Source organism: Mandrillus leucophaeus, unplaced genomic scaffold, assembly GCF_000951045.1.
Source record: "Mandrillus leucophaeus isolate KB7577 unplaced genomic scaffold, Mleu.le_1.0 Scaffold840, whole genome shotgun sequence".
Classification (NCBI taxonomy): Eukaryota; Metazoa; Chordata; class Mammalia; order Primates; family Cercopithecidae; genus Mandrillus; species Mandrillus leucophaeus.
Genome location: NW_012109142.1, coordinates 1,309,327 through 1,375,981, shown reverse-complemented (window position 1 = coordinate 1,375,981; position 66,655 = coordinate 1,309,327). Strand labels below are relative to the sequence as shown.

General features: G+C 37.1%; 1 protein-coding gene across 1 annotated transcript; it reads right to left on the bottom strand.

Annotated features, from left to right (window-relative positions):
- Nucleotides 1-26,588: 26,588 nt before the first annotated feature.
- On the bottom strand, nt 26,589-30,674 carry TMEM74 (transmembrane protein 74). Its single transcript, XM_011968381.1, has 2 exons — nt 30,532-30,674; nt 26,589-28,185 (listed from the first exon to the last, which is right to left on the bottom strand). The coding sequence occupies exon 2, from the start codon at nt 28,144-28,146 to the stop codon at nt 27,229-27,231; it is 918 nt and encodes a 305-aa protein (XP_011823771.1). The 5' UTR covers nt 28,147-28,185; nt 30,532-30,674; the 3' UTR covers nt 26,589-27,228.
- Nucleotides 30,675-66,655: the final 35,981 nt, after the last annotated feature.

Sequence of the window (66,655 nt, the reverse complement as noted above, 5' to 3'; positions counted from 1 at the left end):
GAAGGAAGGAAGGAAGGAAGGAAGGAAATGTATCCTCATGAGGATAGATCTGCCATTTTCTTGCTGTATTCATAATGACTGAGTCCATACATGTTGCAGGAACTGCAAGAATAAAGTCAAATCAGGGAAAGGGTTTACTTACCTGGTAAGAGCATAAGTTCTGATGTTGTGGTGCCAATCCTGATTATTTTTCCCAACAGACATCTGCGCTGATCACAGACCACAGTAATTACATTAATCATTTTTGTTTCCTCAGGAGCTAGGGGACTATACCCAAAGAAGCAATATGATGCTATTAATAGAAAAGGATTAGAATACATCCTGTTCTTACAGTTCCTAATTTGAGGTCTACAAGCTAAGACTTTAAGCCCCAATTTGGGATCTAAAACACCTCATCCAGGTGTTTCTTACTGTTTGTAATAAGAACAGTAATGCTAGATTAGGACCATTTTATCTAGTAGATAGTAGATGGAAGCTAAATAATTAGGATCATCTTCAATGTGGATAATTTCATGATAACAAGTGTGTAACCCTAGTTAATAAAATCTTCTTAAAAGAAGTAACACTCTCTTTGTATTCTTATATTCCATCAGATTGTATACATCAATATTTATCTCCACACAGACTGTTCTTAATAAGAAAATAAATGATGCTTGATTTTTAAATAATATACTATTGTGAATATTTATTCTTTGCTGATTTTTAGAGATATTCATATAGAGTAAGTTAATTGGTCACTTTTATTTGAGAAAGAACCTGAACAAAGTCAATTTACATGCTTGCTGATATAAATTGGCTCTCTTCTGTTTTTTTTTAAAAAGCAATACATTGCTTTTAATGCCTCCAAGAAGTACCATATATGTACTTTTAAAATTTATACAGTTGCTTTAGAGAAAATGAACTTAATGACACCATAATTAATAATGCATTTATGTGCTAAATTTCCCTATGACTTCTTTGGTCAAGTCTTTTTCGCCTCCCCGCTAGCCATCTCAAATCAAATCAGGAGAAATGTCCCCTTAGCAAACATGTCGCTTACTCTAAAATCTATACTATTATGTTTCTTGCTGAAGCACTGATATACTGAAGTCTGCATCTTTCACTCTTCAGTTGCATTGTGTGCTTTTTCTCCTGTGCTATCAAGAGAAGAGTTAAATTCTTTTGTCTCTCTGAGAATTTAAAAATGGAATTTTCAAAAGCAGGATACCTTTCAGACAGTTATGCAGCTGCTTTCTTAGCGATATCAGTAACTAGGCTCTATTATTTAATGAATTCTATAATAATTTATAATAACCTACAAGTAAATTTAACAGACTTCCAGTTCTAGAAATAGCTTGGAGAAATTACCCTAAAAATCCCTTGACAAAAGTAAGTAAAACCACAAAACAAAACAAAACAGAACAAAAATTTTAAAATATAAAGCAGAAACAAAGGGAATGCTGAAAACTAGTAAGCAAGCATATGAACTGAAACTCCGGCATACACCAAAGATACCTAAAGTTTGTATCCTCTGTGAAGGAATACATTAGAAAAAACCTGCCAAGCACAGAGACAACCAGGAGGCTTAACTCTCTTGACTTCAGTTGGGTGAAGGATAGATACATGTAAAGCCAATTCACAAAACAGGAAGTACAAATGGCCAAGAAATGTATAAAAAGATGTGCAATCACCTTAGTAATGGAGGAAAAGCAAATTGAGACAATAAGAAATATAATTTTCCTCCTATCAGATTAGCAAACCTTTTTAGTTGGACAATATTAAGTGCTGTGGAGGATGCTGAGTAATGACAGTGCTAATGCATGGCTGATGGGAGAGTAAATGAGATCAAAGTGGTATCATTTAGCAAACCTGAAGATGCTCACACCCTTGGACCTGTCAGAGAAATTCTCAGACCAAAGAAGAACAAAATGTTCATTATCATATTGTTTATAACAGTAAAAAATTTTAAAAAATGGAAAAAACAATATAAATTCCCATCAATAGAATGTTAGAAAAATAAATGGTAGCATATTCCACCATTTACAATGGGTACTGGGTACTATCTATCAGTGAAAAATATAAACTAAATCAAAGCTATATAGATAAAGGGTAAATTCCAGGAATAAAATGTGATTTTAAAAAATCCAGCTGCCAAATGATGATACCATACTACATGATTTGTATAATGCTTAAAGACATGTGTCCAAACAATATATACAGTATTTATTTAAAGTAAATGTATAAAGCATTCATAATATATTTAAAATGCATCCCTAAAATCCATGTATTAGAAGCAACAGTATTAAAAATTGTGGGAATAATAAACATATTTAATATGGCTGTAATCTCAATGGAAGTAAAAAGGGGTATGAGATCGAAGAGGGGTAAGATAAGCTACAATTCTAATCTGTACTGCCTTGTTTATTTAAAAAAAAACAAATTTTCTGTAACAGTTGTGAGGGTGGATTAAGTGTTAAGAAAAGTGAACTGTTTCATCTGCTATTGGTGGAATGGTAAATTGCAATGTCTTTGGAAGGCAATTTGACAGTATCTATCAAAATATAAAATGCATATACCTATTATTCATCAATTATATTTCTAGTAATTTATTCTATGAATAGATTTGATGTAATAAAAAGGTAAATATAGAAAGATATTTATTGCAGTAATGTTTGTAATAGCAAAACTTTTGAAACAACTTAAAGGGGACTGATTAAATAATTATATGCCCATGAAGTGAAAGTGCAAAATGAATGATGTAGCTCTCTAATGGCTGAGAAGAAAAGATCCTTGATATAAACTGGGTAAAAACAAGCAAGGCAAAGAAGAATGGCACTGTATGTACACAGATGTGGTCTCATTGGTGTAAGAAATATATATGCTTAGAAACAAATCTGTGTAAGCATATCCATGAAAATATTTGGAAGTTTACATAAATTGTTAAAGACAGAAGAGAATGAGGTGAAATGAGATTTAAATTTCATGGTATATGCTTTGTACAAAATTGGGTAAGATAAATGTGCTGGGTTGAACCATTATATATTTTGACCTGTAATAGGAACAATTTCACACAGCTCAATCATCTAATATGCATGATGTAAAGCATGGCTTAGAAGGTTTCCACTATGAGGCAGGTGGATTACTTGAAGTCAGGAGTTCAAGACCAGTCTGGCCAACATGGTGAAACCCTGTCTCTACTAAAAATACAAAAAAATTATCCAGGTGTGGTGGCACAGGCCTGTAGTTCTAGCTACTCAGGAGGCTGAGGCAAGAGAATCGCTCGAACCTAGGAGGTGGAGGATGCTGTGAGCCAGGATTGTGCTACTGCTCTCCAGACAGAGAGAGAGAGAGAGAGAGAGAGAGAGAAGACTTTCACTATGACATTCAGAGCACTTTAACAAACCGACTGTTTAATAGGTCTGAAGGCCCTTTTGCTTGATTGCAAGTAGAACTTCCAGGAGCTTAGGTGAAGTAGAACAAGGGTCAGCCAGTCTCTTGGGACTGGTGATCTGGGTTGAAAAGCCAAGTGCACCAGGGTAGCAATGCATGGTCACAGAGGCTGTGCTGGGCACATATACTATCTGGAGAGATGAGTTGCCAGTAGCAGAGCTTGACGATTATTAGCAAGCCCATCCTGAGTGCAGTTTTGACAGAATGCATCTATTGGCAGGAGTGTGAGAGGCAGCAAATGCTTGTGGCTTGTTCTTGCTCTGACTGCAACATTAACTTAGCCTTTACTTGGCTGAGTGCCTGACGCTCTCCTTAGAAGAGATGCAATTATCCCCTTGCCCTTTTTAAAAATTCTCTCATGTCACTTTGTAGTCTGGCTGTAGCAATGTCATGCCTGATAGCTGGTGTCTGATGTGAGCCTTAGCCAAGGGTGTCATTACCTGGAGAGGGTACAGCGATGTAACCCTACACCATGATCTATAGTGAACCTGTGAGTGCTATAACCCCAAGCTTTTACTGGTTTAACACTGAAGCCAATCTGCCAGGCAGAAGGGAAAAGAGATGATTTGTTTGCTCTGGGATTGGGTCATTGCTGGCTGACTCTATCAGTTAAACGGGCCCCCTCTAATTTCAGTGTTCTCCTATTGTATGGGGTTCTTTTTAAGTGGTTGTGGTGTCTGTGTGTGTGTGTGTGTTAAATTTTATTACATTTACTACATTTCCCTCTATTTTTCCCTTGCAAGAGAATCTATTAAACTAATTGAATTCATTTACCTTATTTTGGTTTCTGTTCATTCATCAATTCATTCCTCCGTCAATCCACTAAACATCACCAGTAAAACTGAAACTAAATATTAGACTGGGGATGAAAAGCAGTACACTATAGTGGTTAGTAGCATGGTTTCAGGAGTCAGAAACCTGGGCTCTAGTCCAGGATTATCCGCTTACTTGATCTTACATTAGGTTTTCTAATCTCTTTTTGCTTTGGTATCCCCAACATATAAATAGAACCTACCTCATAGTGTTATTATAGAAATTAAATAAGATAATCAGTATAAAGAGATCTGCACAGAGGATGAAACACAGTAAGTCTACAATACATGTAAACTTTTATTAATAATGATCTATGAAAATTGTTTACTTTATCCTTATAAATAAGAGCCATAGGTACAGTTCTATACCTAGGCTATGTCTGAAACAAAGATGCAGTTTCCATCTTACTAGAGAGGGTATTTTAACAGGCTCTAAACTGACCCTCTTATTCTTGTTCAGGAAAATCATCTGGATCTGGAGATGGATAGTCTCATATCCAAGGTCTTTGTTCAGAGAAGCCAGAGGCAAAAATATGTTACCCTCTTCCTATTCTCCTAGCTATCCAAATAAAATGCAGCTTTAATATTCTTCTGGGTGGTACAACTGAATTTTTTCTTCTCTCTTTAGTCCTTACATGAGGACATTTATAACATCAACCAATCTTTCTAAAAGCTAGACAATTCCTTTATGAAATATATTTCAAGGGTTTATTACAAAAGTATACAAATAGCTCTCTGTTCCAAAAAAATTAGTCAACCGCTATGATTTGCTATCAAGTCACAACACAAAACAGACCTGCCACAGGGCTTGGAGCCCTCCTGTAAGGTTTTGGAATAAAGACTCTTAAAGGTTCTTTCTCCACTTAATGCAATCCCTCTTACACTTCTGAGCTGATCAGAATTCAATCCAGTGAAGTTTAGAAATAATTTAATAGTATTTCATTCTTCCTGCTATTAACACCAGAGGCCAAAGTTGACAGAATAGATATCATCTTCAATAAGATTTTGAGGCAGAAACAACTGTGTTTCATGAATGAAAGCCTCTTTGCACACAAATAAACTTGGCATAGACTATCATCTCCATCATCTCTCCAATTGCACCTAACTAACATTTCAGAGATTCAAAGAATACAAATATATAATACACTTTGACATGATGGATTCCAGCTTCCAACATGCTGGGTTTCCTGTGACCTAAAGAAAATATTCTGAATTATTTCATGCATTCTCTTAAGGACAAATAGCTGATTCTCATGAATAAGCTGAAAATCCTTCAAAGCACAGTTAGTAATATGCAGCCTCAGGACTTAATGTCAGCTCTTCGTTTTGTGTAATTTCTTAATGTGTTCCTGTTTTCAGCTCCTCTATTTATCTGTCGTAAGTATTCAGGGATTTTGAACTCAGCCCCATGGGTAGAACCTACCTTGAATGTGTTAAAATTTAATGACCGACAGCATTTATCTTCCCACCAGTCAAGCTTCAGGTCTCAGCTCCATCATCATTTCCTTATATATACTTTTTCCCCATGATACATTCTCATATCTCCCCATCTTTTTTCCTTTCTTGTACTTATTAATTTGAATGGCACTCTTATCTAATTATTTGATTCATACCTGTCTCCTCTACTAGATTCAAATTTAGTGGAGGGCATAGTGGTATGCACTTATAATCTTTGCTACTCAGGAGGCTGAGGGGAGAAGTGGGAGAATTGCTTGAGCCCAGAAGTTTGAGGCCAGCCTGGGCAATGAAGTGAGACCTCATATTTAAAAACAAAACAAAACAAAAAACTCCTTGAGGACAGGCAGCTTCTAGTTTTGCTCTGTTTACCTTTATATTCTATTGCTTAGCAAAATCTCTAGAATTTAGCAATCAATAAAAATTATTAAATAAATGAAAGTACACATAAGAATAAATTTCCTCCAAATTGTTTCCTTCTACCTTTCCACAGTCGTTCCCATATTTCTTCATATTCATCGAATCCATATTTCATGGAATTAATTGTCCCATGCATCTGGCTGAATCCCAATTAAACTTTTCCTCTCTTCCCATTGGTAAGTTCAGGAAACCAACCCTTTTCCCCATTGTAACATTCCCATCTACTATGCCTTAGACCATCCCACATGAAGTAGATGTTGTGAGTCAGACACAAAGGAAAACAGACCCCAAGGAGGCAAAGGCAAAGAGATGAATTTTAAGTAATTCTGAAAAATGTTAACTGTGCCTCTAAAGCACTAAAAATCTTTTCCTGAGATTTAGCCATATAAACACAAATCTAGGCATGAAATAGTTTGCATAGTGTTAGAATGTTTAAAATACAATTCAAATGTAATATTCACCAATTTTGGAGATATTATAAATAACATAAAAGAAACAATTGACACTTGGCATTTGAATTTAGTATCTGTGGTTTAGATTAGTTGGGAATGACCATGAATGCCACCAAGAAGTATTAATTTATAACTTGGGCAAGAATGTCTACCCTTCATTATGGTGTTTAGAGTAATAAATAAACATATGTCAGCACTTAGCACTCAAAGCAGATGTGCAAGGCAACACTCTAGTAAAATATCTAATTATTTTACTGGTATTCTTATTTCAATTAGTGAAATTCCTTACCTGAATTGAAAGCATTCTTGATTTGAGAAATTACAATCTCCAGAGTTATTCCTCAGTCTGGCATAGGCTTACTGACAATTCACATAGTCTCAGGATTAAACAATTCTTCCAACTTTTAATATTACAGATTTCTGATTATTTAATCATTCTTTCATGCACACAGCTTGACATAACAGTATTTAGGAAAAGAAAGTAAAAGAGTTAGTGAAAAGGCTCCCAGAGGGAAAACTACTAGTAAATATGGATTTCTACCTCCTTTTTTTCCTTTTATATCAACTCTAGAGGGTGGAAGTTCTGAGAATACGTGAGCCTTCAGAAACTGCCATTTCTACACATAGAGGGAAAACTTGATAGCATTTCACTTGGGGCATTCAATTTATCTCTTATCTCCACAACACAAACAAGATAAAGGAGAGGATGTCTCAATGGTAGATTCAGTCTAATTTACAATAATGGCATACCAACTGCAAGCAATAGGAGAAGAAAGACTAAGTTAACAGTGCAGGTGGCATCTGTAAGCCTTAGAGCTTTGATAGAGTTTCAATAGGCTGGACATGTTCTATAGTCAAGACTAAACAAACAAACAAACAAACACTAAAACTAAAACAAACAAAAACCTCAAACATTTGCCAACGATTAAAAATGTGTCTTTCCTAGAGGGATAAAGGGAAGGGAAGGGTTAAAAAGGTGAGAATAAAGTTCTGGTAATACCTGATAAGCAGCAGAATGAGGTTAAATAAAAAAGTAAATTCCTGGATGCCATGTACATTTTTTTCCTGTTCTGAAATGGAGAGTGCTTTGAGTTTAAGATGAGGATAATTACTTATCCCTCTGTATGCACAAGTTGGTTTGAGACAAAAGGCCCTGCCTCCTCCTGCTGGATGCCATTCTAAGAGACAGTATTTCTTTATGCTAACTTGTGCATTAGGCTCTGCTGGTGGAGGTCATGTCTGAATGGTGACAGAGGGAATATGAGCTTGAACTGCTATTCAAGGAAGGATAGCTCTTCTTCCAGCTCATCTCACTCTGTCTTATCTCCACTTCCAATTTGCTGGCTGCTAAAAATGCTTGCATCTGGTCTTTAAAAACATTCTTTACTCTCATAGGCATCTTAAGGAATAAGATTAGTCCCAATTTCGCCAGAGATGAACTCTCTGCCTCATGTTCTCCAGCTGCAGAAAATCCATAAGAACTCAATGAAGCTGAGTTTATCAGTCTTCATCCACCTGCTATATCACATTTTTAAGGCTCTGATGTTTCTGGGCCTTCTAGTCTCTTCCCCTTCCATTTTCAGCCTATCAAGTCAATGTGGTTATCATTTTCAGGCACACAACTTCAATACATTCTCTGTGCTTGATTAACTTGTAGTTGGAAATAGGTGTAAGAGTTGAAGATTGCATAAGTGCACATTTGCTATTTCTACACTAAAGACCTTGGTACTGAGTTGCAGGTTTAAACTGGTGATCAGAATTTAGCCAATCCTAAGAAAAGAGGTTCAGGTCTGACAAATCTGCCTTACTTAGAGTACTCTCTGCTCTCACTGTCAGTGATACTGGAATTTTTAGTCAAGATTCTCAGAGGCTTCCATCATCCTGGGCTTAAGGGATGGTGATGAGCTTGGGGACCCCATAGGTAACACAGCTTAACTAAGGTCTTAGCAGTTTGGAATTATTATTATTATTATTTTAGATGGAGTCTCATTCTGTTGCCCAGGCTGGAGTACAGTGATGTGATCTCAGCTCACTGAAACCTCCACCTCCTGGTTCAAGCGATTCTCCTGCCGTAGCCTCCCAAGTAGCTTGAGATTACAGGCACATGCTACCATGCGTGGCTAATTTTTTGTGTGTTTAGTAGAGATGGGGTTTCGCCATGATGGCCAGGCTGGTCTCAAACTCCTGACCTCAAGTGATCCACCCTCCTTGGCCTCCCTAAGTGCTGGGATTACAGGCGTGAGCCACCACACCTGACCATCTTTAGTTACTTTTAACGTTAATAACAACTCAAGATTTATCACCTACTTAACAATCTATAGAGAAAGAATTTTTAAACAGATTGACTGTATATATTGTCCTAAATTCTTATACTTGACATACAATAAATGGAATGGAGTATCCTTATCTAAAATCTAAAGTGCTCATAAGCATTCTGATGAATTTTTCTTATTGGGGGAGGCTCTCTCGCTAAATATGAAAAAAAATGTGCAAGAACCAGCCTGTTTGGTTCATATCAGAGCTTTGGAAAAAGCAGCAAGTATATTGGCAGATTATTTTCAGTAGCATTAGCATAATCTAATTAAAATGAAAATACTTGCATTTACTAGTATTCCCTAATATTTAAATAGGTATGGTTAAATGACCTCATCCAGCAGGATTTTAAAAGAGATCATATTTGGAGGTGTCCAGTGAAAGCAGCAATGAGGGATAACTTTATTATATTATTAATTTAGGGGTTTTCTTTTCTTTTCCTCTTTCTTTCTTTCTTTCTTTCTTTCTTTCTTTCTTTCTTTCTTTCTTTCTTTCTTTCTTTCTTTCTTTCTTTCTTTGTCTCTCTGTCTCTTTTTAACTAATCAAAAGAGAGCTGAAGTATTGGGTTATTTCATTTGAATCTTATGAGTTCATAGGAATGTTCTTTGTAGAGGCAATGAAGAGTTTGCTTTTTTGGCTGGGATGACAAATTATTGAAGTTTCCAAGCCAAAATTATATTGTCTAACCTTCAGTGGTAAAATCCTATAAGGAATTAAATAGATTCATAGTAATTTTCCAAGTTAGAAGGACTTTTACAAAATTTGTAGAGGCCCTCATTTATGGAAACATGGTAAGGTCTTCTACGTGGGCCACCATAAAAGGTGCCTCCAAAACTTTCACAATAGAGTCTCAACTCTTCTTCTATAGGTCTTTGCATTAGCCAGGGTTCTCTAGCGGGAAGAACAAATAGGGGATATATATATATATATATATATATATGAATGAAAGAAAGTTTATTAAGGAGAATTCACTCACACAATCACAAGGTAAAGTCTCACGATAGACTGTCTGCAAGTTGAGGTACAAGGAAGCCAGTGGTGATCAGTCCGAGTCCCAAAACCTCAAAAGTAGGGAAGCCGACAGTGCAGCTTTCAGTCTGTGGCCAAAGGCCCAAAAGCCCCTGGGCAAACCACTGGTATAAGTCCAAAAGTCCAAAAGCTGAAGAACTTGGAGTGTTATGTTTGAGGGCAGGAAGAATCTAGCACGGGAGAAAGATGAAGGCTGGAAGACTCAGCATGTCTGCTCTTCCATCTTCTCCTGCCTGCTTTCCTTATAGCTGCTTTGGCATCTGATTAGATGGTGCCCACCCAGATTGAGAGTGGGTCTACCTCTCCCAGTCCACTGACTCAAATGTTAATCTCCTTTGGCAATACCCTTACAGATGCATCCAGCAACAATATTTTGCATCCTTCAATCCAGTCAAGTTGACACTCAATATTAACCATCACAGTCTGAAAACTGAAAAATTGGAAATTTACTTTCATCTATACACAGAACGTCAAAACCTAAACACTCATCAGAGAATTCAACAACAAAAGAGTAGAGATTCAGCAATTTTGTCAGAAGCTTGCTTGAAAATATTTAAGATTTGAGCATTAGTAAAACATGTTCACTATCCAATCCTCCAAAGATTTTTGGCCCCATTCCTTTAATTGTCATCAAAAAGCAACCTACTTGAGCCGTGGTATCTTAGTTTTCTGAAAAAAAGTATCTTCCCTTTGGACTCAATATTATATCCTTAGCTTTTAAATATGGTCAATATAGGAAGGATCCATTTTTAGAACATTTCTGTAGCTTTGGTAAAACCATTTTTCACTGTTACTCAGTGTCCTTTATATACAGATCTGTGTGATAAATTCTCCAAAGAATTTTGTGTCAAGAATTGTTTCTCTCCCTAAGTTAATACTGGCCTTCCTTTTTATCAAATACTTTGTAACTTTGATCAAATATTCTTCACCCCTTCTTAATTTTTACAGAAATCTCAAGTTAACTTAAACTTGTTTTGGGGTTATTGACTCATTTCAGGGATCTAGTTACTTATATTTTCTTCTCTTTCTTATTAATTTCTAATTAATCTTTTTTATTGTGAAGCTTTGGTCTAATATCTAAATTATATCAATTCTTTTTGAAATAGATGAGGTATAAGTATAGTGACTGTATACCCTGTTTTTTTTTTTTTTTTTTTTCAGGGACATTCTGATTTCAAGTGGTTTTATTCTTTTACTTAAAGATTAGTTGAAATCTCATGATATGCTTCCACATACATTTGTAAAAATTTCATGAAAATAAATTCACCAGCCATTGGAAATTGGAAAAACTCTAGATCCCAATTTTGGGCTGAGAGAATATTGTCACAAAGCTTTATATCATAAATAAGCCCAACCTTACTCCAGCACTCCAGACCCGTACTTCCACTGACCATTAGCCATCTTCACTTGGATGTTCCCCACAGACCTCAAACTCAACATATCCTTCCCATTAAACCTGGTGCTTTTTCCTAAGCTTTCCATACCAAACTTGGCTAGTGACTAATAATACAAGCAATTTCCTTCACTGCTCCACCACTTTCAAATTAACCATCAACTTTATTGATCTTTGAAATGACTAATTTATTGCCTCCTCTTGATTTCTCCCTTCACCATCCTAGTTTATTATTTATCCCTGGACCCTTCCTAATCTTCCCAACTATCCTCACTTACTTTTCCAATCTCATCTCGATCCTATCATCTGAGTTTTCTTTCTAACATTAAAATCTGATTATGCTACTTTCACTTTAAAAAATGAGTAGCTCTTGCATCATCTACAGAAAAAGTTGAATTTATATAATCATGACATACGTAGGTGTTATCTCTGACTGCAATACCACCAGCTCCTCCTGTAATGCAAGTGTTGTAGCCTTTCACACCCCCGCTTCCCTCCCCTGCCATAGCACAACTCTCTTCAATGCGCACCTTCCACTGGTAGGTCTGGGAAAAACTGAAGGTGAGCCGGTGCATATGAGGGTCCGCTTTTCTGCTACCACCAGCTCCTACCTGCTGCTCTCAGGTCTGGCTCAAACCTTCACCTGTTTCCCTAAGGATCATGAAATTCTTGCACAACCATCTCCCTCAACTGCTGTCACCTTTGCCAAATAGACCTCAGTAGAAGGGTAATTCCAAGGGGCCTGCCCTTCTTTTCCATGTCTTATCCTTAAATTCCCCATGAACACTTTGACATGAGGCTGTTACATATAACTGACTTGTATGCAAGGTTTGAAGATATTGAGAGACAATATAGAGAACAATTTGGAACAGGGAACAGCTTAATAGTAAAAATGTCACATCAGGCAGAGCATGGAGGCTCACGCCTATAATCCTAGCACTTTGGGAGGCCGAGGCAGGTGGATCACTTTTGGTTGTGAGTTCAAGACCAGCCTGGCCAACATGGCGAAATACTATTTTTAGTAGTAGCAGACTACTACTACTTAAAAAAAAAAAAAAAAATCTGGGCATGGTGTGTGGTGTGCCTGTATTCCCAACTACTCAGGAGGCTGAGGCATAAGAATTGCTTGAACCAGGAAGCAGAGGTTGCAGTGAACCAAGATTGCACTATTGCACACCAGCCTGGGCGACAGAACACAATTCTGTCTCAAAAAAAAAAAAAAAAAAAAAAAAAAAAGTCACATCACAGATCTTCAAAATCCTTCAATCATCTCACTCTCTCTGACCCCAAACTAGGCCACCGCTTTCTCTTTTTATTATTATTTTACCAAATAAAAGGACCACGTACTTTGGCAGAGACATTTGCCATTCCACTTTTCCCTTTATCCTACACAGATTATATTCCTAGCCTGGGCTTCTCTCTCTACTACTTTTTATAAGCCGAAGAGGAGCAATCTTTTTTTTTTTTTTTTAATTCACCACCTTTCTAAAGCAGGTGCACAATGATCATTTTGTCCCCATAGAGATTCAATCTTAAGGTATATATGAATTCCTTTCTAAGTTTTATGAGTTTTCCCTTCAACATTCTCACAAGAAGAAGTGCTTTTTTGTTATCTATTAACACTTTTTTGGGCCAGTTTCCAATTTCCCTTCTAGCATCTTTTTTGTTTTTTTTGTTTTAACCTGGTATTACAGTGCCCTACAAACATCTTTTATGGAACTTTATCACATCATATCTTAGTTTTTTATTGCTGCTTCCTAGGTAAAATTTTTCATTACTTACTTAGTCCTTGTTTCATTGGTCCTTCTCCATAGATCAATAGATCTTGTCAGAAATGTTTCCACCTACCAAGTGGCTCATGGACAGACTGTGAATATGACCAAATACAGAGAGGAGGAGAGAGGGGAAGTTCAATTCGTGAGTAAAAAGCTACAGAGTGGGTCCACCGTTATAAAATAAAATGATTCCTTTTAAAAAGCTGGTATGGTTTAGTATAGTGAGAAAAAATAGCAATTATTACACTACATTGTTCTTCTACTGCAACTGGATAGAGGTCAACAACAACAACAACAAAAACTTCCCAGAATACTTACAGGCCTTTTAACAAATTAGAATGTTTTTATTGTTAAACAGATATTTATTTTTCCTCTGCTGTATATAATGACAAAAAACCTAAACTCATAAAAACCCCAAAAGAAAAGGAAGGAAAACGGATGAAGTACAATTCAGCACAAATAATGCCATCTAGCTTCCAAATAAATTATTCATGGTAGCTATTTATATGGTGTAATTCTTATACTTACCTGACAATATGCTGACAGGTTCTTCTTTCTACTCTATTTTCCTCAGTCGGCTTACTCAAGTCTGAGAAGAAAGGTAAGAGAACAGTGGACTCTCTCTTCTTAGAAAGTACTTAGATTATGTCTCAGTTGTAGAAAAAATATTAAGACATTTACAGGAAGCAGAGTCTCATTTTTGTGGCTCCTTTAAAAGATGAGAGCATAAATGTAAGTAAGGACAAACTGGGTCCTCCCACCTTGCTTCATGATTTCATGAATCACTGAATCCTAGGTCTGGAAGGGACCTTGAGAGCCTCCTTCTTATCTCTACCCTCAGCATGAAAACATGAGCTGTTCAGAGGAGAACCAATCCCATTTTTCTGGTTTCACTGAGAAGGTCCCACATCTTGCCCTTTCACTCACTCCAGTGTAACAATCCTGAGATCAGAATAGTCTTCCTGATGGATAACTGAGTTCTTCAGGTTGCTATATTATCCTCTTATATTAACCTGGGGAGGTCAAGATAATTAATTCATACTTTACTATTTTCTCTAATTAGGCATTATTTGATTTTGTTTCCTCATTTCAAAGTTTTTTACTGTCATAGCCTAGTTAAGCATATGGACTTAACACTATATACTAGCTGTGTGACCTTGGGGAAATATTTTAACCTCTCTACACTTCAATGTCATCATCAATAAAATGGAGGTAGCAAAAGTACCTACCTCATAGGGTTCTTAGGAAGATTAAATTAAATCAGTTAATATTTGTAAATTCCTTGATTCAGTGTTGACATATAGTGTTACATAAATGTTTGCTAAAAAATTTAAAGTGTATTTGGAAAAAAGGAAAGACAAATTTAGAACATATAACAAAATACAAAAAAATTATCAATAATTTTACTGCAGAGATAACACTGTTTATATTTCAATATGTTTCTGTCTGGTCTTATGTATATATAAAAATCACATATATAGTACATAATTGGGATGATGCTATATTTGAGAAAAAGCTCTGCGTCATCAGCTACTTCACTTAATGTTACTTTATAAACATTTCTCCAGATTCTTAAAAATCTGCAAATTATGTTTAGTGGTTGTACAGCAATCTAGTTTATGGGCCTACACCATCAGCAATCTCCCTGTTGTTGAGATATGAGGTTTTTTTTTTGGCATTTCCTTTTTTTTTTTTTTTTTTTTTTTTTTTTTTTAGCTAATTCAGTGATAACTGTCTTTATAAATAAACTTTTATCCATCTTTTTGAATCTTTCTATTCTAAATTTCCTTGAGGCAGGATGCTGGGAGAAAGGATACCTTGAAGACTCCAGATACATATGTTAAATTATGTTCCATAAGAAATGTATTAATTGATGCTCCTAAAAGTAATGTATGAGGTATCATCTTTCATAGAAACATTAAATGTTGCTTTAAAAAAAGAAACATAATTTCCATTTTTATAGTAAAAACTACCATATTTTACCATAGTTTAATGTTTTAATTTGAATTTTTGATTCCTGGTTAGAGTGAATGTTTCTATTAACTATTATATACTAATTATTGAGTGTATATTAGCTACTGTAAACTAGTACATTTTTATTAAGTCATGCCTTAGCATTTGGCTCTCCAAGTGGAATTCATTGTTCTTTTATGTTTTCCTTTGGGTCATGTTTTCTAACTTTAATTGACTTGTGATTTTCCTTTAAAGAGTTTTTTCTTCCTTGGGTTATTTTCCTATACTGGAAACCAAGGTAAGAGGCTGTGTTGGTATTGAGGCCCAACTGACTTGTATGTGGCATAATGGGATGTTACAATCTTTGCAAGTCAGGACAAACCATCACGTGATTAGTGTGACTTAGTACTGATCTGGGTTCTGTGGAGATAAGAGAGGGTCCTTACTCTCCCAGAGTTTTAAAGTCTAGTTGGATAGAAATGACCAATGCTTAAAACAATTAGTGATCAATTAAGGCAGCCTATACTGAGTGAATTGTGGAATACATACAAAGTGCTACAGCCATTTAAAGAAGGGAGAGATCAATGATGATGTGACTAATCATCCATGAGGTTGGCCTTGGCAGAGGGAAGGGCAAGCAGTTTGGGTGAAAAGAACTACAGAAGTAAATGGCAGCCTATTATAGATGAAAAGAGCATGAATTTTTGTGTCAGATCTGGGTGGGAAGCCTCAGTTACACCACTTAGTAACTTTAACCTCAAGCAAGTGTACTAAGTGGGTTTGAATCCCAATTCTGCCACTCATGAGCTGTGTTACCTTGGGGAAGCTAATAATTTCTATGATAAGTCTAAGTTTGCTCATGCATAACATAAGGATAATACAAGGACCTACCTCACAGGATTGTCATGGGGATTCAATGAGTAAATGTGAGAACTGGGGTCTGGCACATTATAAGCACTCAATAGTGTTAGCTTTTATTATTAACCTACATAAACATCAATAAGTAAGTTACTTATTAATATGATATAGTAATGATTCTCCACTACATTAGATAACTATGGGTATTTTGATTGAGAATTGGGCAAATTTGGCACTGAAAAAGAAAGGAAGAGACTGGAACTGGAAGTTTTCCTCCAAATCATGATACACATATTAAATTTGGAAGTGCAGTGCTCAGCTCTGCACTCAGGTCAGCTATTATTCACTGGAGCACACACCCACAGACCTGTTTCCTTCCATTTAGCTTGAGAGCCTGATTTTTCTCTGCAAGGCTCAAAGTCAGCTCTGATTTTTTAAAGATCAAATTCCACACACTCATCAATATTTCCTAAAAAAAGATACAGTTAACATGCCTACAATAGGAATTTAAATAGACATCTAATTAAAATACCAATTAAGTAAAGAGGTACTATATTAGCAACACTGAAGAAAATAGAAGGATTTAGAAAAATCAAAATACAGAGAGTGAAGGTTTTAAAATATGTATGCATTCCTTCTTGACACTCCTCCCCTAAAAAGGTGGTGCCTACTTCCACTATCCTGGACTGTGGGCTGGAGTTAGTGACTATTTTAATGTATAGGATGAGGTGGAAGTGACAGTGTTTGACTTCCAAAACTGGGCCATAAAATCCTTTGCAGCTTCGTTTCTGTCTTGGGTCCCTCTCCTCAGGGGACCCAGCAGCCTTGTTTGGAGGAAACTCAAGAAGCCCTATGGAGAGGTCCAAGTAGTAAGGAATCAAATCAAGACCTCCTGCCAACTGCCGGCACAAACTTGTCAGCCATGTGAGTGAGTAATTTTGGAATAGAATCCCCCAGTCGCAGGCAAGCCTTAAAATGCCCGTAACCCAAGCCAACAGCGTGACTGAAACCGTATGAGAGAACCCCGAGCCAAAACCACACAGCTAAGCTGCTCCTAAATTCCTGACCAACAGAAAACTGTGTGATAATAAAAGTTTAATTTTTCAAAGCCACTACATTTTGGGGTAGTGTATTATGTAGCCATATATGATTTATATACCAAATGTGATCTAAATTGAGATTTTACTATGAGATACTTAACCTAATTCACTTGAGGAAAAAAGAAGACAAGGCTCATAGTGAACTAGAGGGAGATTTTGATATGTAGACATGAAGAAAATAAGTAGAAAAGCAAATATTAAATAGGAAATTGACTATAAGCAGGTCATACCTTGTGGAACAGACTGGCTAGCTGTTCAAACCCATTTCTTCTTTCTCCCAGATATACTCTGCTGGACTACATTTCCCAGCCTCCCTTAAAGCTGGATGTGGCAATAAAACCAAGTGTTAACCAACTGGACTGAAAACCTCCCACAAAATCTCCAATGCTGTCCCTTTTTCTGTCTGCCAGCTAGATATTAACAACCAGAGTAATCTTGGAAGATGACAGAGACTCTATCAGCCTAAGGTTCTCAGTAATAGTGAAGCAGACAGCCTCCCAAACCAGGCTGCTGGAGGATTTACCCCTTTAATGTGGCTTCTGTAAGTTCTTAGGCAGCTTCATCCAGTCACCAGATTGAGAAGGGAAGTGCACAAAGGCCTGCTGGTTTCTTTACCACTAGAGCCAGAAGGTAACTCTCCTCACTTTGCTCACATTGCTTTGGTGCTAATTAGCCATTTGGACCTACCTAAGTGGAAAGATAACTGGGAAATGCATCCCTTGTTTAGGCCGCTGTTCTCTAGCAAAAACTCTACACAAAGTGAATAGGCAAGGATCTTTGGCAGATGTGCCATAGTCTCTACATTGCTTTAATTTTTTTTCTTTTTCTTTTTCTTTTTCTTCTTTTTTTTTTTTTTCTCTAGAGACCAGGTTTCACTCTGTTGCCCAGGCAGGTCTCCAACTCCTGGCCTTAAGCGATCCTCCTGCCTCAGCCTCCCAAAGTGTTGTGATTACAGGTGTGAGCCACAACACTTAGCTAGTCTATCCTTTCTTACACAAGAAGACTCAACTCCCAAGGAGGAGGACTAAAGGACCCATCCAGATCATGCCTCCAGCTCCAAATCCAAGACCTCCAAAATGTACATAGTCTTCTCACAAAGTTGCCAGATGTTGTGATCTGGCAAACTATAAACAGAAGATATGTTACACCTCATATAAAACATATACTAATGGCACAGGAACATGATAACCATAAGAAACAATCTGACATAATCATTGGTTTGTAAGGATGTTGGAACTTTGTCAGTCAGGCATTGTGCTGTACTTCTGCCTTGTGGGTGGGGTAAATTCCTTGGATATGCCCTGTCCTTCTTTCTGGAAGGAATCACTTGTCCATTGTTTCCAAGCCCCCTCATTCAAGGCCCTAGGAGTTTCTTCCTTTTATCTATGGCCACATCTAAAATAAATATTCAGGAACATACCCTCTTTCGGGGCCGTTCTAGCACATTTTCTAGCCTGTTTCCTACTGCCACAAGTTTGGGGACTCAAGTGTTGTTTATTAAGGCTCAAATAGACTAAGGTTCATGGGTTCTTTGGCAATGTATTTCCCTTACAAACTTAGACTTTTGCGTTACTTGCTTCCCATCAGTTCTGTGTGCCAATAACCATATTAAAATTTTCCTGCCACCAGTCTGAGTTGTTTCTTTGTTTCCTGACCCATGACTTCTCTTTTTCAGCTCAGCGATGCTCTTTTGAGATTATGAGAAATAGCTTTGACCTTATAATGCTGTTTGACATAAGGCAGCATCACTACTGAACTTTTATCACTCAGCTTCATATTTTACTGTTTAGGGTCTAGCCTCTGTCTCTCCTAGTCCCCTTATATTCTGTTCGCAACCAAGAAATTCTTTCCTGAGCTCATCATTTGTATAAGGTATGGCCGAAGGCTGGGGGTCCTACCCTCTTCCTGCTCTGGTACCCTGGTTTCCCTTCTATGGATCCACTCAGCAGCAGGGGGCATCACTGATTATGTCATTTCAGTATCAGGAGAAAATGAGTTCAATTTTCAGCAACTGTTCTTAATGTCATTTGTATTCCAGAACAGTTAGTTTTGCTAATTTGGCAGAATGTGGACAAGGTTCAATAAAATTCAAAGATAAATATAAACACATGAACTTTGTGGTCTGGGTAAATGGCAAGGAAGAACAGTCTTTTCTCAGAGTGCTCATTGAATAGAATCTTTTAGTTTTAACACTATGAATGTTAAAAACAATTCAACCAAATGACAGGATTTTGTTGGGTTTTGCTATGGTAAAAGCTATTTTGTTTAAAAGATAATTAGGCTGGGCACCATGGCTCTCACCTGTTTGGGCGGCCGAGGCAGGTGCATCACTTGAGTTAAGGAGTTTGAGACCAGCCTGGCCAACATGGTGAAACCCTGTCTTTACTAAAAATACAAAAATTAGCCAAGAGTGGTGGCAGGTGCCTGTAATCCCAGCTACTGGGGAGGCTGAGGCAGGAAAATTGTTTGAACCCAAGAGATTGAAGTTGCAGTGAGCCAAGATCATGCCAGTGCACTCCAGCCTGGGCAACAGAGTGAGATTCTGTCTTAAAACAAAACAAAAGATAATTAAATATTAATATTTTGCCACATGGCATGCTGATGATTGGAGTTATGACTATTCAAGGTCTAGAGGATTGTAGTATAAGATATTTACATACCATACTCCACAATTAAACCAAAGACTGTTTTCCAAGTTGTTTTTCCGTTCATGAAGGGAGATGTAAATTTCTTTCTTGGAGGGATGTATTTATGGTGGTGGAAGTAAAAGACATCCAAATGAGCAGTTTCCACATGATGATGATTATGATGAAGGAAGGAGAGAAAGAGGGAGAAAAAGGAGGAAGAGGAAATTAAGAAGGAAAAGGAGGATGAGGAGGAAAAAGGACCATAAGAAAAAAAATAATTATGTTTTATCAAGATGATCAGTAATCATCTGACAATTGGCCCAATTCAGTTTTTTGTCAGCTGATAATCAACATGAACATATAGGATCCCAAGTACCTACAAAAACTCATATTCTGCAGTTACAAAGAACCTCACTTAAGATAATGATAGCTGTTAGGATGGAATACCAGAAAAGGATTTTTTTTTTCATTTTTCTCTAACTTTCCTTATTTAAGTTCTATCAGAGTCTTGCAACGCAAACAGTATTATTCTCATTTTACAGATGAAGAAACTTGGCTCAGATGTCATTACAAAAGTAGAGGAACAGGCATTCAAACTTCAGGTAGTCTGTCTCCATGGTTCTGAAGCCTTTATTATATGACGTGTTGTGGAGATTATGCAAGACACTGCACATGAATGCAGAATGCCTGGCACATAATAAGCACTCAAATGTGACTTTCTCTCTGTCCCTGGATCCCTTACTGGAGACTTACTTTCTATGTGCACTGTTGTGCACGTAGAAAGAGTAACTACATTTTCTTTTCAATTTCAAGGAAAAGTGTCAGCATAAGCTTATTTGAACCTCATTAGGGATAAGAAGTAGGATGGCTGTGAGTTCTGATAGTTTTGACATATATTTTGATAAATCACTATATTACCTAAAAGCAAAATAGTGATATGATTTCTTTATAGGAAGTATTCCTTATTTCTCAGATCACAAGCCCGCTATTCTTTTTAGTTTATAAAATGATAAGCACAAAATAAAACAGCTAGTATAAATTGATTTTTATAAGGGTAATATTCCTTCTAAATTTGAGTAAATATGGAATTTTAGTGAAGGAGTCCCAGATTTTAATTCTTTTCCTACTGCTTATTATATAACTTTGGCCAGTTATTTGACATTCTCCAACTTCAGTTTTTCATTTGTAAAATGCAGATACTTGCCTTGCAGATATGCTGTGAGAATTAAATGAGGTGAGGTATAAATTAAATAATACATAGTAAGGACCCAAGAAAGTAAGCACTTCCTCCTGTCAGTGAGCTGAAATGACAAATGTTGGCTTAATCTCCTTTTTATGATTAAATAATACAATAAAATCTTATAGTTAATATTAAAGTATAATTATGACAATTTCTTTTTAAGCATTTTTAATAAAGACCTACTAAATTGTGCCTTCTCTAGAGATCTTTAGCATTTTTTGGCCCCCAGTATAAATGTATTAACATTAAATTGATCAAGTGATCATTAGAGAAGACGAGAATATTTATGTTCATTGATACGTACTCTGCTTGAACAAAACAAAGACCTTAGAAGTTATGGTAGTCATTAGTGCCATTTGCCAAACACTCCCAATTCTCATTTCAGGGTTCATGCTGGAACTGCATTTCCTGGCTTAAGTGGGACTATATGACTAGTCCTGACTAAATACGTGTTGACCTGGTGCAGTGTCTCTTTCAGACTCTTTTCCCCTCCAGCTTGGCAACAAGGGGCACGTAAAAAGGTGGCTGCATCAGACTGGGTCCCCCTGACTGCTGACCTACAAGAGTCGTATAGCGAGAGGCTGTGGAATTGTAACAGCATCACTTAGCTTATTCCGAATGATCAGAGGTGGTTAATAAAACCCAAAAGAACTTCTAGAAGCAAATAGATATCGAAGGAAGTAGACTTTCTTCCTATAGAGTATGTAGATAAGAATCTTGATCAAATTTTTATTCAAAATAGATGGAACAAGATATGGGGCTCACTTCCAAATGTCTCTTTAGAGTTTCTGACCTTGACAGCACTTACATATAATAAGGATAAAATTCCGGTTAATAATATAAATTGTGATACATTCTTCAAATGAAAATGGAGATCAAAATTAGATTACAAGAAGATTAAAAGTAGGTGCATAAGTTGATATCTATTTCTCACCTGAAAGCTTTCTAGACACTCAGATAAGTGTTTTTTAAAAATATGTATTCATGTATTTTTTCCATATCATAAAATGTATACTCTAAGTTTAATACTGCGTGATTTAGAGAAATCCAAATAACTTGGACTATTTCCTATAAAACAACAAAAAATAAGGCACAGTCTACATTATATAGTGAAATGGTAGCAAGAAGAATGACAAACCTAAATTAGGGGTAAATATTCATTTTAATTTTTTTGGACAAATACTTTCAAATACAATTTTAAAAGATCAAATCAGCATTACAGATTCCAATTTAAATTCAACTTAATAAACACAATAAAGCATTTGAGTAGTTTTATTTTAAAATTATATGACACACTTGTTATTAACATATAAGGCATCAAGTGCCCTAAGAAAGAGCTCATAACCTTAGTAATTGCCCTTGAAAATATCAAAAAGCACATAATCAATGTCAAATTATTTTTGTTTGGTAAGAAAAGTAAAATTAAAAGCACGATGAGAACCACAGGGTACACACTGTAAATACACAATATGTAATAATTCATCTTTCTTTCTTACATGACATTTGTTTGGAGCCTGGCTAGGAAGCCTGAAGATGGCAGTGAAAAAATAGGGAGAGCTGTTCCTGAAACACAGGAGTGTTACCCAAACTTGAAACAAAGGAAGATACTCCCCATAGTCCCTTGAAATAAAATAACGATTCATGGTAAAATAATTTCCAAATATCTCACACTCTTATAAGTCTGAAATTGAGAAGTTAAAAATAAATCAATAAACATCTGTGGGAGGCTGAACAACCAAAACAGGTTTATAATAATTATGGCATCTCATTCTGAGGCTGATTCCAAATTCTTCATTCATGAGTTGTGAAAGACTTCTCTTCTTCTTAATGTCAACAGTAAGGCATGCCAAATTGCTATAATAAAATTATTCTAATGATAACTTTGGATATTAAAGCTGTATAACTATAAAATATAGTCCGAATGTACATAGACTTGAGTGCACATAAATCTGTACACAAACATAAACCATGAGTACACTCAAGTGTAAGCCACAGATTTTTGAAATCAGTTTCATGTGTTTAAAATAACATCTTGCTTTTTACAGTGTCAATGTGTCAATGCACTAGGCAGGCAAATTATTTCCCAAGACTTATAAAATTTGGGAGAAGATATTGTAGAATATTATGAATCATAAAATGATATAGCTAAAAATCAGCGGAAAGACAATGATATATTAATTCTCTTTCTTAAGTACTCTTTTTACACTAGGAAAAGCTGCCAGTGAGAGTTCATTATAATCTTCTCATCATAGTCAATTTTTATGTCCAATTCTAGGAAAGGTTAAACCCATTACAGAGAACAGTAAGTATTGATAGTATTACATCTTGCTGTAATAGGTGAACCATTGGCAAAGGTTGTGATCTTTTCTGTCAGACCACATATTTTTGATGGCATTAATTGCTGCAATGAAATCTGACCTTCAGGTTGAAAAACCTTCTCCTGAGAGATATACATATAGAACGTTTTTTAAACTTTAGACAATTAATCCAAGTAAAGTTTTGCATACACCCACCATTGCACATGTGAAAGATGAAGACCAAAATGTTCACATGCTCCTGCCTAGAATTTTTGCTTGTCGGAAAGAGGTTAAAAAAAAAGTAGAGCCATTGGGTCCAGGCTTTTAATTCTCAGTGTTTAACTAGCATGGTGCTCAGTCACTCATTTATCAGGATTAAGTCACCCCTTATTCTGGGGCACTGAGGTAAAGGCACACATAAGTTTGGTAGCACAGTCTCTTTTCAGAAGTTGTACCTTGAAGGGCATGTCCCAGCACTGGTCCAATTGGGTCCCTAAAACAAGTAAGTATGAGGGAGATGGACTCATGTTTTAAGCAGACAGCAAAGCATTTGATATCAAGGCAAGTAACTTGATAGTACAGAATAAAGGGTTATAGCAGTCATGCGGGTAAAAGCAACCATGGCCTCCAAGAATTTCACGGTTCCAAGCAGTCTTGTCTTCCTCTAAACTATAAATCAACTATGCAGTGGGGAACATGAAGAAAAGCTGTTCTTTACATGAGGGTCCAGTACATCTTATTACGTGATCTGCTTTAAGAGCTCCCAATGGGTGGAAAGGACACACAGCACTGCAAAGAAAACTCTTTGCAAACTCTACCACTAACAGTTTAAGGTGCTCTAAAAAGAACTGGCTTATAAAGATATTAGGAGCCTTAAATCATCCATCAGCAGCATGTAGATCGCAGTAATAAAGGAGAAAGACAGGTTTCTTTCTGTAACTCACCCCATTGGTCCATACTGCTGAAAGATGAGCTGTCTTCTCATTGAGATTAGGAAGATGACTCTGAGTTTAGATTTCTAAAACCATGTAAATAAGCTAAAGACCTAGAACCACTGAAAAACGTTTTTCTTCCCTAGGTCTAGCAATAAAAACTTTTATAGGTAACAACCAGCACCATGTTGAAGAGACAGATGGAAGGTCATAAATCTCCATGAAGGATGCAAGACCAACACCATAGCTATTGTATGCCCAATGCCTGTAGAATGTATCCCCTGGTCTTGCCAAAGTACCTCTAAAGCCAAAAACATTCTTTGTCAAATTGGGAACAACAGGAAATAAAGCACATGGCTTTTCTTTGCCTGTGTTACCATCGTTTTAAATTCAAGTAATCTTCATATTGAATTCAGGCACTGCCAGGATGGATAAGGGCTACATAAACCAAATACCCAGTGAAAAGTCGATTAAGGTAAGTATCTGAATAATGTCACCACAGCCCAAAAGGAGTCATTCAGATGATTTTCTAAATCATGTAATGTGTAATGGTTTGCCCTCAGATAAGCAGAACCTTAAAAGAGATGTGCTCTGTATGTTAGCAGATTTAAACAATGTTGAAATATGCATTTACATACCACATTTCAATTTTAAATTTTAAAGAAAATTATAGAGTTCTGGGGAAAAGAAAGGAAATGTATTTTGACTTGTTAGGTCTTTTCCTTCCCTGTTGAATTTTTTTTTTTTTTTCCAAAATGGCATTTTTCAAAATGTTGCCTCTAGATCACATCTATATTATTTTGTAGTCCTGCAAGATTCATTAAATGCTTCCATATGAAAAGCTTTATCATCAAGTGAAAAGACTTCCTAACACTTGATTCCCAAACTCCTCTTCCTTCATAAACTGAAAACCGATGCCACATTAATTCAGTTTAGTTTGCCATTTGGCTAATTAATCCTGTTTCACCAATAAATAAAAACAAAACTCAGTTGATCTCATTTAGCTTCTATGAATAAACATTAGTTTTTTCTTTAATGCCTTCTCTCTTTTTTTTTAATGCCTTCTTTTTTTAACACACAGCTCAGACCTACTCACTCAGCAGATCGTTTCCTTCTTATCTCAACATCATCCAAAGTGGATCCTTAAGCAGGCTAGAGCTGGACTTAAAAACCTTCAGAATATAAAACTTATACCACTGGTAAGGCAGCCTCAACAAAAATCATGAAATGAGACTCCCAGTAAAACAAAGTTTGTTGAAAAAGCACAAGGAAACAGCAATGGAAAGCAAAAATCATGTTTATGTCATCTCAATTCTTTCTTTTCAGTAATCAGTATTGCTCTATAATATAAGGCAATTAACTACATCTAGCTTCCTGATTCTCATATAATTTCTCATCTTTACCTAATAATTCTTTCATATACCCACCCTCTCTTTTTGCTATCTTCTGAGTCTCCCTTTTTGTATTTCACCTCAACCCTTAGTCATATGCAGCATACCGCACTCATCAACTCAATCTCTGATACCCATGAGAGCTAATTCACATAAATATCCTGATTCACACATTTTGCCAAAGTCACCCATGTATTCCACAGTTGTCCACAACAACACAAACTTCAGACATTTGAAATAGCCTTTAAAAATCTACAAAGAAATCACTTTCTTAATTCCTCATTCCTGCTGTCTCATACCAATTCCCAGCTCCTGTCCTCTTTAAGAATGACCGCCTGATCCTGTTAATGCAATCATGGACGTTACGACAACTCCTACAGCACAGGTTGCAGAAACCTCCAGGCAGAGTTGCAAGATGTAAGGTATTTCTGAGGCTGCATTTCCCATCCCTTTTCTGAATCGTCACCATAATGAGGCGGCATGTCACTGTGAACACCCAGTGCATGTCTTGCACAGTGAGCACCTTGCTCATCATGCTGCTCTTAGAGAAGAGTTTGTGCTTTATGAGGCAAGAGTTCACAGTTACTGAATGACACCTAGACCACTGTGAGTGGGAGGTGAGTTCTGACGATGACTACAGTCCCTATTAAATCAGTGTATTTAATCTTTCCTTTTCTTTTCTGTCTTGTTTTTTTTTTGGCTTTAGGCTTAAGGACTGCTGCTACATGAGGAAAGCGCTTGTTGCTTAGCCTAGAGCAAGTGATACAGCCTGCTAGGCACAGTCCCCAAAAGTCTAGCTGCAATTCTACTGGTGGTTTTCCCCAAACAGCAGTAACAAGATGTCACCTGGAAGCACACCAGAGCCAATCATGACTCAGGCCTGCCTAGATGTTTAGATGTCTGGAAATATATTTAAAATGTTTCACGCCTTGCCTCTTTGGTGTGAGAACCAGCGGACTTCAAGAGCACAGATAGCCAATATGATGGCAAAATCACAAAATATAAAATTTATATCAGTAACTAATTTGACTTCATTTTTAAAAAGAGCATGTGACCCTGGCTAATGCCTGGCACTAACACTGTGGTTTAAATTCACATTGGTCTTACAATGATTTACATAATTTTCTTTTATTAGCAAGTTTATCCCAATGACTTAATTACCATTTTTGAATACAGGAATAATTTCAAACATAACATTTTTTACAATAAGAAAAGCCCAACATCCTCAAACTTCAAAATATTCAAACTAAAAATTCCATATTTTAGTGTTTAGCCAAATTACAAGAACGATAATTTAGCAAGAAAATGGATAAGCACCTTTGAGAATTAAACGTAAGCCTTATTATTGATTAGTGCTTAGTTCTTTTTCACAAAATAGGTTAGCAATTGATCCTACTGTGTGTAGGATCACCTAGTGTCCAAAGAATAACACCACATATCTGTGTAAAAGAAATAATTTGTATACTGGGTCATTAGAAATATTTTTCTATCGAAGTAGAAGTTCTTGGCCATTACAGATTAATTAGCCTTCAGCGCTTCAGAAGGACAGGTGTGGCTGGTTGTGGTTTCTTACACATCTTACATGGCTTTTCTTCTAAATAGAAGACACATGGAGAACAAAAACACTCACTGGTTTGTGAAATAAACTTTTCTTGCCAGGCAAATAAATTGCACTGTGAATTTTTATAAATTAACTTCTTTTTTCATATTACAAAATGCCAAGGCAGACTCTCAAGATATTCACAACCAGAATTAACTCTGTACAGCGAGCGCATCTTCCTCTACCAAGGACAGTTCCAGAGTGTTATCATTCGTGCTGGTTTTCATCCTGAAGTTGAAAGAACCATAGAGTTTTGCAGACTCTTTGGAAGAGGCAAATCTGTTTCGACGATAGAGCTCCCCCTTCCACATGGACATCATTAGCAAGCAGGACAGGACGACACCCCCCAGCGTGAGGAGGCAGAGCCCCGCAATCACACAGCGGTCCAGGTGAGCCCCCAGCCTCGCACTCTCCTTCTCCAGGCGCTCCATCTCCCGGGCTGCCACAGTGTTGGGGTCCACAGTCACTTCTCGTGGGACGATGTAAGAGATAATCACCAGCAGGATCCCGGTGACCAAGAACAAGATGGCGCTGATGAAACCATAGTCTATAGATTTCCCTGAAGACGTGGCTTCTGAACTTGCATCGTCCTCCTCTTCAGATATCAAAGATATGGCAGCCTCTTGGGACCACTCATTTGGATTTTCCCAGCCAAGCTCCCCAGGGTGATTATGCCCTTTTGCTGATGGCGAGCTCCGGTTCCGCTGCTCCAAGTTAATGTTTTTGTCCACATAGGTAAAAGAAGTTTCTAATTCCTGGCTGCAGCAGTTACAGACTTTCCGTTCCGTTGTTATTTGGTTGTTCCCTGAGTGGAGAGGTCCTGGTGGAAAGGTGTCTGGCTGAAGAGTACTGTTTTGCAGAGAGGAGGAGGGGGATGCTGGAGAAGAACTAAGTTTAGACCCTTGCATCTCGGTTGCTCTTGGGGTGGATGCACACTGTCTCTGACAGCAGAGAGCAGCTCTCGTGGCTGCTGTATCTGCCTGGTCACCAGGCAGCCCTCTTGAACTCCAGTCCCTAGCATCCCAGAGGTCTGCCTGGTTGCTCTTCTTAGCAAGGTAGTGGAGCTCCATGAGAGCTAGTCAGACATCCCCCAGCAGCTTCCGGAAAGTCTGCCAATAGCAACAGAGTTAAATGAGAACCCAACAGAAGCTAAGGTTGTACTTCCAGGAGTGTTGCTCCTGGGGTCCCCATTTCCTTCACAGCTGCACCTGTTTAGCCCCTTTCCCACCTCAAACAGGCAAAAGAAGGGAGGGGATACCTAGTGGCAGGAAAGTGTAGAGAGGGCAAATGCTCTCACTTGTCATCGTGATTAACACTGAGAAACTTAGGTCAGGGTAGAAAGGCGCATGGAGGAAGTGGCAGTGTCTATTGAGAAATAATACTGCCATCACCAAGCCAAATTTATCCAAGGACTCACACATTCCTGCAAAAGGATCCCTCAAACGAGAAGGCAGGTTTCCTGTAAAAAGACAAATGAGAAAGGCAAGAGCCCTTTAGAGCAGAGCTGCCGATTTTCTGGACGACTTGGGGAAGTATAGACTTCTTAATTCAATGAGACTGTAAGTGTTTACATTCTCCCTAGTTCAGAACAGATTCTAATACAGATTAGCTTTAGAGCATCACCATGAGTGAACGACTATAACCCATTATCAGCTGGGCAGGAACTCAGCATTTTGATTCCGTAGCTCTGAAGTAGATGAAAAAGGCCAGCTTAATCAGCCACCTCAGCTAACCTTATACCTCATACATCCAATGACCCTTGTCACACAGCCCTGTATTTACAAGACCATATGCTGCTTATTCACTGTGCTTCTACTCAGCCCGATTCCCTCACTGCTCCACGGGGGAAGCATGTTCTGGACCCCAAAGCATACAGGCAACAGACCTTACTGCAATCCCTGCAAAATACAGTGGGCCAACCCACTCCTTCACACACACACCTGCCTGCTCCAGTTGCAGGATCTGTTACTCCCGTTCCCTGGGTCTGTATTCCTCCCTCTCTGCATGCTTTGCTACCACACATGCACAAGAAATTGACCATCGGAATAGTTTTACAAACCCAATCTAGAAGTGAACTGAAAATAAAAGACAAACTATAAACCCACAGAGTAAGAGTTCTGTAGAGGTAAATAGATGAGAAGCTATATCCAAGGTTACCTCTGGAATTTTATAAACATGTCACTCCTCACCCCCCAACTGCATCAAGGGGCATTTCTGGGAGAGAACTTTGGTTTGAGCAGAAAACCATCTGCCTATCTTTCTCTGCCTCTGCCATGTTTCCAGGGAATAAAAATTCACCTTCCACTATCATTAAATAGATTTTAACCAAAGGTTCCTTTTATTTTGCTTCCAAATCCAGGGTGATAATTGATTTAGTCAACGGCTTGAGGCTTCTTATGATTCAAAATCCACAGCTCCAAAGCTGGTAACAGAAGCACAGGCAAGGGTCACCTAAGGTCAACCTGGCAACTCAAAATATGGGAGAGGGAATCGACACGTTTTCTGCTACACACACGAGTTTGTTTAACACAAAACAAAACAGAAAACGTTTTTCTCCTGTTATCGGAGTTTCTCTACAGTGAAAACAGCAAAAAAACAACAGGACAAAAGAATCACTACTAAACTAGAACAAACCCCCACTAAAGAATCCCTCAATGAATGAAGTGATGGTAACAGGCTTCATCAATTACCGAGAACTCTTCTTCCAGTTTTCTCAGGCATTAGGGGCTCTGATTAACCTTTGGTACAATTAACTCATCACACTAGACTACCTTGGATAAAATCAGCAGGGTTCTTTGAGACTTTCAATTTATAACAAAAGAGGAGAGAAATCCCCACTTAATTCCCTACGGCCGCCTCTACCTCTCTTTAAAGAAAAGCTACTCCCGCTTGTTCGCTTGTTCTACCGGAGGTATGTTAGCAGCGCAGTCGATTTCCTTTGCAGCTCCCTAATCCGGGGCTTCCATTCTCAGTGGAGAATGGATAATCCCAGGAGACCAGCTAAAGACTCTTTTCTTCCGTCCTCTCCCTCTTTTTCCTCTGATCTGCTTAAAAGCCCAGTTAACGACATTGCACCTTAAAGCGAGGGGACATGCACTTTCTCTCGTCCATCTGTCATCAATTAAAAGCATTAATATTTGCTTTACACTGACACAGGCAAGGCTGGTCTCGGGGAGGCGACCTCTGGATGTGCTCTGTGCGAGCTGAGCCGGAAGACCGAGCCCCAAGCACCGGGCAGCGGTGCCCCCCGCAGGCGCCTAGGGATCTGGCGATCCATTTCTGGTGAACTCTGCGCCCACTGAGGGACTCGAGGTAGGGATGTGTCCGCCTAGTACCGGGAGACGAAGCAGACACCTTGGGCAGGGAGCGGGGATATGCGCTCCAGCTCCGCTAGGCTACAGAGCTCTCACCCTCGCACCCAAAGCCTCCTCCCCATCCTACTCTCCGCCACTCACCTTCTGCTTCGGCCACCCGGTGCGGCTCCAGCACCGCACGCTCTCCCGGCACGGCTCCCGGAGAAAGTCCCCCAATCACCAGCCGCCGCACTTGTAGCCTCTGCACGCCCCTCCGCTCCGTGGGATGGGCAGCGCCCGCCGCGGAGCGGGGGGTGGGGCGGGGCGGGGCGGGGCGCTCCCGGAGCATCCCGGGAGTTGTAGGCCAGGGGCGGTCCCTGCATCCCTCCTGTTTCTGTCTCCTCCCACGCCTTCTGGGTTTTACCTTCCTGCGGATGAGTTCCCGCCATACCCTCTTACTCCTCCCCAGCACTTAAGAAGACAGCACTGTTTTCTAAGCTCAGAGTGGAGTTCCCTAGCCTCAGGTGTGGCCACAAGACTGTGAAAAGGAAAGTATATTTGGCTCCAAATGTGCCAGATAATTTGCATATTTTGTCTTTTTAATAGTCAAAACATATCTTCCAAGTAGATTTTATTAATCCTCATTTTACAGATGTGGAAACAGGCTCAGAGAGGGCAAGTGTCTCCTCCACAGTTACCGAGACCAACAGCAGCTTCTGAAATTGCATCCAGGAATCAGTTTGGAAAGTCAATGCATTTCTCACAAAATCAGAAGAAATGTGACCATTAAGGGTAAGAGATTGTCCCATGTACCAGCACATCCCCTGTACTTAGCACAGTGGTATTCATTGAATGTATGAATAATAATGACGCAAAATAACAGTTAACATAAATAGCGCTTATTATTGTCAGGCTCTCTTCTAAGCACTATAGATACATTGTCTCATTTAATGGTCACAATATATTGTTAAAGTATTATAAAAAAAAATCCTCATTTTAACAGAAGAGGAAACTGAGTTACAAAGAAGTAGAATAATTTGCCCAATGTCAAACAACTAATACTTAGCAGAGGTGGGGGGATGAACACCAACAGATTCTAAGCATTATACTATATGGAATGAATGGAAGAAAGACCAGAAGGCCAGAATACAAGGTGTCAGGAATAAAGGAAATCTGAAGGTTGAATCTCCTAAATTGTGACTCTTAGGCTAGGACAAGGTAACTGTGTCATCAGCCTCTTTCAACCAGAGTGGACTGCAACAGCCAACAGCCACTGAAAGCCCAGGGTATGTGTAGCTTATAGACAATCTCCAGTTTTCCAGCATCCTGTTGGGACAATTCTAGGGGAGCAAAAAAGGATTATAGTATGGATAGGCCGGGCACGATGGCTCACGCCTGTAATGCCAGCACTTTGGGAGGCTGAGGCGGGCAGATCACAAGGTCAGGAAATCGAGACCATCCTGGCCAACGTGGTGAAACACCGTCTCTACTAAAATACAAAAAATTAGCCGGGCGTGGTGGCACGTGCCTGTAGTCCCAGCTACTTGGGAGGCTGAGGCAGGGAATCGCTTGAAGTCGGAGGCGGAGGTTGCAGTGAGAGGAGATCAAGCCACTGCACTCCAGCCTGGCGACAGAGCAAGACTCCGTCAAAGAAAAAGAAAGAAAGAAAGAAAGAAGGGATTATAGTATGTACGACATTTTGCTTGTACCTCACATACTGTGGTTGCTTGCTTTCAAAAGAGACATCGATCTCTTTTAAAGACAATTATGTTGGTATTTCTTTACATTGAATAGAATCTATAGTCACACGATTACAGGAGTTCACAATCCTGCCTCTTTAAAATTATTTTCCCCCCATATGATTATGTTTGTAGCCAGTGAGGCCCATTTGTTGATAAACATGATAGATGTATTATGACTTCTCCTTTGCTTACCACACAGTTCTCCAGCATGAATATCTTTCCTCCACTGCCCTATTCCATCCACACTTCAAGGACTAGTTTATCAAGCCAAATCTACAGGGATGCAGTTCTTAGTACTACGTATGCAAAAAGAAATAAAGAGAGAAACTAAGGTGTAGAAGGAACTTGAATTTATGTTGACGAGGAAAAGCTGAAGGAACTTAGGCTATTAGCCATTGAAGAATACTGAGAGGAAACAATAAACTAGCTTTAAATATTCTAAAGTTTCTAAAAATAGAAGAATTCTATAGCATATTTAAAAGGGTAAAAGCAGAACAAATAACAATAATACTATTTTTTTAGTGCTACTATGTTATCATCTTTAATTTTTACACCAACTTCACAAAAGGCAGTATTATTGCACCCGTTTTGCAATGTAGAAATTGAGGCTTGAAAAGATGTAGTTTCTTTCCCAAGGCCTGAAAACTAGTATCTGGCAGAGCCAAGATTCTAACTTGGGTCTGTGTGATTCCAGAGACTTGATCTCTTTGCTGACACATTATACTGAGCAATGCTTCACAATCTTTTTTACAGCAGAGTACACATAAGAGGTGATACTATTTATGGCAATGTAATCAACACAGGAGGTTCCTCATGCCCATAGTTCTGGGACTGTGGGTACTTCAGTCTCTGCAGGACAGCTTGGAGAGCTAAGGAAATAAGTAAATCAGCACACCTGTGACACACTGGCGTGCTGGAGGATGCCAAAGCACCGATCTGAGAAGCTCTGGATAGCACAATTAAATTAAAGAAGGAGGCTGATTTGAGGCTTAGTATAAGGAAGGACATTATTTCTAAAACTTTTAAATTGATGTCTCATGAAGGCAAATTCTCTGTTACTGGTGAGGATAAATAAAAAAAAAAAAGGAGAGCCATTTTTTAGTGATTTCGTAGAAGGGATTCATCTAGTTGGATTAGAGGACCTCTGTGGTTCCCATGCTGAACTGATTTTAAGTTACTTTTTTTTTTGTGAAGCCTTTTTCTTCCAAGGATTACACCTCCTGTGAACTTTGCTGGGACTTGTCAGTACTGATGTGTTTGATATTTATCATCCACTGCTTTACGACATTTCTTGAATGGCTAGGTAGCCACTGCATGTGGTTTAACTTCTCACTTAGGTGCCTAAATCTCTAAGGTAATCAATCATAAACTCCTTAAGGTCAGCATCTACATGCTGAAGACCTTACCTCCTGCAGAAAGTGCAGTATTTCTGTTTAGAGGGAAGATGACAAGACTGAACTGAAGACTCAAGATGATTACCTATGATAATACTTGACTATGTACATGTTCTTGAGCATTAAAAATATATCAATTCCATACCAACACTATAAGTCTATGTCTAAAAGTTTCCTGAAAATTGACCCAAGAAGCTTTTTCAAAAGACTTTCTTGTTCAACATCCTCAACTTATTGTTACCCTTTTAATTGGCTTTCCAGTAGCATAATACGCTTTCTTTTATGCTGTCATTTTAGACATAGAAGAGTATCTCATGTATGTTTTATACTGATTTCTATGTGATCTCTCCAGATAAAATTTAAGCTCCTTGAGAACCAACATAGTCTTTCTATTACTTTGAAGCTATATGTGAGCATGAAATAGTGCAATACATAGGAAACAGTAGTTCCTCAATATATGCTGATAAAACAATTCACAGTTGTAAAATGTTATTTAGAAACCTGCATAATGATTTTGGTCTTATACTAATTTTAATGTCTCACATTTTCCTGTTTACTTATACTCCATTTCATGTGGGAGGAACAATCATTATTATGCTAAGTTAACCAGCTGAAAAATAAGAAAAATTCTGAGAAGTAAATTTATCATGTAAATCAAGGGTACTGCTGGGACTTTTAACAACCAGCCTCTTATAATAATTACTGAGGATGCTTTCCAGTTTCTTTTTCTTCAATAATAATAAGAAGGACTGATTAGTAGACTTAGAATTATTATCATGAGGGGCTTGGTCTAGAGAGGTAAGAAATACATTTTTGGAATAGCCTGGAGGGAGGATCAGTCACTGAATAGGAATAGCATGAGGAATATGGCCCTATACCCCATACTGGTGCTAAGAATGAACGTGACCATCATTTAGAGAATGAAGATCTTGTTAATGAACAAGATTCTAGGAACAACCAAAAAAAAAATAGTACTAAATTTGAAAGGTTTCCATTTAATAAGAATGCTTACAGTGGTCAAGCAGGCATGTTACCTAAATAAAGTGACTGAATACAGACAATAGGGATAGGGGAAGATTACCCAAGTTAAGAGCAAGTGCCTTTCCCAAAAGGGGCAGTATCCCCTAACTGTTCTACCTGAGTTTTGTCTTAAGTGAATTTAGACATTAATGAAAGTCAGATATCACAATTTTTTATTCAAAATTCAATATATTTTAAACCCTTAATGGGTCAGAGAAAAAAAATTTATTGGCAACATTTGTTTCCAGTATAACAGACTAGGTAATTTAGACCTACCCACTGCTGAGGATAAGTAGAAAATCTTAACAAAATATATAAAAGTCACTTGATGGAAGGCATAAAAAGTTAACAAGATAGAGAAAAATTACTGGATTAAGATGCAGAGAAGGAGAAAATCTCAGAAAGACAAGTCAGGATCTTGGAACTTCTTTTTAGTTGGGGATGTTACATGAGAGAGGACAGTTTAGCGCAAAAGGCTAAGAAGAGTGGGGATTAGGGTCTTGAACTCACCAAGGGAAGAGGCCATAGTGAATCTGCTCCATTCCCTGAACATTGGGTTGGAATCCTGAAAGGTTGCATCTCAGCAGTGTGTTATATAGGCCCTCACAGGGCATGCATCTCAGTTTGTGAATATCTCAATTTCTAATATTTAACCAAGGTGACTTCAGAGTGCTAAGATACCAGGTACCTGACTGAAGAAAGTAGAATCAGTCTCTGAAAAAATACAGCATCATCTCAAACCAATTTTACCAACAATTTTGCAAATACACTGATACAATAAAAAATAACCATGGAAAAAAAGCCAATCTATAAATGTCACATATTGTATGATTCCCTGTAAATATAACATTTTCAAAATGCCAAAACTATAGAGATGGAGAGCAGATTAGTGGTTGTCAGGGGTTAGAGATGGTGGGAGGTGAGAGGGTGGGTGTGGCTATAAAGGGATACCATGAGGGAGCTTTTTGCGATGATGGAAAAGTTCTGTATCTTGAATAAAAAGTGTACAAGGGGTATCCAGAAGGCCAATATGTATATAGACAGAGACACAGAATAATCAGTCGTAAGAAAAATGTAATTTAAAACCACAGTAAAATAGCACATCACGCACACTAGAATGGATGAAGTGGCAAAATAACTGGCAATCCCAGGTTTCGGTAAGGCATAGAGTTACTAGAACCTTATACACTGGTGGTAGGAATGTAAATTGGTATAACCACTTTGGAACATTTTTGCATTATCCACAAAAGTTAACTATGATGCAACAATTCTACTTCTAGATGCACACTCAACAGAAATGCACACACGGGCACCAAGACGTGCAAGAAAATGTCCACCAACAACAGGATAGAGAAATAAATTGTAGAATATTTATACACAGGAGTAATATGTAGTGAAGGAGCTACAGTTACATGCAACTAAATGGATGGATCTCACAAATAAAGGGTATAGATGAAATATTTTTGTGTTTATGGGGCCTTCTGAGCAAATTCGGCTGAAACCTGGGATCCTGAAACCTAGGCTAAGAGCAAGCATTGAAAGTTAGTTAACATCCACAAAATTAATGAGGGAACTGGAAAGAGATTTGCCTAACTCTAGAGGTAGACATTAAATGGGGAATGAGGCCCAGGATCTTAGAGACATTTCTACGTCAAAAAAACTGGAGACACTTGGGTGCATTCAGCTTTGAAGAAATGTATTTATATTTGAAACATTTAGAGAATCCAAAATTATTGCTTCCAAGGAACAAAGATTTTTTTTCTTTTGGGGACAGGGTGAAAAGATAGTTTTCTCTTGCTTCTATATGTAAACAGACTAAATTATTTTTTCTCTTGTTTCTCATCTGTGATACAAACTTAAAAGTTTGTATGCCTAAGACATCTGATCTGGCTTTCATTGTGTTGTGCCAAGTGTAAGAATTGGGATCCAGAGGACCGCGTAGTCATTATTTGCTTTTAAGTAAATAATCTGTTTCTTATCCAACACCATGTGTACATTCAAGATAAAATTAATAAATATGAATATTAAAAACACACAACAATAAAGCTGAAGAAAAGAAGCTAGCTACTAAAAAATACACAATGTGCAATTATATTGCATAATTTCATTGATATTTAGTTAGTTAAGAGGCAAACTATACCAAAGTATTTGGAGATGTTAGTGAAACAATAAAGAAAAGCAAGAATGCAGTTACCATAAATGTCAAGAGGTAGGTTGCCTTTGTAAGAGAAGAAAAGAGTAGTGATTCTGAGAAGACTAAGGGGAGGCTTCTGAGACACTGGCACTGTTCTATTTCTTGACCTGGATGTGTTTACAAGGGTGTTCTCTTTGAGTTAAATTACTGCAGGTGACCCTCTTTATTTCATGTACTTTTCTATATGCAGTTATTAATGATAAAAAGCTGTTGGATTGGATCCAACTGTTGGAGTGGATTCAGGTTCCAAACACCTGATTTGCAATCTCTGCATTAAAGGTTTATATCAAAATCTAAGGGTTCTGTTTTACCTTAAGAAGAACCTGAAGATAGTTTTCTCTGGCTTACCTTCACCTGGCATCTTGCTATGCATGGCAGGGTGGGGAGTGTACAAAGGTATGCTATTCAGATTCTCCCAAAACACTTACAACATTAGGATTTAAAGTAATCCGAGCACTGATATCTCAAAATTAAAAATATGGAAATATTTCATGTCTAATATTTTGTATATAAACTTTATGACACCTTTAGAAAGCACAATATGGGGAGAATATTGGATATTGGTGGAAGGATTTAGGTCTGCTGATTGCATAAAGATCCTGTTGTCTTTAGGCCACAGATTTCCTTTATAATTAAACTTACTAGAAACAAGACTGCATTCACTGACCCTAATCTTGTACCTTCATTTTCTTTTTAATCTACTGTTGCTGTTAGGGTCCGTGTTAATTTAATTAAGTAAAAAACACAAGTTGACAGCTATGGGTTGAATCTGATCTAAATACATGGTTTTATTGGTGCATTGAGTTGTCACAATTTATTTAGGTATTTATCAAATTTGGAAATTTGGAAGATTTGAGAAACCTATTTGGATTTCTGGTTTCTCTTGAATTATATGAAAAATTCTGAAACAGTGGACCTCACTTTTGTATGTTAACAATTAACTAGAGCTTAGTAGGTTTTGCACTCTGTAGATGGGACATAAAGTATCCAGATTTTCATGGTTCTCACCGTTAACTTATATCTGGCTCAGTTCTCCTACTACTTAGTTTTGTAGATATGTGGGTTTGCTACCAGTGCCTTAACAGTAAGTCTCCAGAGTGAGGTATCTCACATGAGGCAAAATCAATAACAGATAGCCTTCCATGCACTCTTCTGCTATCTCCTTTCCCAACTCTTGGCCAATGCTTTTCTTCCACATTCACTCTTGATTGATGTGTTTTTATTATATTTAGCCTTTTTTGGCTTGGCATTTTTGATATCTGCTGTATATTTCCTGAGTACCCTTCCATTCGCTGATTTAAATGACTGCTTGCTGCTCACCTCTTGACATGACCTTTTAGGGAACAGAACCATTCCTGATACTACTCTACCATGATCTCAAGAAATGTTTCAATGTCTTCAACTCTTTCCCTGCCTTTTTATTACATCCATTTCTAGAGACAAAACCCAGTTTATGAGATCATCACTGCACTGAATGCCTGTGTTAAGGTCATTAACGACTGTAAGGAATTCAGCCATTCACTCAATAGCCATTAATTGTCAACAAGTTCTATGCTAGGTGCTGGAAGTGCAACAGTGAACTGAATGGATACATCCTAACTTTCAGGGAGCTTACAGTCTGGCAAGGAACATGCCAGTTTAACAGGTAAGTATAACACCATTTCATAAGTGTTCTGACAAGGGAAATAGATAATACAATGGGAACCTACAGGAAGAGAACCGAATTCAAAATTGGAAGGGTCAAAGTAGGCTCCTACATGATGTAATATCCAAGTGATATAAATATAGAAAGAAACTGGCCATTAGAAGAATAAGGCAAGATGAAGATGAACTTCTGACAATTCAGAAGTGAATTATTGGAACTGAAAAATATTTAGTGTGTCTTCAGTATGAAGTGTGAGGGGAGGGATGTCAAATAACGATAGTAGAAATGTTAGTAGAGGACAGATCATCCTTAGTCTTTTAAGTAAGGATAAGGTGTGTGGACTTAATTCTGAAAATGGCAAAGTGCTAAGGATGGTTTTTAAGCAAGAGAATAATATATTAAAATTTTGGAAAGATCCTTCTGGGGAATAGATTGAAGATGAGCTTGTCAAGTGTCATCAAATAGCTAATAATAATCATCCAAGCAAGAGGCAATATCAGTGAGATTTAAATGTAAAGACACAGGTAAGTTATAAGGAAAAGATATATCCTGCAAACATTAATCAGAAGGAACTGAAATGGTTATATTAAAGCGAGCTTCAGGACAAAGAATATTACCAGGAATAGAATGAAACAATAAGTATAAAGGGTCAGTATATCAAGAAGACACAAGAATCTGAACTATGAATGCACTCCTTGAATCTCTGTTCGACCATCTTTCCAGTTTTGGTCAATGCAATATGTGTGGAAATGATGTGCATTAACTTTCAGGCTGAAGTAGTTATGCATCTGATATTTCTGCCCTTGTATTCTTCATACCATCTTCTATCTCTGTATGATGCTAAAATGACCTTGAAGCCATAATATGGAAGTAGCCAGAGTCACCGAATCACAATATAGAGGAGAACCACCACATCCATATGAAAGATAGATGTGAGCATCAAACCAACTTCTGTTGTGGCAGTGAGGTTTTGGGCTTACTTGGTATAAGGGCCTTTTCTCCTTAATTGCAGCAGGTTAAAAAGGAGCTCAGAAAGTGGAAATGAGTGATCTGTTCATCTACCTGTATGGATAGTGGTTTAAGCAATTACTGTATTTTGTTTTCTTTAATATTAAAAGGGATAAATATTTTAGTTTAGATTTTCCATGTAATTATTCTTATTACTAAGTTTTTGAGTGATATTATTCAGTGTTTAAACTAAGTTATCTTTCTACTTGAATTTTCCACTCTCATCTGCACCTTTCCCTTTTCTATAAAATAGACATGTTAGAAAAGCATAATACCTTATGTCTATATTTTATACTTTCACATGTACATTAGAGGAATAATTAAGTCAGATTCCTATACATGTATAAACATATGTCTCAAGAGCAGTATTTCCCCAAATATATCATCTATATAAATATTAGTTTCATGAAATATATAACTAAATAATTCTGGAGGAAAGGATTCTGCACTTTAAAAATTCATCAGGTTTCATTACTATAGGGCTTCTGAGACCCTTTGATTTGCTAATATATGATTTTAAGCTCCAAGGGCAAGAGATGTTTTTAAGGTTTTCCCAAACTTACAAGATTATGAATCTTTTGTTTTTCATTAAACATATTGTAGAACTGGTGTTGTTTAAACTGAACCCTGAGATATACTGCTATTATTTTCCAAAGCCATGTCAGGTAAGAATATTTCATATTTTGATTCGTATTTTTCAAGGACTTTTATAGTTCAACTCTGCCATGCTATTATGTTATCTGTTATTTTGTTAAGTGTTATGTTATTGGAGGCCTGACATTAACAAGTATCACAGGTAGTGGCTATGCTTCATTACAGTTTCTTTTTTAAATGTTGTTAGACTTTATGGTATGTGATTTGACTTTAGTATTTCACCATTATTATTAGTCTCAGCATTGGTTTTCTGACTCTGGTTGCTACTTCTTCCTTCTTTCTGCTTCCTTAGGGTAGGTTCGCATCATCTCTTGTCTGGACTATTGCATTTATTGCTGGTTAGGACCTTGCCTGTAATCTCAAACTGCCAATTCACACATAACATTACCCATAGATTGATCTTGATAAAAACTATAATCATGGAAATACCTTTGTCAAAATTCTGTATCTAATTTTTATTGCTTAAATTTGTCTTGTTTAGTGCTTAGTGGCCCTTTTAAAGAAGAAACATGTTTCTTTCAAGCTAAGAAGCTCTCAATTATCATATATTTATTTACTTGCTTTTGCAAAGACAGGGTCTCACTATGTTGCCCAAGCTGGTCTCCAACTCCAGGCCTCAAGCAACCACCCCACCTCAGTCTCTCAAAGTTCTGGGATTGTAGGTGTGAGTCACCATGCTTGGCTCAATCATGCATTTAAATATTGCTTCCTTTTGTTATTGTTAAGCGTTCCAGGTAGAATTTCTCTTAGATGCTGGAACTTCTATGTCTATTCCTCTTTATATCTTCATACCTTTTTAAAATTATATTTTACCTACTTGTGTTGCATTTAAGAGATTTCTAGGTTGAATCTTCTGTCTGTAGAACAGTGGTTTAGTAAATGTGCTTGAAGTCAGTTGTCTTGGGTCAAGTCCAGTGTCTGCCACTTACTAGCCGTGTGACTCTGAATAAGCTTTATAAAGGAGCTGTAGTTCAATTTCCATATCTGTAAAATAGGGATGATAATATTACTGCTTATTTGACTAGTATGAAAAAGAATGAAATAAAATATGCAAGGCACTTAGAACAGTATCTGACATGTAATAAATGATCCAATATGTGTTATATTATTATTTTTTAGTTTTTGCTTTTCAGCTGTTTCCATTATGTTGTTTTTAACTTCCTCACTATTTACTTTTTTTCATTTTCATTACCATCTGTGCTATTTCTTATTTTATAATGAGATGTCCTCCCTTAACTCTCCATGGAAATTAATTTTACATATCTTCAAATGTAAAACCAGGATTCATTCTGATTACTCTGTTAACTATTTCTTGGGCATAAGGTCTCCATTTAGTCTCTCTTTCTCTCTTTCATGAGATGTCTTTTCATAGTTAGTTGGCTTTTGTCAAATCGTGCTCATTTTCATAGCAAAGATTTTCTCTTGGATTTACCCCTCTGTCTGTTTTGGTAGCTTCCTTGTAGTGGCTTCATATTTCTTCAGTCACATCTCATCTACTTTCCATGTTTTAGAAATTCCTCCTGATTTTGTCCTCATTAGCTGTCCTCTACATTTTTGAGAGTAGCTTGTTCTTTTAGAGAATGTTTATGACTGGCCTATGCCTACCTCTTCCTAATCTCCTAACATAGGCTCCATTCTCATAAACTATAGAATTTTGAAATAATTTTCCCAGTTGCAACCAAATATCCCTTTTCTCAAGCTTCCTCCTCTACTTAGACTAGCTAGTTCTGAATTTTATTACCCTAGCTATTTGTAAGTCCAGGTAGCACCTACATAGGAGTCCACTCTGCTAGGCTATGGTTTTCTTTATAAGCCTCTTCCTTGACAGCCCCTTCCCCACCCTTCCCCACTATTTTCTTTATACCTCAGCCTCATCTAATTATTATACTCCTATCAAAGAACCAGTAATATATTATTATCTTTTTTGTCTATGTAAAAATGAAGAACTTTAGTCATAATTTAATCCTTGATTTCTAACCTTCACTTCCCTTCTAAAGAGGCAAATGTAAAGGAGTGTCTTTCAATTTACTGAGCCTGGTGATATTTAAAAGTGCAAACTAGGGAGCTGAAAAAAGTTTAAATAGTACTATACAAGGAAAGAGGTGGGGGAAGGCAAATTCCAGAGTGGGAAAGAGGCTGAAACTAGACACTGACAGGCTAGAAGAGAGGGACTTTGGAGGAGGAGGGAGGGGGGGAAAAAAACACTGTGAAAGGAGATTAGGGAAGCTGTTTTGTGAGTAGGATGGACAAAGGCAAAAAGAAAAAAAATGGCTAAAAATTTTTCTGTGCAAATTGGATCTTCAGGTTTCCAAATTTTTGAGTCAGATATATTTCAAGATTTGGGTAGGTTGTTTTCGGTTTGTTTTTTTATTTTTGCTTTGGCTTGGTTTGGAGAGAGTGTGTGTGTGTGTGTGTGTGTGTGTGTGTGTAATTTAGAAAGCTAACACTTTGTATACACAATGAATTTTGTAAAATCCTCAGTGGAATCTGGGGCAGCACCCTATGGCCAAACACATTAATATCTTTTTCAGCAAAACATGTGTATTCACACAAAAAGTTAGGATAAACGAAGAGTGCAAATAGCCTTACGTAAGTTCAGATTTGGTTTTGCTGTCAAATGAGTTTCCTATAAATTAATATAAATCCTTTTACTTTTAAGAGTTTATTGGATTTCAGAATGATGACTAAGCAGTGGCCCTATAGGGTATATATAACCCTTGCTTTTGCCTCCCTGCCAGACACTCCTGGTCTTGACTGGGCTTGTTTGTCTATGATCAAATGCTGGGTCATTGAGTGGTCTAGAATGACCTGAGCTGAGACAATTTGTATTTTCTTCTCTGTGGCCCCCCATCCTCCAGCTAACTAGACCAGGCTAGGTAGCAGGATGACAGCAGGAATCCAGGAGAGTGAGTGGCGGACACTAAGCTTCTTGGGGGACAGGCTTAAAACTGGCACACAGTCATTTTCAACACATTTTTATTATGTTAAATCAAATTGCCATCCTAGCTCAGAATCAAAGGATGGGGGAATAACCTCTACTTTTTGATGGGATGACCTACAGAATCATACTGCCAGGGATGTGAAACAATTAGGGCTATTTTTTTTCAATCGGTCTACTGTCCTATTAAAGTGCTGAGTTTGAACATTAAGTGGAAACGAGTGGAGAACCAACACTATCTATGGAGACTCAGTCACATAGTCATTGGTTGCCTTACCAAAATCAATTTCCCTTCATTCTCTTTTGTAGCAGCACTTGGATTTCCCTTGAGGTAACTGTCTTCCTCTTTTATTTAGCAACTTTGCGGTTTGGAGGAGATTGACTCTATCCTCTGCTCAAAGGCACAAATCAATAAGTCTAATCATTTTTTCCATGCCACAAAGGAAGGAAAAAGTCCTAAGCCAAATCAAATATGGGACTTCCTTAGCCACAATGGTCTCAGAAATAGTCCAATCAAATAAAGATCAAATTGTTGACCACTGGTTGAGGGCGAAGGAAGCACATAGTCCCTGTTTCTGCTTGTAACCACAAGGTAAGTTAGCCTGAGAACAAAACTGACACACAGAAGAGTCTAAAGAATCACAAAGAAATAGAGTGATAGTCAAGGTTACGCTGTGCAGAAGTTCTTCTAAATTTTGAGCTTCTTGGTGACTTGAGTCAACAAATCATCAGCTTGAGTTGGCTTTTCTGATAACTATGAAAGCATCCAAATGTGATGTACTTTCATTTTATCTTACTAGACTCTTTGAGGTAGTACTAGATTTAATTTACACTACTTACCAGTTTCAGTGTAGTGCTTTTCTCATTATAAGTGTTTAAGGACTCTATATAATCTGAAACCGACTGTAACATAGCCCCAGTGTACAAACACAGTAGAAGCAATATTCATAAATTAAAAAACAAAAGGCAGTAAGCACACCCCAATTTGCAGGGCTCGGGTGATATTTATAGAATGAAGGTATACATAAATCAATTGATAAATGGAGAACTTAAACCTAAAGTCTTTCATTCCACATAATTCTCCCATTTTGCTATCATCAGAGCTAAAACAAAAGCTATGAATAAATGCCTTTGGTTTAAAACAAAAACAAAGAAACACCAAGCCCCAAGAAAACCCTCTAACCAAAAGGAAGAAAATGTTCCAGAAAGGACAATCCAATCATTTTTTTATAGATAGTGAGTTTTAGAATAAAACACTAAGAAAAGGAAAATACGTTGCAGGAAAATTGAAGAACAAGTTCATGGCAAATATCATGAACATGGCAGTTCCCCAAACAGCATTCTCATTTTATAAAATGTACAAGTGAGCTAAGGCTAATTCTCTAAGTCCTTATTAATGTTTTGATTTCAGCGTTCCTAGGAAAAGGGAATTTGGTTGTCTGGCAATGGCTGTTACAAAAATTAACTAGAATGGATGCTTTGCTAAAAGGAGAATCAAATAGCAATGTGGAGTGTTTAGTTCAGTGAGCCAGAGCCAGAGCTCTTTTATATGGTATAAATTCTTTCTTTCTTTGATCTTATGAGAAGTTGAACATAATAATGTATGTCTTAGCCTGCAAGAAAAAAGCCCTTCCTTTTAAAAATCAAGACAAAGTAACTTTAAGTAGCGATAGAAATGAAGGCTAAATATTGGGAAAAAACACGATAATGAACTGTAAAACATGTAATAGAGGAGTCTGTCACCGTGCAGAATCAATGTCAAAGCCATATCTGCTAAACTATGACATCCATCTATCAAAAATAATTTAGAAATAATTAAGTGGATCATTAAAGTTTTACTCTATCTGCCCTTCACTGTGGGGGCAGACTGTGTAACTCATTACCAAATTTTCTTAACCCAGCACAGTCCTCACTTCTATTTTTATGCATCTATTAAGATCTTACATATTCCTCATAGTCATAACACATGAGAATATTGCATGCATTTCTTCAAGATTTATGATTAGGATGATAATCATATTCAGACACTGTCTGAGCAATACCAAGAAAAATGAAATTGCAAAGTTCAAGTGCCAGGCAACTTGATTTGTCCACCCTTTGCCTAGTTATAGTTGGTGAATTTTTATGATGTTGCAGTCGGCACATTTATTGCTTCACACATTTATTGCTTCACACATTTAGTAAATTTTATTTAGCACATACTCTGGTCAGGCACTATGTTAGATGCTGGGAATTCAAAGACAGAGGAATATATGATTAATGTATCCACTTTCAAGTTTTTTTCCCAATGTAGTATAAGCTAGCTTGTAGAAGGAACATTTCCCTTACCTTTTCTGTCTTCCAAAAAGTACCACAGAAGTACCAGTGTTTTCTTCTACAAGCAATTGTTTCTATGTATTAAATGTCTTATAGCCTATTTACCCACCTAAAGTTCCCTTAAATATCTCCCAAACTTAGCCCAGTTGTTTGACTGAACCAGTTTAAATACTTGGCATTCTCCTGAGTAGAATGTGCTGATGTCTTCTATAAACTGAAAAGTTCTATTTCCTCTGTCTTCTCTCAACAACAGTGAGCAACCAAGTTCTCTTGGGGCAAGATTAGAAGAAACTACCTTAAAATAATTAGAGATGCAAGCATTGGTTTGATTCTCAAGCTAAACCAAAAGGGAAATAGTTGGCACATTTTATCATAGAAATTATAATGAAAGTAAAAAGAGTCCAAAGTAATTCTCCTTCCACCTAGCTATAAATTAATAGTGAAAGACACTATTATAGGCCTTTTATTCTCATAAATATTTTAAATATCATGATCAGATGTGCTTGCTATTTCTCTTTTAATTGAGCTGTGAGAATCCAATTACTGGAGTAGGTTAGCACTTCTAATTATCTCAAGGGGTTTTTCTGCTATCAGCTACCCCCAAAGAAGCTGACCTCCAGTGGTTTGATGATGTGAGATATATGTTGATTTCAGATAAATGCCTATTTTCAGATGTTTGTATGAATGTAGGTAATATTATTTTTAAAATAATCCTATTTTCAAGACATGTCCTTTATAAAATCATTTATATTTGGAAATGTATGATCCAGATATGTTTGAGTATTCTAGTTATGTATCTCAGATCTTGAATTTATTCTCTCCCACTCTTAAAAATAAATTGAATGTGAAATTTTACTGTTCTCTCTTGAAAAACTTCGATTTGAGGAGCTTTAGTCTTGCTTCAGCACTCCCATATCCTCTGCACATATCTCTGCAATCACATTTACCACACTATTTGTCATTTTTAGTTTTCATCTCCCTCATCAAAATGTGAGCCACTCTAGAGCAAGGAATGTGGTTTATTCATCTCAATGCCCTCAGTACCTAGCAGAGTGTGGGACCACGAAGCCAAAGCATATTGGATAAGAAAGTAAGAAAAAGTGATGGTGGAAATGGAAGGAAGGAAAGATGAAGGAATATAACAACTATATGTGGAAAACTATTTTAATAAATATGGCAAGAGATGGTTAGAAACTCTATTGTGAAATCTACTTGGCAAAATCAGTATGTTTGTTAAAAGATTAACATGATACATTTGTCAAAGAGGAGAAAACACTCAGGAATAGAAGATAACTTCAACATAATATTTTGAGTAAGGTTAACTTTACTAAACTTTTAAAAAGCACAGGAGCTCAAAAATGCAATTCGATTAGGAAGCCTCAAAAATACCACAAAAACAACAATATGATCTTGGATTATAACAACTTGACATCACAATTTATACTTTCTATGACTGTCTAAAACTAATAATCACACATATGATCCAGCAATTCCACTTCTGGTTAATTATCAAAAAATTGGAATCAGGATGTCAAAAGAGATATTAGCAATGTTATTACCAATGTTCATTGTAGCACTATTCACAATAGTCAAAATTTGGAAACATCCTAAATGTTCATGAATGGATGAATGGACAAGGAAAATGTGGTCTATACATACAACGGACTATTTTTGTCTTTTTTGAGACAGGGTTTTGCTCTGTCACTGATATGGTTTGGCTCTGTGTCCCCACCTGAATCCCATCTCAAATTGTAATCTGCATGCATTGAGGGAGGGGTCTGGTGGGAGGTAATTGGATCACGGGGTGGCTCCCCTATGTTGTTTTCATTATGGTGAGTGAGTTTTCATGAGATCTGATGGTTTAAAAGTTTGGCACTTCCCCTTTGCTCTCTCTATCCTGCCACCATGTTAAGATATGCTTTGCTTCTCCTTTGCCTTCCACCATGATTGTAAGTTTCCTGAGGACTCCCCAGCCATGCAGGACTGTGAGTCAATTAAATCTCTCTCTCTCTCTCTTTTTTTTTTAAATAAATGACCCAGCCTCAGCTAGTTCTTTATAGCAGTGTTAAAATGGACTAATACAGTCACCCAGGTTGGAGTGCAGTGGCATGATCATAGCTCACAGCAGCCTTGAACTCTTGGGCTCAAGCAATCCTCCCACTTCAGCCTTCTAAGTAGCTGGGACTGTAAGCGTGTGCCACCACACCCTGCAATGGACTATTAATCAGCCTTAACAAAAGATGGAATACTATAATATGAGACATCATGAAAGAATCTGGACATTCTGCTGGGTGAAATAAGCCAGTTGCAGAAGGACAAATACTTCATTATTTCTATAATAAGAGGTATCTAAAATAATCAAACTCACAGAAGCAGGGAGCAGAATGGTAGTTGACAGGGCCTGGAGAGAGGAGATAATGGGAGAACTGTTACTTGAGGGACATAATCTCACTTAGGTAAGATAAATAAGTTCAAGAGATCTGCTGCACAACAGTGTCTCTATAGTTAACAATGCTATATTGTATACTTAAGAATGTGTTAAGAAGGTAAATCTCATATTACATACTCTTATCAAAACAAAACAAAGTTTTTTAAAAAATAAGAAAAAGGAGTTTCCTTTACAGGAGACTTGAGAGGGAGCTGAGTTTAAAGAGAACTTTCACTTTTGCTCTACATTCTTCTGTTTTGTTTGAATATTTTGTCCACTCACAAATGCTCAGTCCCTAGTGCAATATCTGGCACATGGTAGTGACAAATAAAGACCTGTTCGATAAATAATTTAAAAAATATATAGTTACAGGTTTTTTGACTTGACCAAGATGTTGGACCAAGAGGTTAGATCCTATTTTCTTTGAATTAGAGTGAGGCTGTTTCTCATTAATAACCAAGAGAATGCAGCAGAAGTGGCACTGAGTGACTTCCAAGGCTAGGTCAAAAATGGCAATGCAGCTGCCATCTTGTTTACTGGAATATCTTGAGTCCTGAGCCTACATGTAAGTCTGACTACTCTGAAAGCAATATACTGGAGTGGGTATGTGGAGATGCTCAGTGGACATCCCAGATGATCTCCCAGCAAACACCCTCCATCAAATATTTGCCACAAGTGAACCATCTGGGACTTTCATTCCATAGATCCTTCATATAAATGTAACCCCAGTTATGCAGTTGGGGGGTGTAGTAGTCTATTCTCACACTGCTAATAAAGACATAGCCGAGACTGGGTAATTTATAAAGGAAAGAGGTTTAATGGACTCACAGTTCCACACTTCTGGGGAGGCCTCACAATTATGGCGGAAGGCAAAAGAGAAGCAAAGGCATGTCTTACATAGTGGGAGACAAGAGAGCTTGTGCAGGGGACCTCCCATTTATAAAACCATCAGATCTTGTGAGACTTACTCATTACCATGAGAACAGTATGGGAGACACTGACTCCATGATTCAGTTATCTCCACCTGGCCCTGCTCTTGATCCATCAGGATTATTACAATGCAAGGTGAGATTTGGGTGGGGACACAGCCAAACCATATCAGCCAATATCAATTGTATAAGACATTCTTTTTTTTTTTTTCTTTAAATTGAGACAGAGTCTCACTCTTGTCTCCCAGGCTGGAGTGCAATGGCACGATCTCTGCTTACTGCAATCTTCACCTCCCAGGTTTAAGTGATTCTCCTGCCTCAGCCTCCCGAGTAGCTGGGCCTACAGGTGCATGCCACCACACCTGGCTAATTTTTGTATTTTTAGTAGAGATAAGGTTTCAACATGTTGGCAAGGCTGGTTTCAAACTCCTGACCTCAGGTGATCTGTCCACCTCGGCCTCCCAAGTGCTGGGATTACAGGCGTGAGCCACCACGCCTGGCCCTGTATGAGTGATTCTAAGCAAAAACTGTCCAACTGAACCCTTCCTGAATTCATGATCACGAAATTGTAAGCAAAATAAAATAGTTGTTTTTTGAAAAATTAATTAATTTATCAAATTAATTTATATTTTAATTGACAAATGGAAAATGACAAATATTTATGGTATACAATATGACATTCTGAAATATCTTTACATTGTGGAATGGCTAAACTAATTAACATATGTATTATCTCACATACGTATCAGTTTCTGTGATGAGAACACTTCAAATCCACTCTACTTAGTGATTTTCAGGTGTTATACAAATTTTATGGTAGATTATTGTTTTGAACTAGCCTCCTGCATTAGAGTCCAGCAGACTAGACCCCTTGTGCTAAGTGCCATGTGATCAAAATGAACTAGACCCCTTGTGCTAAGTGCCATGTGATCAAAATGGGCCAGTTTTCAAAACAAACAAAACAAAACAAAATCCAAACAGGAGATTCCAGTCAACTGGAGTCAATGTAACTCGCGAGTTTCCTCTGTTTTAACCCTATGAGTAAAGTAAGTTTGAAATGACCAATCTGGTTTTGTTCCCAGTTTCTCATTTATTCAGCCTTTTCTGTCTATAAAGTCAAACTCTTTTGCTCAGCTCATCGAAACACTCATTCTGTTTTATACAGCAAGATGTTGCTTAGTGCTAGAATCACAAATAAAAGCCAAGAAGATCTTTAAAGATGTCATAATTTTGTGTTTTGACAGTTTTTGGTGACCATGAATAGACCCAAAGAACACTGCATATGATTCCTCAGGCTCCTCGAGGAATGTGAGAGGCACCACTGGCCCCTTTTGAGGTCCTTTGTCTTCCTCACAGAACTCCAAGCGCTGGACTCTGCTCTTTTTGCATTGAGCCGTTGATCATTTTGGTTTTTGAATCCAAGGTTAGTTTGTGCTATGAGAGAGCACACGACCCTTTGGAGTTTTCTGTGTCTGAGTCACTGGAAAGAGCTGTGGTTTTTCAGGTATCTGACCACGGTTGCAGTCGGTGGCTGTTACTGCATGAGGTGTACAGCTCTGGCTTTCAGGAATGCTCAGGAATTTGGGCTTATTCCTCTTTGCTACTTCTTGCATGAATAGGTAGGGGAAAATAGTTCACAAAGTTGATCAAGAGCAATTTCAGAGCCAAAGCCACAATTTAACTGGTGGGCATGAATCCAGCACCTAAAAGCTGCTTAAAGTGCATACGACCTAAAAATAAGATTGCCACAGCGGGAGAGCTGGACTGTGGTACGGGCTAGTTTTAACACTGGGTTATCTGCCGTCCTCAAGAAGATGTCCGTGCAGTGAAGGAACATTGTGAAAGTATGACACAACCTAACCCAATGATGTTTTCCTCCTTCATCTTTTATCTTGACTCCAAGACACTAGAAATCAATGTAAAAATGGTATTCTTTTTTTCCTTCTTAAATTATACATTTATTTATTTTTCTGGTCTAAATTTTTTTTTCCATAAGTTATTGGGGTACAGATGGCATTTGGTTACATGAGTAAGTTCTTTAGTGGTGATTTATGAGATTTTAGTGCACCCATCACCCAAGCAGTATATACTGCACCATATTTGTTGTCTTTTATCCCTCACCCCCCTCTCGCTCTTCCCCCCAAGTCCCCAAATTTCATTCTATCATTCTTATGCCTTTGTGTCCTCATAGATTAGATTCCACCTATCAGTGAGAACATATGATGTTTGGTTTTCCATTCCTGAGTTACTTCACTTAGAATAATAGTCTCCAGTCTCATCCAGGTCACTGCAAATGCTGTTCATTCATTCCTTTTTCATGGCTGCATAGTATTCCATTGTATAGGGATTCTTAATTTCTAAAATACCAAGTATTCCAACTTGTGGCTGTACCTGCCGTTACATGTATAAGCATTAGGCCCTGGAAGGTACAAATACTTACAAAAATGGCATACTAAAGATAATTTAAAATTATGATGGTCTTATTTGGAATGTTCAGATGAACAGTGTTGTACCATCTTCTCAAGTGTACCTTGAGAAACACGCTTAAAAATGAGTGCTCCCAGCCAGGTGCAGTGGCTCACGCCTGTAATCCCAGCACTTTAGGAGGCTGAGGTGGGCAGATCACTTGAGGACAGTAGTTCAAGACTAGCCTGGCCAACATAGTGAAACCCTGTCTCTACTAAAAATACAAAAATTAGCCAGGCGGGGTGGCAGGTGCCTGTAATCCCAGCTACTTGGGAGGCTGAGGCAGAAGAAGCACTTGAACCTGGGAGGTGGAGGTTGCAGTGAGCTGAGATTGTTCCACTGCACTCCAGCCTGGGTGACAGAGCGAGACTCTGTCTAAAAAAAAAAAAAAAAAAAAAAAAAAAAGGGCTCCCAAATTAGACCTACCCATGAATACTGATTAATGTGTAGAAGTTTCTGAAAGGTTGTCAATTATTTTTCTTTAAAAAACTCCTTATGAAAAGCAAATAAAAAGCTTAAGCAACTAATTGATAATGAACATTAAATCTGCCAGCCTTTTCACTTATTTACTATCTCACCCCGAAGGCAAAAGGAAAGCTATCTGAAATGTTAATAAAAGTTAGGCCCTCAGATTAAGCAGTTTGCTGCTGCTTCAGTGTTATCCATTCTGAGTCCAGTCATAGACAATGCTTTGTCTGTCCTATTCACTAATGGGCTCTGCTCTGTACTTAATAATCTAGTTAAGGAACAGAAACTAAGTTTAAAAGCCACCTTTCTGGAATTTAGCTGGTTATTTTGAAACTCTTGTAACAAATGTACATATACAAAGAAAAATCACCAGAAATGCTCATAATGGGAGAAAGCATTGGTCTAAGCAAACTTCACCTTTTATCATTTTTGTTTTCACTGGGCTTTCTACCTACACCCTTCTTTGTTTTGGCAAATAATGGTATTTAGGTCTAAAATCCAAGTTGTGCGATTTTGAGATGTCCATTTTCTATCTTGTTTCACCTAAGAGCCATTTTTTTTGGAAATGCAAATTTAGGGTCCAAAATTTTTAGATGGCCGTTAAAAATGCGAGAAATAAAACTGACAGTGATGAGGTTGACACAAAGGTTTAATTTATCAAAGATTGATGGGCCAGAGGAAAATTCGCTGGTCCTTCAACATTACAGGGCCCTAAACCAGTCCACTCTATTTATCTCAGTTTGGAGAAATCTAAACATCTAAATGGAAGGCAAAGATTACAATAAGCAACCCAGCTAACAATAACTTAAAGCAATAATCAGGTAGGTCAATCAAGAAAAGAGCAAGTGTTCCACGACTCAGCCCCTCTGCTGAAATGGGTAAGATGATCAGGGGATAAAGAGAGAGAGATCCTTATTGTTAATGATTCTGGGGAAAGATGAATGAATCTTTGAAGAAGAAGTGATGGTTTTCGACAGTCTGTCTGGGTGTGGTGTCTGACCTCTCCTGTGATAAGAGTTAATCTTCTCTGGCTGATGAAACTCCCCAGGGAGAGGATTGATGACAATCAAATTATTTTAGAGGATCTGTCTTCAGGCAGATGAGGGGAATTCACAGAAAGCCTCCCTTTACATTTTGCTGTTCTTTGAGTGCCTTCAGCTCAAAGTAATCAATATACCAAACTGACATATTTGGGGTGGCATTTCCTGAACTGCTTCAATGGCTCGCTTTGTTTAATGAGCTACTCAAGCATACTTGTTAAGAATGAGAAAATTTGGTGAATGTAAATGGAATAAACATTTATAAATGAACTTTTTATATTTTCAAAAATCTTTTTGAAATTCTAAAGTTATGTTAAATGAAATAATAAATATTCATAAAATGAGTCATTTCTAAGTAAGTTAAAATACTGAAAAATTAATTGTTAAACATAAATTTAAATATATATTTTGGCATCTTATTTTTATGTAATATAGAGAATCTCTATACCCAAATATATTTGGCTTTGATAATGAACATAAAAAATTGGCCAGGCATGGTGGCTCATGCCTGTAATCTCAGCAGTTTGGGAGGCTGAGATAGGCGGATTGCTTGAGCCCAGAAGTTCACGATCAGCTTGAGCAGCATGGCAAAATACCAATTCTACAAAAAAAAAAAAAAAAAAAAAAAAATACAAAAAAGAAAATCAGCTCCTTGTGGTGGTGTGTGCCTGTAGTCCCAACTACTCTGCAGGCTAAGCTGGGAAGATAGCTTGAGCCTGGGAGGTTGAGGCTGCAATGAGCTGTGTTCATGCCACCACACTCCAGCCTGGGTGACAGAGCGAGACCCTGTCGCAAATTTTTTAAAAAAATCATATTATGACATAGTGTTCATCTATAAAATGCTGACATAAAACACAGTGCCTATTAATTTTCATCAGAAATTAGGATTTTTAAGAATTAAAGTAATTCTAATTAATATATGTAGTTAAAGCTGTTAGAAATAATGAGGGAGGCAACTCTGTATGCAGAGTGTACAAAGAAAGAAAGATGTATATTTGGTAAGAAAAGTTACTGAAAGGCATGAGAACTTTTTTTTTGGTCATTGTTGAGGAAAAGAGTAATCTATTTTGGAGGTTAAAGTTTGTTTCAGAATGAGTGAAGGAAAAAAGAAGTGATATAGATAAAATTGAATTGATATAGAAAGTAGGGGGAGAGTGAGAGAGAGAGAGAGGAGGAGGAAGAAAGAGACCATTTCATGAATTTTGAATCATTGAATGCATTTGTTATAAGGGTTTTTAAAATGAGCCTTAAAACCAAAAGTACACTGGTACGAAACTAGAAGTTGGTTTTTCTCCCTGTTAAAATGACAGTTTTCTTGGGGTTATTGATTTGAGAGTATAAAGTGTTTTTACCCTTTAGGTAATTGGCCTAGGAAACAAAGACTTTGTGTTTTATCAAGATAATTTCCTGTGTTTCATGTTGTCATTTTAAGGTCTTTTGATTACTTAAGAAAACAGAAACTTCTCAGTATTAAAACAGCTAAATTTTTGTTGGCAAATATGTAACTTTTCTATATTTGTCTTTAACTGTTTCATAATGTCTGATAATCTTGTTAAATTAAGTGTTTTAAACCTTTTGACATTTTTGACAAAATTCCTAAAATCAAATTATAAGTAAGTCTTTTTGACCTTGAACTAACTTTGGACATTTTGGAGAGCCCCTGAGACATCTGAAAAGATATATGAATAATTACATTTACTTTGTATGTTAAATTATATGAAAAGCATTTTCAAATAAGAAATGATGTTTAGTTTTGAGTTATATTTGTATCGATATGTTATTAATATGTGTTCCAGGAACTACGGAAAATTTTTAGAAAGCTGATATGTTATCAGTCGTGATTTTGGTTATGTTAAAATGTTGTATACCACAGAAATAACAAAATTTCCTTGTTATTTGTATCATTACTATCATGAATTCTCATCATACTTTTAGCCATGACCATTTTGTCTTATCATCCACAGACAGTTAATTGTTTTCTGAAAGCATTTGCAAGCAACTATAATACGAAAGTGCTTCAGCATTAAGAGGACTCATGGGAAGGACTCTAACAAGTACAGGTTTCTTATGACTTTAAGATTATACCATTGGACTGGGTAAGAATTTCCAGAACTCTTATGAAAGTGATGTCTTCATGAAACTACTATTCCGAAATCAAGCAGAATAAAAATTAATTGCATGACACAAAACAAACTGATGAAAATCATGTTTTATGAATTTTTACTTCCAGAATTTGCTGATTCCTTTAGTTTGTTTGCTTTCCAGGTTTAAAGAAACTATGTTTTTCTTTTAAGCCACCTATAGGTTACAGCAATTTGGTAAGTATGCTTTCATGAACAAAAATGGAAACATTTTTTTTTCTCCCTACCTGATCCCTCCAGAATATGGAAACTTTTGTGAATATTCTCATTTCTATGGCAATAATATCATTTGTACAAGTTCAATAAGAATGTCCTGTCTTTATAACAGGACATAATTGGAAATACTGTTATATTACCAAGGTGTTGACTGGATAATCATTGAGAATGTACATAGTATGCCTAGCTTCAGAGGTTCCAAGCCTTATGGCGAGTGAGAAAAAAATGTCACTTCTTGGCAGACCCAAGAATCTCAAGATATTTGAGAGACGTAAGTAAGAGGGTAATTTACCTAAATCTGTATGTACTGTAAGTGAAGTCTGATGTCTGCCTTGGTTTGTCTCCATAGCCTTGAGAGTATTTTAAAATTCCAATCTGAGATTCTTTATAAAAAGTGCCAGCAAAGCAAACTTAAAAGGAGCCTATATGGTCAATTGCTATTCTTAATCAGCCAAAGTTCAATGAGACCAAATTAGTCTTACTCTAATTATCATTGGTAGAAATGGGGGTGACTACAGAGAGAAAAAGTATGTCTCAGAAGAAAAACTATAGTATATCTGTTATTAGACTGTATCTCTGTTCATTGTTTTTGAGTTTTCATTATCTACCTGAAGATAATATTATCCACCTGTAGACTGGACTGGATCCTGAATTCTTTTAGTTTCCACGGATATCTGGTGGCACAACTCTTCAACTAAGAATAAGACTTCAGTTTCTGAAGCCCTGTATCCTGAGACCGGACAATTTGATGTAAATTTTAAGGGACAAAACTTGTACTTCATACGTGAGCCATTCAGATAGTTTACTGAAACATTCAATGTCATAACCAGAGTCATTCAAAATGCAAACTCGCATGAGAAGCTGATGACATCACACTGTGGACAGCTTTAACCAAGACGTTGGAACAACATTCCTCATCATAATGAGGATTCTTTCCTTCTTATTTTTTTCCTTGCTTATGTCTACCTCCTTCGCTTGGCAGCATAATGTTGTAATTAAAATTTCAGAGTCAGTAGCTTCTGGATATAACTTGACAAAGTGTGAGATTTGTCATGCCAAATCTTTACATGACCTGAGAGATCCTTTAGTCCACCTAGTAGCTTTAGCAGCATCCCTAATGCAACTGTTGTTCAAATTGTACTGTAGTCCCTTTTATCGTGTCAGACCTCTAGACCCATTTGTTCTCATTCTTTGTTTTAATTTAACTCAGTCATGGAATACTAGATAATAGTATTGCTACTGACTAACTGAACAGGAAAGAAAAATCTGTGCAGTTGCCGATGCTTCTTATTACACATGGAAAAATATGTTGGGTATTATGGTTGCAAAAAAATTAATTAGCAGGCTACTTGGTTAAAACGGGTAGATTCGTCATATGGTTCATTCTTGGATGCATTTAATTTTAGTTGGTTTGGTTCATTGGGACACTTGGCAAGGGGCATACTTCAAACACATGGTATTACCCTTCTGATATTCATAATGGCTGGTTCTATAATTTTGCAGTTGCGAATTGTGTTGCTATAAATGTGTGTGCAAGTGTCTTTTTCATAGAATGACTTCTTTCCCTCTGGGTAAATACCCAACAGTGAGATTACTGGATCAAACAGTACTTCTCCTTTTAGTTATTTAGTTCTTTAGTACTTTTAGTTCCATACTGTTTTCAATAGTGGTTGTACTAGTTTACATTCCTACCGGCAGTATAAAGGTGTTCCCTTTTACCACATATATACCAATATATATTATTTTTTGATTTTTAAATTATAGCCATTCTTGAAGGAGTAATGTAGTATCTCATTGTGGTTTGATATGTATTTCCCTGATAATTAGTGATGTTGAGCATTTTTTCATATGTTCAATGGCCATTTATATATCTTCTACTGAGAATTGTCCATTCATGTCATTAGACCACTTTTTGATGGGATTATTTGTTTTTTTCTTGCTGATTTGTTTGATTTCCTTGTGGATTCTGGATATTAGTTCTTTGTTGGATGCATAGTTTGCAATAATTTCCTCCTCTGTGGATTGTCTGTTTACTCTGCTGATTTTTTTTTTTTTTTTTTCTGTGCAGAAGCTTTTTAGTTGAATTAAGTCCCATCTATTTATCTTTGTTTTTGTTGCATTTGCTTTTGGATTTTTGGTCATGAACTCTTTGCCTAAGCCAATATCTAAAAGAGTTTTTTTGATGCTATCCTCTATTATTTTTATGGTTTTAGGCCTTCGATTTAAGTCTTTGATCCATCTTGAGTTGATTTTTGTATAAAGTGAGAGATTAGGATCCAGATTCATTCTTCTACTTGTGGCTTGCCAATTATCTCCGCACCATTTGTTGAATAGGGTGTCTTTTCCCCATTTTATGTTTTTTATGTTTTTGTTTGCTTTGTTGAAGATCCATCATCAGCTTCTCATGTGAGTTTGCATTTTGAATGACTGGTTATGACACTGAATGTTTCAGTGAACTATCTGAATGGCTCACATATCAAAAACAGTTTATGTTTTTGGTTGCTTTGTTGAAGATCAGTTGGCTCTAAGTATTTGGCTTTATTTCTGGGTTCTCTATTCTGTTCCATTGGTCTACATGCCTATTTTTATACCAGTACCATGCTGTTTTGGTAAATATAGTGTTGTAGTATAATTTGAAGTCAGATAATGTGATGCCTCCATATTTGCTCTTTTTACTTAGTCTTGCTATGGCTATGTGGTCTCTTTTTTTGTTGTTGTTGTTCCATGTGAATTTTAGGATTGGTTTTTTTAGTTCTGTGAAAAATGATGATGGTCTTTTGATGGAAATTGCATTGAATTTGTAGATTGCTTTTGGCATCATAGTCATTTTCACAATGTTGATTCTACTCAGTCATGAGCATGGAATGTGTTTCCATTTGTTTGTGTTGTCTATGGTTTCTTTCAGCAGTGTTTTATAGTTTTCCTTGTAGAAATCTTTCACCTTCTTGGTAAGGTATATTCGTAAGTATTTTTATTTTTTTGCAATTGTTGTAAAAGGAATTGAGTTTTTTATTTGATTCTCAGCTTAGTCATTGTTGGTGTATAGCAGTGTTATTGATGTGTATACATTGATTTTGTATCCGGAAATTTTACTGAATTCACTTGTCAGATCTAGGAGCTCTTTGGATGAGTCTTTAGGGTTTTCTAGGTATACAATCATATCATCAGTGAACAGTGACAGCTTGACTTCCTCTTTACCAATTTGGATGCCCTTAATTTATCTTGTCTGGTTGCTCTGGCTAGGATTTCCAATACTATGTTGAATAGAAGCGGTGAAAGTGGGCATCCTTCTCTTGTTCCAGTTCTGAAAGGGAATGCTTTCAACTTTTCTTCATCCAGTATAATGTTGGCTGTGAGTTTGTCATAGATAGCTTTTATCAACTTGTGGTATGTCCCTTCTATGTCACCTTTGCTGAGGGTTTTAATCATGAAGTGCTGAATTTTGTCAAATGTTTTTTCTTCATCTGTTGAGACAATCATATGATTTTTGTTTTAATTCTGTGTATGTGATGTATCACATTTATTGACTTGCGTATGTGAAATCATCTCTGCATCCCTGGAATGAAACCCACTTGATCATAGGGGATTATCTTTTGGTATGCTGCTGTATTCAGTTAGCTAGTATTTTGTTGAGAATTTTTGTGTCTACGTTCATCAGGGATATTGGTCTGTAGTTTCCCTTTTTTGTTATGCCCTTTCCTGGTTTTGGCATTAGGATGATCCTGGCTTCACAGAATGATTTAAGGAGGATTCCCTCTTTCTCTATCTTTTGGAATAGTTTTAGTAGTATTGGTACCAATTCTTCTTTGAATGCCCAAGAGCAATTAGTTGTGAATCTATCTGGTCTTGCATTTTTTTGTTGTTGACTTTTTTTTTTAATTACTGTCTCAACCTTGCTATGTTTTATTGTTCTGTTCAGAGTTTCTGTTTTTTCCTGATTTAATCTAGGAGGGTTGTATGTTTCCAGGCATTTATCCAAATCCTCTAGGTTTTCCAGTTTGTGTGAATAAAGGTGTTCATAGTAGCCATGAATGATGTTTTATATTTTTGTGGTATCTGTTATAATATCACCCATTTTATTTCTAACTGAGCTTATTTGGATCTTCTCTCTTCTTTTGTTGGTTAGTCTCACTAATGGTCTAACAATTTTGCTTTTCTTTTCAAAGAACCAGCTTTTTATTTCATTTATCATTTGTATTTCTTGTTTCAATTTCCTTTAGTTCTGCTTCAGTCTTTTTTATTTCATTTCTTCTGCTTCGTTTAGGTTTGGTTTGTTCTTGTTTCTGCAGTTACTTAGATTGTCTCTTTGTACTCTTTCAGACTTTTTGATGTAGGCGTTTAATGCTATGAACTTTCCTCTTAACACTGCTTTTGCTGTATCCCGGAGGTTTTGGTAAGTTGTGTCACTATTATCATTCAGTTCAAGGAATTTTTAAATTTCTATCTTGATTTCATTGTCAACCCAGTGATCATTCAGGAGCAGATTATTTAATTTCCATAGTATTCAGCGTTCCTTTTGGAGTTAATTTCCAATTTTATTCCACTGTGGTCTGAGAGGGTACTTGATAAAATTTTGATTTTCTTACATGTATTTGTAGTGGTGAATTCTCTCAGCATTTGTTTATCTGAACAAAACTTTATCTCTCCTTCATTTATGAAGCTTAGTTTTGGTGGATACAAAATTCTTGACTGGCAATTATTTTTAGTAGGCTAAAGATTGGGCACCAATCCCTTCTGGCTTGTAGAATTCCAGAATTTCTGGTGAGAAATCTGCTGTTAATCTGATAGATTTTTCTTTATAGGTTAGCTGATGCTTTTCCTCACAGTTCTTAAGATTCTTTCCTTTGTCTTGACTTTAGATAACTTGATGACTATGTTCCTGGGTGATGATATTTTGTGATGAATTTCTGAAGTGTTCTGTGAACTTCTTGTATTTGGATGTCTAGATTTCTAGTGAGCCCAGGGAAGTTTTCCTTGATTATTTCTTCAGATGTGTTTTCCTAACTTTTGAGGTTCCTCTTCTTCCTCAGGAAAACTAGTTATTCTTAGGCTTGGCCGTTTATATAACCTTTTTTTAACATATTGCCAGAATTACTTTTCTGATTCCTTCTCATTTGGTAGGCTATTTCAATGAAAAACTCTGAATCTCAAGGGCTGCTGTTTATTCTTTTGTCCTATGGGGTGATCCCTTGATGTGATGCCTTCCCACTTTCCCTAGGGATGGGGCTTTCTGCAAGCCAGATTGCAGTGATTGTTATTACTCTTCTGGGTCTCACCACCCACAGGGGCGCCCAGGCTCTGGGATGGTGCCAGGGAATGTCTGCAAAGATCCATCTTCAGATCTCCCAGCCATGGATACCAGCACCTGCTATGGGGGAGATTTCAGGAGAGTGAAGTAGACGGAGTGAGAGTCATTGGCTATAGATATGTTTATGGTGCTGGCTTTCTTGAATGCTGGTTATGGGAACAGTGAAGTTGTCACATGAACAGACTCAGGACCACTGGTTAGCCAGGATGTTGCAGGCAATGGAATTAACTTTTGTTTTATCCTTCCTTAGAGCAGGGTTGTTCTGTCATGAGTTGTAATTTCCTAGTTGGTAGGCCTCCAGCCAGGAGGTGGCAGTTTCGAGAGAGCAGCAGAGTTTTTCACCTGTCTTGTGGAATTTGCAATGGCTTGCCACTTCTTTCAAAGGATCTGTGATTTCTTTCAGGTTTACATGTATGCTCCTGCAGTGGTTTCTGGAGAAAAAGTCCACAGTGTGTGTGTGTCTCCATGTTGTTAAGTCTGTCCAAGTGGGAGCTGCACATCAGCCCTCTCCATTTTTTTCTTTTTTTTTTGAAAGAATGAATCCTTTTTTTTTTTTTTACTAGTGAGGAAGAACAGCTATATAAAGGAGAATAGTGGTGACAAGGAGAACAGTGGTCATAACTACATCATTTAAAATATTTAAAATAATTCAGTTTTTGGCACAGAATTTCTTGATTTGAATAATCTTTGGCTAGCTCAACTAGCATACGCATCTTATCTTTAAACACTTGCATGGCTTGTAATACCAGTTACGGTTGAGATATGTGTGATGGATAAGCAAGGGGAAAAATATAAAAAACTTACATAATAAAGCAGGTAACATGTTAGACAAAACTTAGTAAAAATGCCACTTTATCCATCAAGCAGAGATTACATGAGTAACATCATACAGGGACTCCTCAAGATCATTACTGAGGTATAATTCTGAGATAGATATTTTAACCTAGGTAACATATGGTCAGATCATTACTGAGGTATATTTCTAAGATAGATATTTTAACCTAGGTAACATATGGTTAGAAATAAAGACAAAAAATTTAATCAAAAAAAGATTCTAATGGAATATTTTTAAGTCCTACAAAGTCTTTAAGTTGTCTTAAAAATGGCTGAAGGTTTTTATAATTGTATAGCAGTTTAATATGAAGTTTGTGGTAATCAACAGATATTGAAAAATCCTTCCCTTGGCAATCCTGGATTTTAAATGTCTTTTGAAATTTCAAGCAGCTCACAATATGGCAAAGTCTAGGAATGAATGTTGCACAGATCTTTCCTTCTGGGTAGAATATTAATTCTGAAAATGGAAGTTTAGGATATTCAGCTTATGTGAGTTGGCAGAAAACTAATGTTCTCTGGGGACATTTTAGAATATGGACAATAATTGTGATTGCCATAGCTTAGGTTTTATACATACTATGTTATAAGCAATGACATAGCAAAGATATTTAAAGCACTCTCAGTTGCTCAGGCTTTTGCTTCAGTTTTTCTTGCTATCTATTTCTTACAATTATTTGGGCATTCTCACTGAATGCTTTTCAATTTTGTTCCTTGATTTTTAAAAATAAAATGTTGTTTTAATGAAAGTATTACATACAAAAATATTTGAAAGAAATTAAATGTAAATAGCATTAAAATATATAAAAATGATATTTACTTGATCCTCTCACACCAGTCCTTAGAGACAAGTGTTTTTAACTCATTCAGCTTATTTTCTAAGTATTTTTCTGCATGATTTTAAACAATATGCATACATTGCATTTTCTTTTCTTATTAAATGAATATTTTCTATTATGGTTATCAAGGCAAAATAAGCAGGTGGGCATTAACCTGGAGTTTCTGTACCCAGAATTTGTATGTTAGCATACCAGAAAGTAACTTGGAAATATTTCTTATAACTGACTTAAAAAATAAAACAACAATAAAATGAGATTCAGCAAATCTCAAACATCCAACAAGTCAACCGGCTGTACAACTAGGGACCTCCCATCACACCATACCATGTAAGTCAAATGCCTCATCACAGCATGCCCAAATAAGGCAGACACCTAGCTGTAGCCAATCAGGTGATTCCTCTACTTTGTTTCATGTTTTCCTCCTCATGCTGCTGAGTGGTTCTCTCTGAACCTCTTCTTTTCCTGAGTGCTGACCTATCTAGGAATTGCTTTTGGCTCAAATAAAGTCATTCAAATTTAAGTTGTCTAATATTTTTCTTTTCACATGGTATGTAAGGATTTAACTCACAATTCCTCTTCTCCTTCCTGATCCTTCACATCGTCTCAGTATATCTCAATTTTAGTTAAAAGATTACTCAGTATTTTCACTATTTTGACTACATAAATATTGTTCATGCTGAACCAGGAAGAATACTATGATTTTTAAAAATTGTTGTGTATTTTCTCTGTAGTTTACAGAAGCCCTCATGTTATTTGTTTGCTTTTCACTTAGTTTTCTTTGAACATCTAATTATTTTTTAATGTTTTCTAATAGTTCTCTAAATGCCCCTCAGTGTAATTTTCTTGCAGTCAAACTTAACAGATGAGTTATTAATTTCAAGTGTTTTTCCTGGAAACAGCTTTCATGCTCTGATCTGAACAGGTTGCTCTCTATGTCAGATAAACATGTTTTGTTTTTTCTAGGAATTGTTTAGTTTTATTTCAGGAACTATCTTTATTTGTATCTTTTGTTGATTATTTTTCCCTGAATCTCTTGCATATTATTTTAATTATGATTCAACTGTAAATAAAAGCAAAACTCCCCAAACAGACACTAAATAATGAAAGTTTACTTCTTTTTATATAAAAATAATCATATAAGAAGTAGATAGCTTGGGCTAGTACTGTAGTTTCACAAGTATCAGGCACCTGGACTTTTATTTTGCTTGTCTGCCATACCTATCATGTTGCCTCATGGGCCAAGAGAGTTGCTCAGTCTCCATCCATCATGTCTTCATTCCAACCAATATTGAGAAGAAAGGGTGAAAACCAGTAAATCTCACCTTTTAAAAATACTTTTCTTACATTTCTTTAGCCAAAATAGTTCCTTGGCTGTCTCACCTTGTGAGGACATTTGATAAATAAGTTATTTTACCTGAACTGAAATATTTCCATCTAAAATTTGAAATTATATTACTAAGTACAATGTGTATAATGAGTATTGAGAGTCAGCTACCACATCTGCATTATCAGCTTCACTAGGAGAAATAGGGAGGTATCAAGAACGGGCAGAGGGAAAAGTCACACTGTGATGTAGGCTGGATGACAGCCTAAACCAGTTCCATGGGAAGATTGGAGCTAAAATAGCTCATCGGGGATGTTCCACTTGGGACCTAAGTAGATGGGCCTTTATATTCCTGTGTCTATCAATCACTAAGTGTGGATCCCTCTAGGAAACATATGATCTTGGGTGAAGCAATTCTCTTTAACTAAGGCAATCTCTGAAAAGCCTGACAGTAGTCTCTGACAGCCCTTTATAAAGGGCAGCCAAAATGAAGGGTGATATATTTTGCATCTGTATCCAAATCTCATCCAAATCTCATGTCGAAATGTAACCACCAATGCTAGTGGGGATTAGTGAGAGCTGATTGGATCATTGGGACAATTTCTCATAGCTTAGCACCATCCCCCTTGGTGCTGTCATGCCAACAGTGAGGTCTCACAAGATGTTTGTGTTTTTTGTTTTGTTTTGGTTTGGTTTTTTTGAGACAGAGTCTCACTCTGTTGTCCAGGCTGGAGAGCAGTGGTGCGATCTCGGCTCACTGCAAGCTCTGCCTCCCGGGTTCATGCCATCCTCCTGCCTCAGCTTCCTAAGTAACTGGGACTACAGGCACCCACCACCATGCCCAGCTAATTTTTTGTACTTTTTTCTTAGTAGAAACGGGGTTTCACCATGTTAGCCAGGATGGTCTCAATCTCGTGACCTTGTGATCTGACCGCCTCAGTCTCCCAAAGTGTTGGGATCATAGGCATGAGCCACTGTTCCAAGCCACGGTCATAGATTTTAAATCAGATAGATTTGTATTAAATTTTGAGCTCCACCAAAGCTGTATGACCTTAGGAATGCTTCTTTTTCCCTTATCTGCTAAGTATGGTAGGATGATAGAATTAAATGAGAAGAGAATAGAAAAAGTTTAGCCCAGGGCCCAGCACAGAGCAGCCATTTGATAAATCACAGCTACTGCTGTTGCAAATATTCTTGCTGCTGGTGCTGACAGTGCAAAGTATGCTATGGCAAGAGTAGAAAGAACCTCCTTCCTGTATTTGTCATATCCACTCAACAATGATTCTGCCAATATTCATGAAGTGTCTACCATGTATCCAACACAGAGTTAGACATCTGGTGTTAAGGAATAAACAAAAGAGGCATGACTCCTGTGTTCATTGTGCTTAGGGACTAGTTATAAGTTGAATATTGAGACATAAACAAAATTATAGAAATGCAAATAGGGATAAGCTCTCTAATGGAAAATTCACCGTTATATTCTCTAATGGAGAATATAAAAGGGAAATGAAATTTAGCTGAAATGTGTAGAATAGCCTCTCTGAGGACCTACTGCTGAGACCTGAAGAAATAAAATGAGATAAAAGGCAAATAAATAGATGAGGAACCCTCCAGGCTTTGCATGTGCAAAGGCCCTTGTGTAGGGAAGAAATGTGTGCACTTGAGGAACTGCCAGAAGGCTAGTATGGCTGAAATTTCATTGGAGAGTGGGGAGAAGTGATATGATATGAAGAGAGAGAAGTAGACAGGAGCCTGATCCAACTACTTGTAAAAGTTGTAGTTTTTTTTTTTCCTAAATGCAATGAAAAGTTGTTTTTAATAGAAGAATTAGACAGTTGAATCTACATGGTTTAAAAAACAGTTTGACAGCTTTGTGGATGATGGAGTAGAGAGATGCAAAGCAGAACAGGATGACCAGTTAAAAGCATTTTATTATTCCAGGGAGGATATAACAGTAGCTTAAGGAAGATTCATGGCAGTAAAGAAGGAGATGAATGAATATTTTATATGCATACACACACACATATATATATGGTAGATACAGCTTTGTTTACCCTTACGTTTTTAAATCTGTCAAACAAAAATCAGAAAAGTTAAAATAACTTGCTCAAGATCGCACAGGTAGAAAGTAGTGTTACTGGAACCTGACTTTATATTTGGCTTAATTCTAAAGTCCTTACTTTGAGCATTATTCCATTCTGTGTTTGCCACCTAATCCAGAAGATGAGTCTAGATTCTACACCTCTGCACTGGCATCAGTGATTCCTTTCAGCTTCTGAACCCTCAGGCTTTGCAGTGACTGAGGAGACAGCGGGTGTGCCAGGCGCATCTTTGAGGCAACCACAGCCAGTTTCCAATGGGTCCCAATATCAGTATCATCAGTGGCCCTAGGCACTCTCCTCCAGAGTGCTCTAGGGTTTCAGAAAAGTGCCCTTTACAGAAAGTGAGGGGAATTATCTAAGCTTTACCCTCATACATTAGGAAAAGTGGAATGGTAATGGCTTCTATTGTAGGATGCTGCAGATAATTAAACAGAGGAATGAAAATAACTGTTTTGAAAGGAATATGGAAGATCACTGAACCAGAGTGTTTTGATCAGGTGATGAAAAAGGATTCAGGAGATTATTAAGAGAATATGATTCTGGAGAGGGAGGGGAAAGGGGGTTACACTGATTATAAAGCATCAAAATCTGGACATGGTTTCAGAGAGGAAACCTGGAAAAATACATCAGATGTTAGAGTTTGGGAAGTACAGTAATAATCGATACCACTATTGAAAGGTTACTATATGCAATTAAATGCATCATCTCATTTAATCTAATCTCACAATAACACTTATTTACTTGATATCAGAGATACCAAGAAATTTGTCTTGCATTACATAACTAATAAGTGATGGAGTCAGGATATTGAATCTGTCTGTCCCCAAAGGTAAACTCAAATATTAAATTCTCCTGATACTGAGAGGGGGAAGGGCATGAAATGGGTTTTGAATGAATCCTGTCTCTGATTCTTGCTTCTTATCCTAAACAGAAAGGGAGCCATAAAAGAGTGCAGAAGAGAGGAAAATAAGTTACCAGTATAGTCTTTGGGATGACCTTTCTTTAGCACACTGAAAGAATAAAGTGAAGGTTGCAAAGCTTGACAAATGGCACAGGCAAATCTTTGAAGGCTGTAACTCTGGTGACAGAATGAGGTTTCTTGGGAGTTATTACAGATACCAGACAAACAGTAGTACATTTTAAATCATGTATGGGGAATAATAACGGTGATGAGATTTCTCTTCTTACTGTCCCCTTCTTTTGTGTGACATATTGTACAGGAGGTAGGGAAGTTGTGTGGGAGGGGATTTATACTAGAGCTTAGAAATATTAATATATGTGAG

What these genes read in the sequence shown, in the direction of transcription:
- TMEM74 (XM_011968381.1), bottom strand. Translation starts at nt 28,146, where the DNA reads ATGGAGCTCCACTACCTTGCTAAGAAGAGCAACCAGGCAGACCTCTGG.